This window comes from Lactuca sativa, chromosome 5, assembly GCF_002870075.4.
Source record: "Lactuca sativa cultivar Salinas chromosome 5, Lsat_Salinas_v11, whole genome shotgun sequence".
NCBI lineage: Eukaryota > Viridiplantae > Streptophyta > Magnoliopsida > Asterales > Asteraceae > Lactuca > Lactuca sativa.
This window is the reverse complement of record NC_056627.2, coordinates 313803618-313875706: the sequence shown is the minus strand read 5'-3', so window position 1 is coordinate 313875706 and position 72089 is coordinate 313803618.

Genomic DNA, 72089 nt, shown 5'->3' with positions numbered 1-72089 from the left:
CACAATGCACCTCCTAGCATCAAACAACCCAGGTTCCTCCGAACACTGCTATCAGACCTCTATAAAGTCCAACTCTTCCCTCGCAGAGTTACGACAACTGTTTCAAGCCGGCCACCAGCTTCTTTCTCTGATAACAACCCTTATTAAACAATGATCACCCGATGATACTTCCATCGTTCTAAATCACATAAACACTTGTCTCTTACAAACTAGATATCATCCTGAACCACCGAGTCCTGACCTGGTACGAACTGCTATCCCTTACCTCGCTTGGCATAACTTTCATCGAATTTCACTTCTGGGACTCATCCCACTTCCATTCCGAATCCAACTCTTTTCTTTCCGTGCTGATAGGATGACACCTCCTTCAGCTCCTAAGCAACTCCTATGAGCTCTCCTCTGCAATCACATACACATGCTGAACCTGCTCTAACATCCTCAGGCTGGAAAAACCTGACATACTGACGATACCTCCAAACATCCCCAGATTGAATTACCGCTACATACATAACCTCCTGATCACAACCATATTGGAAACCCAAGGCTCCATCCTTGCATCCCTTCCGAACTCCTCTGGTACTATACTACTGGAAATTCTTCTGCAATCTCAACAGACACCCAATCCGGATGTGCTTCCATACCCCTGGCACAATCACAGTGCTCAACAACCATAATTGAAATACTCTCAATCATCCATTCTCACTACTGCTTTCACTTCCGTGAACCAATACTCCCTCCCGGAGTTACATACCTTTCCCTTTCATTATCCAAGGAAATCTACTTGTCAACCTTGCCACTTCAGACAAGTGCTACGGTGCTCACACCTCACTCTACACTATTCCTTGTAGAGTAATCACTATTCCATGCATCACACACACTCTGAATCCGCTCGCAAGGACTCTCGGGCCCATGCACTGCCTTCCACTAACAGGATCAATACCCAGGGCCAGATCTATTGTTCGCTATTGCATCGCAATATACTCAATCCATCTCCTCATATAGATCTATCAACACATACAGTGTCTTCAGCAAGACTGGACCGCCTTACCAGGCCTTTAGCCAATCTGGACCACTCTTAGAACCTTCAGCATGTCTGGACCACCCTCTAGGGCCTTCAGCCTGTCTGGACCGTTCTTCGAGCCTTCGGCCTGACTAGTACGCCCATCGGCCTTCAGTCTCCCCGGACCGCTCAAACTATCATACATCATCCCAAACAATCCTTCTTGAGAATCTTTCCCATACTCACTGTTCTAGCTCTCAAGGGGTTCCGAACTCTAACTCCATTCCATCTACTCAGATCCCGGCCTAATCGTAGGCCTCACAACAACCAATCACCTTTTCCGAAAACCTTGGTCTGTACCCCGCCCCATTTGCCTGTCACTTACTCATACCAGTCCACATTCTTGGCTGACTTAAGCACTGCTGAATCCCAAACAACTAATCAACCTCTAATGCTTGTCGATCCTCCTGAGAATTTTCTAATTCTCCCCACTTAGAGCACTGACTACCAACCACCGGTGACTCAACCGGCATAAATCAATCATCCCTACTCAACATACTCCTCTTATCCATGAACTGATTTCCTCTGAAACGAGAAACCTCCACAGAATCACTTCCCAACATCTCACATCACGAACTCTAAGGGAGTTCGACTCTCCGCTGAACATTTCTCAAATCACAATTGCTATACGCGACAACAAGACCATATAACCAAATTCTGACCATCAATCCCTTGGATGCTAACCACCTATAACTTCTAGTTACTAACACTCCTAACCAAACCATGAAACCTTGCAGAATGGAGAATAAAATACAATACTACATAAATAACCAGATAACCAGACAACAATAAAACGATAACATACCCGCAATTGCGTCCAGCTCTGCCCCTGACCTCCTCTGCTGTGAGCTGAAAAGTGCGACCTTGAGCCCTCGGAGGCTTCGCTCCACCCTGACCCCCGCCAGTAATCCTCAAAGTGGTCGGTGTTGGAGCCTGCACCGGTCTGGCAATAAGTTGTGGACAGTTGGCCCTCACGTGACCAACCTGGTGGCAATGATAACAAATCCTCATATCCTAAACCGGGGCTGACTGTCGACAATACCTCGCATAATGCCCCTCTCTCCCACACTTGCGCCACGCACCACCAGACCTACACACTCCGGTATGACCCTTCCCGCACTTCTCGCAAGTGCGGCTGCTCTGACTTCCCAACCTGGAATCAACGGTCTTGGACCATTTCGGCGCCGGCTACGACTGCACCGGGGCCTGCCTCTGCTCTCTGAACTGCAACTCAATCTCCAACTCACGCCACTGAGCGGACTCCTGCTACTCCAGTAAGGTCTCACACCTCTGCGTGGAGAGAAACTTTCTGATATCCCTCTTGAGCATACTTAGATATCGGGACATGTGAGCCTACTCCGAAGCAAACTCAGGGCAAAACATCGCCCTCTCAGTGAACATCCTGGTGATCTCCACCACCGACTCCGAATCCTGCTTCATTTACAAGAAGTACTGAGCCAATGTCTCCCTCTCAACCCGTGGAACATAACAGGTACTGAACAAGTCCCCGAACTTATCCCATGTAACAGCAGCCCGCTGCGCATCCAAATAAGATCCCATAGTAAACCTCCACCAATCCTTCACTCCGAGCCTCAAGAGGTTCAGAGCACACCTCACCCGTTGATCCACAGGGCATGAACACGTGAAGAAACAACCCTCCACGTCTGACAACCACCTCATAGCAACGATCAGATCCTGAACTCCATCGAAAGTAGGGGGTTTCGTATTATCGAAGTCCCGATACTGAAAACCCCGAACGGCTCCTCTCCCTGCCACTGATACAGCCGCTGTAGCTGCCGCGACAGCCGCCTCTGTGAGAGCTGCATAGCGCTCATCAAAGTACTCAACCATGGTGGTCTTGATCGACCCAAACGTCTTCGGCAACTCAGCCCGAAACATAACAGCAACCTCATCATGCAGGATCTCGTGAATCCTGGCATCCAGCTCATCCGTACTCATCTGAGCAATGACCTCAGGTGGTAGCGATCCACCCTGATCACCCTCACCTGATCTCGATCCCGAACCGGATCCTACCCCGAGAAGTCTCGTAATCACCATACTAAAAATATGCCACAAGAATATTAGGCATTCCTTGTAATAATCCTGAGAACTAGCTCCTAACAAAACCCTAGGGGTTGTGACTTCCTTGACACGCGTATGGATCATGTTCTTTACGTAGTACGGGCCCATACTACCTTCCACACCTACCCATATTTGTATCTAGTATCATCACAACACCCTAACAATAACATATACATAACGAACACTCAATTCCCACTCCTAGAGGAACACCATTATCCCATAACCGACCTACCAGTCTCACACAACCCACCCATCCATGAAACTTCCACCAACCCTGCAACACTCGTGTATGCCAGCCATACATAACGCTGGACCCAATAGACTTTCGAATAACCAATCCTGCCCTAAGCTCCCAATCAAACAAGAACAGAACATAAGGCCAAACCAAACGTTCTCAGGCTATAAGATCTTAATCATATATGGCCATGATGCATACACTAAATAACTACAGTAATGATGTCAATTTCATACAAAGAAACCCTAGGCTAGCAGGCATCATATAATCAGACAATTCTATCATGCAAATTCCTGAAGTTCCCTAGCCTAGTACTAGCATGATGTTCTAATATATCACATAATCAAATAACTTGTATGGTATTTTGGGGTCTACTTACTGGCTCTGGCTGATCGTACCTCCACATCCTCCTATACTCATTTTTGAAAACCATTTTAATTTTACTTTGAAAACTCTCCTCGATTTGAGACTGGATTCACACGAATGTTCCTCCAATTCACTCAAACCAAGGCTCTGATACCAACTTGTAACACCATGAAAATTTACAACCAATTTGAACTTTTCAAAACAATCCATATTCATTAAGTTATGACAAAAAGGTTTTCAATTCTTTTATTATCAGAGTATCCCAGAACATCAACATAAAACTGAGGAGCGGTACGATCATGCCTTCGCCTTGCCATGGTCTCCCGAAGTACCTGAAACAATACACTGAAACTGTAAGCCCGAAAGCTTAGTGAGTTACCCCCAAAATACCAACCACAATACCATACACATATCATATCATATCATAAACAGAACAACCATGCATATCGAGTCTATAGTGCAACTGTTCCGCCTACACCAGGCCTTCAGTCCACCCGGTCCACTCTCTCTCCGAGTCTATAGTATGACTGGTCCGCCCGCACCGGGCCTTTAGTCCACCTGGTCCACTCTCTGAGTCTACAGTATGACTGGTCCGCCCGCACCGGGCCTTCAGTCTGTCTGGTCCACTCTCCGAGCCTCGGGACATCTGGTCTGCCCTCTTGGGGCCTTCAGCCTATCCGGACTGTTCGTCGGGCCTTCGGTCTAACCGGTCCGCCCTGGGTATGTTGGCCTAAAACATAAAGCAGGACCCGCCTCAACCCAACCCCAGTCCAACAACCATGTGCACATAAACATACAATCATATAGCAATCCACGACTAATCAACCGATCTAGCAGATCACATAACATAGCAACATCCTAACCAGGATACCGACCTAACCAGTCACTAACATAGCATCATCCTATATACCAGGATACCGACCTTAACCAGGTCTCTAACATATACCATCCTGACTACCAGGATGCAGACATAGCAAAGCAATAACATAACAAACAACTACCCGGATTCCCATCCGATAAAGGGTCAGCCTTCGTGCCTTAGACCCTGTCAATATAGTGAGGATAACTTACCTGCAATTGCCGACTTGAAGAAATAAGACCACGCTACTCCGACTACCAGCACGAACTCCACCACTGATCATTCCCAATTAACCAAAACCAATAAACACCAATAATTACCAAAATACCCTTGGAAGTCAAACTGGTCAACCCTTGGTCCAAGTCAAAGTCCTCAGCCAAAGTCAACCTTCCTGGTTGACCCTACTCGCCGAGTCAACCCATTGACTCGTCGAGTTTCTATGCTCAGAAACTCCTATGCCACGACTCAACTCGCCGAGTCGCCTCAAGACTCGTCGAGTCCAACAAGTTCTGAGTCCCTTCCTGTTCAACTCCCCGAGTCATCCCTCGACTCACTGATTCACAGCTCAACCAGAAAAGGTTAGGGTTCTACGACCAGACTCGCTGAGTCCAAGAACAGACTCGTTGAGTCCAAGGCAATCTTCAACATACTCCCTGAGTTGTTCTTCCAACTCGTCGAGTTCCTTCCCATCATCATACAGCTCGCTGAGTCTACTCATGTGACTCGCCGAGTTACTATGCGACTCAAGTCTGATATCTAGCCCGACTTGTCGAGTCATCTCCCAGAATCGCCGAGTCCATACGTAATATCTTCATTCAGACGATCACAGGCCATTCCATTGCTTCCAATACATAGATCTGGACTCCTAGTGCCATATCCACATGTAAAGTTTCCAACTTTACGTGCATGCAAGGCTCAACATGTTCTAATCAAGCTAAAATGTAGGTTTAAGGCAAGTACACTCTCAATCAAGCCCCAAAGCTATCACTTTCCAGATTCATGAGTCAAGACCAGTCTAGATCTGTAGTAGCAACCACATATCTGAACCCAACACTCGAAAAGAGACTCATATATGAAAATTTGGACCTAAAACTTCATTCATGAACAATCTAAGCACAACAAAGTCAAGGCAACAACTTTTTACCTTTAATCTGATGCCAACAAGCAAGGAAATCAGATCCACTTCGCTCCTCTATGATCCCACCAACTCTTGCTTCAAGTATCCTTCTTTTCCAAGCTCCACAACACACTTAAATCCATATCACTCTCAAATTAGGGTTTAGAAACGATGGGGAAAACTTCTGGACATCAAAGGGGGTGCTCAAGAGGTTGGGCTGGGGATTAAGGTTCCTTATATAGGGTGCAAACCCCAGGAATTAGGGTTTCTCATTCCAGTACGAACTCGTCGAGTCCAACCTACGACTCGGCGATTCCGGTCACTTAACATGTGCCCGACACATGCTTAGACTCGACGAGTTGCAACTCCTACTCGCCGAGTTCCTCTCTTCCAAACGTACACTTTTACCCCCCTAAACTCTTGATTCTGACTTTGGGATGTTACATAACCATTAATCATTGAAGAGTGGAGGAGTTATGTATAGATCTATACAAGTTGACAACCCCAACTGTGCTTGTTAGTTACAACATGGACAGACGAATCAAGCAGGATGATAATTAGCTACATTTTTATGATGTCATATGAAGTGTTGGAAGGGGTATATTAATTTTTTAGGAGCATGGTTATAAGAACTCATAGTAAATATTAAATACAATTATATATAGGCTAGGAAACTACCTATATACCTAACAAACATACATAAAAGTACATTTGCTTAAGATATATCAAACCTGTGAACTCACCAATTTTAAAGTTAACAATCTTTCAAAATGTATGTATTCTTAAGGAACTAAGTATCTAGAAGACATATTCTTAGAATTATCATGGGATTACGGACTATCTTTCATACTAGAGTACTTTCTATGTTACCTATTGTTAGAAGATATTATGTACTTTCCAATTTCATGTACCATAGTGTGACAACCCGATATTTCGAGACAATGAAATATAACATCAGTCAAATATAGGTAAAAATTAAACTTTCCTAAAATCTTATTTGGGTTAAATAAAGTGGTAGGAATCGTATCAAGGTTTTCGTACATATAAAGAACCCTAGAATCTGAGTTATAACGAAGAAGTTATGACCAACCGAAGATTCTCGGCAAAACCGGCAACACTGATAGACGTAAAACGCGAAGTTTCAATACAATAGTTTTTGGCCTTAGGTATCTAAATGAAAGTTGTAGATGTCATCAAACCGTAAACGTACATAAAAAGAGCGTCCAAATCTGACTTCGTATGAGAAAGTTGTGATTTTTCTAAGTTACAGATATAACAGTAGACAGTTAAAAACTCGAAATAGAGATCGAGAGACTTTTAGCCGACACAATCTAAATGAGAATCCAAGGGCTCAACAATACTAGCGCAACGGTAAAAAGTCTGACGAAAACGGACGTCGGATGAAGAAGTTATGGAACTTTAACAGACTTTTCTTGTCCCGACCTATTAAAAATATAATATTAAAAATAAATTCAAAACTAGCCGACGGAGTCTAAAAGAAAGTTGTAGATCGTAGTCTCACCTTCGCGTGGATATAAAGAACGTCGAAAACGGAGTTCATATGAGAAAGATATGAATTTTTGAAGTTTACTAATTAACTAAAATATAAATTTAATTAAGGCCCGGTATTATCCGAAGAATGAGTCAGCGGTCCGATCCCCGATACGCCCAGCGTACCCTCGTACGCCCAGCGTACTCAGATGCTAGGCTCCGGTTCGTCCACGTCGCTCCGATGTTTCGATCGAGGATGCGCTCATGCATGACGCATGAGTACGCAGCGCGTACTCTAGTACGCCCCACGTAACGAGACCTCTCGGACCCCTATAAATAGAGATGCGAGGGTGCCAACCACATTTGATAATTTCCTTCCTTTCTCGGGCCGAAGCTCTGCGTTTCAACCCTCGGAGTCATCCCAAAGGCCCGATTTTCATATCCAAGGTGGGAAGAAAGTTTTACACTCCCGAGACTCCCAAGATTTCCCAAGAATCTCGAGAGATCCGCTTTCTCGAGTAGAAGTTCTGCTCGGTTTTCGTCACGCTTTCTTCAATCAATCAAGTGAGTGCATACCCTTATAAACTACACTTTTAAATGTTTTATAAATACTTTTAGATGCTTTTAAGGGGGTGAATACAAGTAAACACACGACTAAAATCGTGTGAAACATCGATCTTTTGCTATACTTTTCATACTGTTGTTTTAACTATCTTATGAAGTTATTATCATGCAAAATACCTCACAACACAACCTACCCTCTTGGGATACAATATGTTCCATAAATAGAAATATGTTTTATTTATACGTTTGCATACTACATCATATCAACGGTAACCATTTCAACTATAACATGATGCTTTTAAAAGAAAACTCAACTCATCATCACGTCTTTGTAACACAGTAGAAAAGGAAATCATTTCATACAAATGATTTTTCATCATATTACTCGTGAACTCGTTGTTAGCAATCATGTGGTGTCATATGGCTTTGTTTGTACCAAACGAAAGTCCCCACCTATAACCAGAGCCTCTTGGAGGGAGAGCGTGACAAGTGTGTATAGATCTATACGAGGCTGACAACTCCGCACCCTGACTGTTAGCTATAGTCCGTCATTAGGGGTGACAAATGTCAACATAGGTACTGCGTCTAGTATGCTTATGAGGAACCCACAACACGCGGAAACAGTGACTCAAGCATGTAGTAGTACATAACTCAATCATGCTTAGGGGAGGTAATAAATATATTCTAGGGTATTATCAGCATAATCAAAAACTCATGATAAACACTTCCACAACTAGTTTTACTTAACAATAAAACTATACACCTTCTTTCTAGCATGTCATAATTGCTTACAGCTTACGGTCTTGGTCATTTGAGACTGCATTTTCACTTTTAGGAAAATAAGGGATTTTCCTGGTTTAAATACATACAATTTATACAACAAATATTCTCATGCATTTCATACTTTTATAAGAAAATATCGGATTTTCTTGGGAAAACACACACGCACTTTCGAATGGCATACATTTCCTCAAAACACTACTTTTGAACTCACCAACTTAAATGTTGACACTTTCTCTTTGAAATGACTTGTATTCTCAGGAAACCGCTAAACCAGGTAGCAACTACTTTTGAAGACTAACGCGTTGGCGTTAGTAACACATTTTGGATCACCATATTGTATTTGATTTCTTTTGCAAACATGTAACACATACAATCATGTAAACTTTTCAAATATATTTATATTATGGTGGTGTGTACTTTCTTTACTATTCAATTGTTATGATACATGACATGACGTCCTCCGCCCCTGAATGTTTCCGCCGTTCTGGTTTGGGGGTGTGATAGATTGGTATCAGAGCATTGTTTATAGTGAATTGAGTATATCAACCTATAAAAGATATACTAACTATAAATACAATGGGATTAAAAATACTCTGACTTAGAGTTTATACTTTTAAATAATAAAATATTTAATTAAGTATACGTGCCTGCATTCATACTAAAATCAGTGTCACAATGACAAGAACAAAAGTATTACGATTGTTGAATATCACAAGTAAGCTTGGGGATGTATGGTCAGTCCTGGGAATGGCATAGCCTGATCAACTATGTTGGTCCGAGGACTGATTAGCATATGCCCAAGAATGGTTGTGATGTGGCAACAAGTCTTAAAAAAAAAAAAAACTTACCAACACTACCACAATGAGAACATTATAACAGAACCTAAGTCTAAAATACTATAGGAGTATTTTGTGTTTCCATAATTACTTACTCGAGAACTAAAAAGGATCTTCATTAATAAGTTGATAGTTGCTAAGTGGATATACTAAGGTTATATGTAACTAGGATATCATGGACTTAAAATCTGTGAAATTTTGCTTTACCACGGTTCCTTGTGAATTTGGAGTTGAGTTCACTTATTCGAAAGCCTATCCTGTTTTGATTACATATAACTGGTATGCACTTTACAAATAATGATGTAACTAATGAAGGTTATCTAATAATTATCTAGATAGTTCATCTAATAATTATTTCTTTACCCAAATCCACGTATAAATAACATGGCTGGACTCCATCCCCACGACAACCCGTACTTCTCGATTACAGGCAGTGTTGGATGGTTCAAAGAAGAACCAGAGAATGATCATCCACTCCCTTTTGAATGATCACCATGCTGAAGACCTTTCGGATGATGATAACTCTGAACTCGAAAATGAGAACCTACCCCTAATAGCTCCCAATTCAAACCCTAACCCTCTTCCAGCCCTTCATGGCCCGACACCTCCTTGGGTAGAATGGTTGGAAATATGGAGCGAAGAGCAAGATCAACCTATGTTGTTAATGGATACCAAAGCTTCTACCACTCAAGTGAAGGGATCTCAGCAGATAGAGTTCTACAAATCATAATCCGTAGAGTTTCCCGAAACCAAATTCAAGGCAGGACGACTTTTCAACGTATCGAAGAGGTTAATGCCAATGCAAGAATGCATACCATTCGGACCAATCACCTTGATCACCAGTGAGAGATCTGAGAGAAACAATGAGACCCTGCTACAAGCACTAGCTGAACCTCGAGCCGAAGTTATAGAGCTCCAAGTACACCAGAGGGTGTACGAGAGATACCTGCTTGATATGAAATGTCAACTAACCGAACTAAGGGTTCACCATAGGGGTGACCGTCGCCAGTAGGAGATACCTTACTTCCTCCTTTGTTTTAAAGAACCGTGTTCCTGTCTATGTTCTGTGTAAGTACTTTCTATGTGACTACCTTGTACTGTAAGTACTTTTAGTAAAGTCTTTATGCTGTCAAGGACTTTTCTACTCCAAATATGATGTATGACCTACAACAAGGTCAATTTCCTCAAACCTATTACATCTTAAACATCAATGATATCGAAAGTCGATTAACTTCCGTGTTACTCTTTGTTCAAATACCTTCATTTTTCTACCGTTGGAGTCTATCTGAAACCCCATCTAGTCAAGTTATTGGACTATGGTAATTTAACTCCAAAGTCATTTTTCAAAGCCTCTTTTAAAGGTTGGATCATATTATCCACCAACCTATAATACCTCGGCTTGAACGATAAACGTTTAAAGACCATTCTACAAACATACTTCTACTTTGAACTAGCACTGCATCATAGGGATGTAGGTCAAACTATCATGAACATACTTCTAATCAGTACTAGGACTGCATCATAGAGATGTAGGTCAAAACTTCAAGAACATACTTCTACTCTTTACTTAAGTGATCGAAGTACATCCAGGTTCAACCATTCTCGCTCACAAATTCATTTTCTTTCCATGTAACAGAATCATGTCGCCGAAGAAAAACGATCAACCCATCAACCAAACACCAACTCTTCAGATTGATGCAGCTACCTTTCAAGCTACAGTCTCGGCTGCCGTGTCAGCTGTTCTGACCTACCTTAACGCTAACAACGCGAATGTTAGCGGGATTGTTAACAATAACTCCAATCCAAGTAACAATCAAATACCTCAACGAGCAACAAACTACCACGAAACCCCGAATCCCAAACTCAAGAATAACAAACGAAAGTTCTGGGCTAAAGCTAAAGGAAAATCACCCCAAGGGGCGAGCAAAAGACAACAACATGTGGCAACCTTCGCAGCCACGACATCTGTACCTCCTACTACCATCCCTTCTGGTATCCCAATTGTCCCTACACCAGCTCGACAGTATGCCGGAAACCTACCGAAATGCAATAAGTGCAACTTCCATCATCTGGGTGGTTGTCGTCCGTTACACTGCTTTAAATGCAACAAGAACGGACATACTACAAATTGCTGCCGGACTCGGACCCAACACATTACATCAAACACCAATGTCGAAATCTCTTGAATATGCCATCTATGTGGCATAATGGGACACTTCAAGAGGGACTGTCCAACAGAGAAGGACGACGGCGAATCTGGAGGAGTTTGACCTCAGAATGGAAAGAAACAACGAAGGACCCTACTATAGTATAGGTTCACTTCAAATCGTCAGTATTATGTATGTCTTTTTAAAACATGTTTAAAACTAGTGCAACTAGAGTCTTATTTCTTTTGCGGGATCCCGTCGGTATAGGGATGCTCGTACTACGTATACTTACCTTTTGTAGTATACCTTATTTGCAACAATAGTCTATAGTAGTCTAAAGTGCTGTAACTCTGTTGATGGTTGCACGGTTGTTTTTTGTCTGTAAACGTCTTAAGTTCAAATCTAATGTCTTTAAGTTTCCTTATGATTCCGACATTATCATACGACTTGATTCAATTTGATCCACACAAAAATAGCTTCATACGTACATCTCTTCCTCCGAAATCGTCTTTCTAGCAAAGCCGTCATTCCAGAACACCAAAGTACTCGTGCATAGAGCACTTATTGTTTCCCATCCTTTCCGAAGAAAAATTCAACAAACCGCCCCGAAGTACCACTCGTACAGTACGTCAAGTTCAATCCAAAGACCCATACGGTTGATCTATCGCTGAAGAATGTATACATAGGGGTAGTATATAATCAAGGTTCTACAGGTTTAGAATTGATGATTCCACTTTAACTTCTTTTCCTCGTTGGGATGTGGGCTTAAAGAAGAATCATTTATTCGACTACCTTTTCAATCTTAATTATATACGAATCGTATACGCGAAACTGAAATTGATGAACCAGTTATGAGTTCTAAGATGAACTTCAAGATGGAGACTACTTAAGACTACGAGTGATCATGCTGCCATGCGAATAAACTTAGAAGCCAAACACATGCCCTTTCCGCCGATCGGGACAAGAGAGGCAGATGGAACAAAAGTACCTATTCTTTTTCCTAAATTCATGAGTAATCATACTTACTTTTAGATCTTCACGACATCTAATCGACCACAAGGTTCTAACTTCATAATCAGTATGAATTAGTTTTGTTCTTATACAAGAGGAAAGGTCACTGCCTATACCTCAAGACAGCTTAAGACGCAGAAAGTTAATTATACAACACATGATCTTGAGTCAGGGGCAGCAGTAATTGCTTTGAAGATCTAGAGACAATACTTTTAAGGTACAAGATGTACTATTATCACAGTCCACAAAAACATCCAACATACGTTCGAGCAAGAAGAGTTATCATGCCAGTAAAGTCAAACGAAAGAAGCAAAGTCGTGTACCGATAGTGAAAGGTTCTTTGGAAGGCCATGCGAAGATTTGAATTCACTTAGGAATGCAAAGATCAAATTAAACTTCTATCCGTAGCATAGTATCAATTCTGCTTAAACTCTAATTTCGGGACGAAATTCCCTCTAACGGGGGGATCATGTGACAACCCGATATTTCGAGACAATGAAATATAACATCAGTCAAATATAGGTAAAAATTAAACTTTCCTAAAATCTTATTTGGGTTAAATAAAGTGGTAGGAATCGTATCAAGGTTTTCGTACATATAAAGAACCCTAGAATCTGAGTTATAACGAAGAAGTTATGACCAACCGAAGATTCTCGGCAAAACCAGCAACACTGATAGACGTAAAACGCGAAGTTTCAATACAATAGTTTTTGGCCTTAGGTATCTAAATGAAAGTTTTAGATATCATCAAACCGTAAACGTACATAAAAAGAGCGTCCAAATCTGACTTCGTATGAGGAAGTTGTGATTTTTCTAAGTTACAGATATAATAGTAGACAGTTAAAAACTCAAAATAGAGATCGAGAGAATTTTAGCCGACACAATCTAAATGAGAATCGAAGGGCTCAACAATACTAGCGCAACGGTAAAAAGTCTAACGAAAACGGACGTCGTATGAAGAAGTTATGGAACTTTAACGGACTTTTCCTATCCCAACCTACTAAAAATATAATATTAAAAATAAATTCAAAACTAGCCGACGGAGTCTAAACGAAAGTTGTAGATCGTAGTCTCACCTTCGCGTGGATATAAAGAACGTCGAAAACGGAGTTCATATGAGAAAGATATGAATTTTTGAAGTTTACTAATTAACTAAAATATAAATTTAATTAAGGCCCGATATTATCCGAAGAATGAGTCAGCGGTCCGATCCCCGGTACGCCCTGCGTACTTAGATGCTAGGCTCCGGTTTGTCCACGTCGCTCCGATGTTTTGACCGAGGATGCGCTCATGCATGACGCATGAGTACGCAGCGCGTACTCTAGTACGCCCCGCGTAACGAGACCTCTCAGACCCCTATAAATAGAGATGCGAGGGTGCCGGCCATATTTGCTAATTTCCTTCCTTTCTCGCGCCGAAGCTTTGCGTTTCAACCCTCGGAGTCATCCCAAGGGCCCGGTTTTCATATCCAAGGTGGGAAGAAAGTTTTACACTCCCGAGACTCCCGAGATTTCCCGAGAATCTCGAGAGATCCGCTTTCTCGAGTAGAAGTTCTGCTCGGTTTTCGTCACGCTTTCTTCAATCAATCAAGTGAGTGCATACCCTTATAAACTACACTTTTAAATGTTTTATAAATACTTTTATATGCTTTTAAGGGGGGGGGGGGAATACAAGTAAATCGTTCTTTTGCTATACTTTTCATACTATTGTTTTAACTATCTTATGAAGTTATTATCATGCAAAATACCTCACAACACAACTTACCCTCTTGGGATACAATATGTTCCATAAATAGAAATATGTTTTATTTATACGTTTGCATACTACATCATATCAACGGTAACCATTTCAACTATAACATGATGCTTTTACAAGAAAACTCAACTCATCATCACGTCTTTGTAACACAGTAGAAAAGGAAATCATTTCATACAAACAATTTTTCATCATATTACTCGTGAACTCGTTGTTAGCAATCATGTGGTGTCATATGGCTTTGTTTGTACCAAACGAAAGTCCCCACCTATAACCAGAGTCTCTTGGAGGGAGAGCGTGACAAGTGTGTATAGATCTATACGGGGCTGACAACTCCGCACCCTGACTGTTAGCTACAGTCCGTCATTAGGGGTGACAAATGTCAACATAGGTACTGCGTCTAGTATGGTTATGAGGAACCCACAACACGCGGAAATAGTGACTCAAGCACGTTGTAGTACATAACTCAATCATGCTTAGGGGAGGTAATAACTATATTCTAGGGTATTATCAGCATAATCAAAAACTCATGATAAACACTTCCACAACTAGTTTTACTTAACAATAAAACTATACACCTTCTTTCTAGCATGTCATAATTGCTTACAGCTTACGGTCTTGGTCATTTGAGACTGCATTTTCACTTTTAGGAAAATAAGGGATTTTCCTGGTTTAAATACATACAATTTATACAACAAATATTCTCATGCATTTCATACTTTTATAAGAAAATATCAGATTTTCTTGGGAAAACACACACGCACTTTCGAATGATATACATTTCCTCAAAACACTACTTATGAACTCACCAACTTAAATGTTGACACTTTCTCTTTGAAATGACTTGTATTCTCGGGAAACCGCTAAACCAGGTAGCAACTACTTTTGAAGACTAACGCGCTGACGTTAGTAACACATTTTGGATCACCATATTGTATTTGATTTCTTTTGCAAACATGTAACACATACAATCATGTAAACTTTTCAAATATATTTATAATATGGTGGTGTGTACTTTCTTTACTATTCAATTGTTATGATACATGACATGACGTCCTCCGCCCCTGAACGTTTTCGCCGTTCTGGTTTGGGGGTGTGACACATAGAGTACAGGATATGTAATCAACTATTTTCAATAAACAAAAGTATTTATTTTTCATATTATATTGTTGTATTGTTTAAAGTATGTTTAATATCTATGATCCATGATACCGTCTCACCACCCGACATTTCTGTTTCCGACTGGAGGTGTGACACAGTGCCACTGGGTACATGGTTCCAAGGGGCTAAGCCCCTGGTGGTTCCAAGGAGCAGCGCCCCGAAACCTAAACAGATATATATATATATATATATATATATATATATATATATATATATATATATATATATATATATATATCACGAAATACTTCGACCATGTATTTCCTACCAAAATCAGGTGTGACATCATGATGATCTCATGCATTAGTTATATTTTATAAAAAACTCATTTTAGTGCCAAAAAGGAAGTTCACAAACTTCTAACCATCTTCTTTCATCCATGTAAAGATGATGAATGTCCCAAATTTTTGCTATTATTGTCAATCTTTTTTGAATTTTGGATAGCCACATCTGGAACCTACTTTGAAAAGGTGGTATCCCTATCTGCCTTTTAAAAATACTTGGTATGGGTACTAACACGGTTGAGGAATATGAGGGTAAACCTCCTCCATGCTGTGGTGATGCTGGTGAACACCACCCACATATGCAACATGAAGGCTCGTGGAGAATACAACGTCGAGCAATGCAGTTGAAAAAGGAAGGAACATTTATATGACAGTTCAATGGTTAATTTTTAAAAAAATTATTTTTTACCAATAAATACACATTTTCTTTATTTTTTTCTTTACACTAACTTCATTTCTTTTTTCTATTTTACACAACAAAGAATCAAAACCCAACCCCACAACCAAACACTCCCTCTCTTACAGGAATTGCTCAATACAAGTTTTATATTAACTTACTTATCACCCAAGGTTTTCCACAATTTCCATACCAACAAAATTGTTTCAACCCCACCTCACCTCCGATGCATTTTCCTTCACCTCCATATTTCCAACAAAACTTTTATGAGAAACAACCAAAGTTCCAAAAAAAACACATTCTTGGTTCATCATCTTCCATACCAAATATCCAAACACAAACAAACATTCAACCAATTCCTAGCTGACAACCACGACCCACATAACCATCAGTAGAAATTGTTGGTGAAACTCAAGTGGAACAAGTCAAAGGTAGTAGGAAAGGGAAAAGGAAAACCAAAGATGGTCAAAGCAGTCAACAATGGTCGATGGTAGAGGAGGAACTTGTGTTAGTGAAATCGTGGTGTCTGACATCAAAAAGACAAAAATGAAGTAAAATTTATGAAGAAAAATGCATTTCTAGAAGTGGTGTTCGAAAAATTGCATGCTAAGCTGAAGAAAAGTCCATTATGCAGCATCGTTTCCTTAAGTGATAAATAGCAAGAAATGAAAAGGAGGTATACAAAATTCAACATAATATACAATACGATTTATTTGGAAAATGAAAGCTGTATCACAGGCTTTGAAGATTTTAAAGCCATAAAGGTGTAATAGATATTGGATATATGTCACATTTTCAATTTTGATAAACCATGGGAGATTTTGAGAAAAGATCCAAAATAGATTAACGTTCCAACATCGTCGGAAACATAATTGAAGAGGTCACAAAATTCGGGTTTGGTTGACATTTCCGATGCATGAACTCACATCGACCTTAACATCAAGACGAATAAAATTCCATATGATATTATGGAGGTCTCCGCTCCTTGGTGACCGATAGGAAGTGACAAGGAAAAGCGATCGAATAAACTTGAGTAAAGTGAAAGAAAATTGAAGTACATGATGGAAATAATAGAGAAATTTAAGGAGCACATAATAGTGCAACAAGGAAAAAATATTAAGATGTGAGCACTTAGAAATTCCTCTAATGACAATAAGGGGTTGAACGGGAACGAGAGAGCGAGAAGGAGAATTTGAACATGCACGAAGAGAGTGATGAGAATCACTCCAACAACAACAACAATAACTCATGAATGACCTGGCAATTCTAAGAATGAGCACCAAAGGTTTTCTGACCAAATATCTTGATGTCTTTCTAGCATCGAAGGCAAAGATTGGAGAAAAAAATTAGGGGCCAAATTTAAATTTGTTATTGTTGTATTTTTTCAATTATCATAAAGTTTTTTAGTGTCTTTAAATGTCTTTGTTTCATGTAATATTTTTGTTTAAATGATATGTTTTATAAAATTATTTTGTTTATTTATTAAAAACAAAAAGAAAAAGAAAAAACAGTGACTTGAAAATAGAGTGATGTGGAGAATGACTTGACATGTGATGTAACAAAAAACGGTGTGGAGGGTGCGACCCATACCCACCAGGCTTATGCATATGGGTATTCTTCTCCACACCAATCCATTTTGTTAGGAAATTGTCAACACACCACTTTAATTTCCATATCATTTTTTGTGTTTTCATTTTTTTTTCATTTTTCACTTTTTTGATAAATTTTATTAGGGTGCAAAGTTCCCATTGGATGTGGCTTACCATCTTTTCATGTGTAATGGGTTGAGTATTTCGTATAAATAGGAAGTGAGTGACTCCCATTTATATAAGAACCATTATGGAACCCATTTGGAGATATTAGTTTAGTGACAAGATTTACATTACTCACTTGTAATCTTGCTATTCTAATGGAGCTTAAACAATTTTATTTACTCTTTGTGTTCTTCATTATTGATGGATTCACTTGATCTTTACTATTCCACACATGTCATAATAATTGGGTCACTACAATTGATATCAAAGAGGGTGTTCGTGAAGTGTGCTTGAATTTTTCGAGAAATTGATCCATGATGACAACATGATTTGGTGAAGCACAAATTGTGGTAAGTTCATCTTTGAGAGTGTTTTGATTCTAGAAATCGAATTAGTTCTTTGATCTTCATTCAAATTCGATTTTTTCTCTCTAGAATTCATGTGATTTTCGCTTTCTCTCTCTAAAAATTCATGTCGAAATCACTTTCTCTCTCTTTAGAATTTTGATGAATTTTGCTTTCTCTCTCTAGAAAGTCATTCGAAATTATTTTCTCTCTCTAGATATTTCATTCATAATCACTTTCTCTCTCTAGAAATATCCAAATTCTAGTGATCTTTATTGTTAATTGATCAAAGATGGTGTGTTTGCATGATGATTTGAATCTATCGATCATAATTATTGTTTCTACAATTGTTATCTGAACAAGAGATTAGGGGTGAGCATTTGGACCGGTGGACCGGACCAGACCGGTGAACCGGACTGAACCGGACCAGACCAGACCGTTTTTTTGGACCCCCGGGCCGGTTCTCAGTTCTACGAATCCATCAAAACCGGTCTGTTTTTTTCCCGGTTCGGTCCGGTTTTTACCGGGTTTAGAACCGGTTGGACTTGATTTTTTTAAAAAAAAATTGTAATTTGTCATATTTTTTAAACAACCATAACTCATTAATTTTAAGTCAGATTGACACGCGATTTTTTCCAACGTTTAATTTATAGTTTGTAGATGAATTTAGACTATAATTTTGTTGATTTTGGTATTATATTCAATGAGTTAAAGTCTTTCTAAGTTGAGCTATCAAAAGCTGAAAATTTTCAGCTTTTCAGCAATATTTTTAAAATTTTGTAATCTGTGAAAAATTTTAAACAACCATAACTCATTCATTTTAAGTCGGATTAACATGCGGTTTTTTCCAAATTTTAATTTATAGTTTGTTGATGAATTTAGACTATAATTTTGTTGATTTTGGTATTATATTGTATGAGTTACAGTTTTTCAAAGTTGGACTATCAAAGCTGAAAATTTTCAGCTTTTCAGCAAAAATATTAAAATTTTGTAATCTATGAAAATTTTTAAACAACCATAACTCATTTGTTTTAATACGGATTAACCTGCGGGTTTTTCCAACATTTAGTTTACAGTTTGTAGATGAATTTAGACTATAATTTTGTTGATTTTTGTATTATATTCAGTGAGTTATAATCCTTCAAAGTTGAGCTATCAAAGTTGAAATATTTTAGCTTTTTAACTATTATTTTAAACTATAATTTTGAATTTGATGTATCTTTAACAGATAAATCATATGAAAGGAATCTTGGTGAACTTGATATATATGTTTGTTGATTTTATTTGGAAAATTAATTTTGCAAGTTATAATATTATACATCAAGGTAGTTTAGTTATGTATGAGACGGAAACGTAATCATTTTGCAAGTTGTATCGTATCAGGACATATTCGTTTTAACGAGTTCTATCAAACCCCAAAACTTATTTTAACGACTTGTATTCTATGCAATTAAAGTTGTACCGGTCCAAACTAGTCCAAAAACCGGAAAACCCGGACCTGGAGCCAGACCCGGACATGACTCATTCGGGCCGGTCCATGGTCCACAATATTCTCCATAACCGGTCTAGTTCAGTCCAAATGCTCAACCCTACGGGAGATAGTGTAAATCATTCACTACTCTTCTATCGATTTCTATTAGGGTTTTGTATTTTTTTCTTCGATCTGTTCTTGTGATATCGATCATTTCTATCGATCGTAGACTTCAGATCTATATATTTGGTTTTCTCCCTAAACTCGATTCACTTATTACACATCTGATTCTATATATGTTTTAGTGAATTATTGACATCATGCAGAACAAAGATCCTCATACTCTTTCTTTCAATCTCTCTAGTAGTATTGGATCGACTATAAGGATTCTGATACTCTTTCCTCAGGATTATGAAGTTTGGGCATTGCACTTTGAAGACTATGTTCTTGGTATTTAAGAACATGATGTTACGATATGGCAGACAATGACTCAAGAGACATTCACACATATAGGCACAAGAAAAGAAATTGTAACGCCTGTGTTTCTAGGCTAGACATTAATATTGACATAATGGTGTAGGTTAACCTTTGTAACTCATTTAGAAGAAATGAAAAGGAATTATGTGAATTTTATGTGAATTATGTGTTTTATGCTTAATTATTACGGTTTAATTAATTAAAAATAAAAATAAGCATCAAAATTAAAGTGTGAGATAAGCCCGATATATTTACATAAAGTTGTAGTGGTCGAAACAAGGATTTCGGGGATATAAAGAATGTCGAAATCCGAGTTATAACAAAGAAGTTATGACATGTCCAAGTTTCGCGATAAAACCGGCACGGTGCCGAATGTCGTAAAAAGTGAGTTTTTGATAAACTACTTTTTAGACTTAGTGATCTAAACGAAAGTCGTAGTATTCGTTAAACCAAGAAGTTCGATAAAAAGAACGCCCAAATCTGACTTCGTATGAGGAAGTTATGATTTTTCGAAGTTTCAGCTTAGCAGTAGACAGCTAAAAACTCGAATTTTAGATCGAGTGATTTTTATTTGACACAACCTAAACGAGAATTGAAGGTCTTGTCATTAGGAGCACAACGGTAAAAAGTCTGACGAAAACGGACGTCGGATGAAGAAGTTATGAATTATTAACGGATTTCCTGTCCCGGTCTGTTAAAACTAATAATATAAAAATTAAATTCAAAATTAGCCGACGACGTCTAAACAGAAGTTGTAGAGAGTAATTTTATCTACATGTGCATATAAAGAACGTCAAAAACGGAGCTCGTATGCGAAAGTTACGATTTTCGCAAGTTTGGCACAAAAATAAAGAAAAAATGGGAAAAACTGGGCAATTTCGCATGCCACGTCACCCTCGCACGTGGCAGCTGCTGAGTGGACCGAACCCATGCGTGGCACCTCCTGATTGGACTGCAACCGAGGTCCACTTAGAAGCCAACAGCTTCGCATGAGATGCCCCGGAGACACCCCTTCGCATACGTGGACTCTTCCCATTGGACCGAGGCTGCTGACCAATCCGAAGCTCGCAGCTGACCAGTCCGAGCCTCGCCGAAGCAGCCACCTGGTCCGAGCCTCACAGACGCATGCCATCCCTTCCTCAGTTCGGATCCGAGCCTTCGGTCCTCCTCCCCTATAAATAGCAGCCATGCGAGACCTCCCGGGTAACTTTGGAAATTGGCCACTTTTAACCCCTTTTCCCATATTTTCTTCATATTAACATCCCCCCAAAGCCCCGGTATCGATTGAAAAGCCCGGAATACGCCACGAAGTGGCCGAGAAGCCCGGAAAATTTATTTTTTCGGTTTCGAAGCCCGACTTTTGCAAAGCCTGGTTTCTCAATAAAACTTCCGGTTTTATTAGAAACGATCGTTTTAGGAAACGAATTGCTGCCCGATTATCACCAAATCAAGTGAGTGTATAGTCACTTTCAATTTACACATAGATATGAAGTATTTACCTTATAATACGTGCTATGTGTAAATATATTAATTGTTTATTTGAGGTGACTGTTGAGTTAACGCTTTATACAGGTTTTAAACAGTATAAGTATTTTTATCTACAAATATGTTGGGTAGAACATGGGTAGATAGTGATGTATGATAAAATAAAATTAAGGAGAGGCCTCGATGATTTTTGAGATCCAGTCATCTAGCGGAGTTTAGATGACGACCACAGACTTTCTAGACAGTCCAGTGGGAAACATTAGCAAGTCCGCAACCTGTAGGTGTTAATGAACTGAGAGTGTTCATTCGCTGTACTCCATCCCCCTCATGGTTGCCTTTAGGACATGTATGGCTGAGGAAACCCCTTAGCAGTAGTGTCCATCCCGATGATATTCTTTAAGCTAGGTCCCTTGTGACAAATGTTTAGGGACATAAAGTGAGGATAACGGGAACGGGTAATCAGGGTTATTGTTGATTGATGAACTTAGTAAGTTTATTATTATTGTGGGTTGAAAACCCTATATGCTCACCAGGCTCCCAAGTCTGACCCACTCAGCTTTTTATGTTACATGTAGTGGACCCCGAGCATAGTCGGAGGACAATGAGGGATTTTTGGATTATAGGCCAGTAGTTATAAATAACTGTTGAAAGGCTTATAATGTCTTGTTTATGCTTTTGATCTGTATCGGAACTTGACATCCCGAGGTTTTGATATGAAATGAAACTATACATTTCTTAAAGAAAGTTTTGATAAACTTTTATCATGTTTTGTTTTGGGAACAAATTCCGCAACATCTTTTAAAAAGATTTCTCTGATTTTATTATAAAAAGCATAAATAAAATCGGTCTTTTCTGGCCGAGAAATTAGGGGATGTCATAGAAATCAAGACTTTAGCTTACTACAATGCACTCATGTTGGAACATACAAACGTTCCATAAGAAGAAAAAGATAAGCTTATGTGAAACATAAAGACGATGAGAATCATAAGGTTTTCTCTTCCTCCGGACACTTTCCGCCTCATGAGTTCATGTACTACTGCTAAGGAGATATGGGATAGGCTCAAGGAACTCTATTCAAGTGACGCTGATTTGGAACACTCTCTACAAATACTACTCTTATTAGAGTTTAGAGCGTTTGCACAAAATTCTAATAAAAAAGCTAGATCAAACATTCAATCGCTTCAATCATCTGTTGGGCAGGATGCTTAAGAATAATCTCAAGCGTGAAGTTTTAGAATAGAAAGTCATGTTCATGAATGGATTGAGATCCGAGTGGAAAGTTATTGTGTCTACTATGAAGGAACATGAATAGTTCAAGAGCTACTTATTTGTAAAGCTTATGGGAATTCTGAGATCCCACGAAGATGATGTTATGAAAGAGGTGAAGATTGTTTCTGGTATGGGATCCTTAGCATTAGTTGCAAAGGGAAAGAAGGCAACTGAAGATGATTCAGAATATAATCTCTTGGATAGTGAGATCTCTAATGATGAGAAGGCTTTGTTAGTTTCCAACCCTAATAAGTTCTTCAAGAAAAACTTCTCTCATTATAGGAACAAAGATAGGCCGAGTGGTAATTCTAGTTCCGAGAAAGCAAGGGATAAGTTTTTTAAGAACTTAGGAAACAACGAGGAGAAGAAAGATAAGAAGCTTTTGGGCGATTCCGGATATGATTGCAATCACTTTCATGGAAAGAATCAGTTTGCCAAAGGAATGCGTGCTTAGGAGAATGAATGAAAAGATAGAAACTGAGAAGGACGAAGCTTACTATCTTCAGAAGATTGAAGATCTCAGGAAGAAGAGTGCAAAGTCGGCATTAATTGATCATGCAAGAAGGAAGCGATGAAGATGGAAGAGTCGAGGTATGGTCTACGGAATCTGATGATGATGAGGTCAGGAAACCCACACATGATGGGTGCTTTGTGCTAAATTCAGAAGAGCAGGTCTATGAGAGTAGGTGTCTGATGGTTCAGAACAAAGAGGTAATGCAACCGATGGCAGTCATGTTTCAGAAAACTATTTTGCTGCGAAGCCTATTTCAGAACAAGTGAAAGAATGTGAGAAGGCCATCGATAAGGTACACTCTATAATTAAATTTCTAAATATTCATGTTACTCGTTATGAATCTGAACTAGACGATTTAAATTATAATGTTTCTAACTTCTGTGATTGTTTAAAAAGAACTCGTCCGAGTAACGCTAATCTGTATGACCAAATCAACAGGGTAACGTTTAAAAGTGAAGATAGGAGGTTAAGGATTGAGAAGTTGGAAGTATAGCTTACTAGAACTAGAGATGACATTATTTATATTAAGAGAGACAATCTTGCTTTTTTAAAACAAAGGAACATTTTTTGTTTAATAGCTAGGCGTTTATATTTCAATATTACTCAATTGCATCTTGATTGTGAAATAGGAAAAGGTTTGTACTAAATGATTTTTCCTTTTATTGAATTGAAAGAGGATGAAATCGATGCAGATTGTTATAAATGTGAATCCATTGTTTCTTCTGATGAAGCTTCTAACTCATACAAAATTAGACTTGAGAAAAGAGAAGGATACATTAAGTCATAAGAATATGCTGAAACAAATGTTGAATGATAAGGATAAAGAACAAATCAAATAGGATACTATGCAAAAATTTGACTCATTATGCAATAAATTAAATTCAGAAAATACTTTCGATACCGAAAATGTTTCTGAATTTGATGAAAGCGATATGAGTGAAATTGTAACACTGCAGATTTTCAAAATAATTTTTCTTTTTCAAAATCGCATAATGTATCGCATCACAAATCAAAATCCATAATAAATACTGTTTTCAAAAACAAATCCCAAGATCTCTACACATAATAAACTCCATCGGTGTGTGTGTGTGTACGTGTCAAGCCGTCGCCTTCCCATGGTCCTCGCTGGTACCTGAGACATCAAACACAACAACTGTAAGCATAAAGCTTAGTGAGTTCCCCAAAATACCACATACCATAAATACGCCACTCGAGGCTAACCCGACCCTCCGGTCAAGATGTCTCAGCGGGACCCTCCAGCCCCGCAGCTCGTCGGACCCTCTGGTCCAGTCATAGCTCATTAGGCCCTCTGGCCCGGTCTGAATCGTTGGACCCTCCGGTCCGGTCTATATAGTCATACAGCATACAAATAACACATAGCATGTAATCTCAAATATAACACATAATCTCATACATAACACATAAGACCCTCTGGTCAACTCAGAATACCACTCAAGGTAACGTATAGTGAGAAGACTCACCTCGCGCGTCTCGTTAACTCGTAAATCTCTTAACCACTAGTGCTTGATCTCCCGAGTTGTCGACCTCCTACAACACAAGTGTATTCCTACTTAATACTACTTGACTCTGGCTGACTAATACCACGAAGTCACACCAGTCAACACTGGTCAACGGTCAACGGTCAATGGTCAACCCGACTCGCCGAGTCTAGCGTGGACTCGCTGAGTTCCTACAGAAACACGATCCCTCTGAATCTCTTCCGACTCACCGAGTCACCCACCCGACTCGGTTACTCAACCCCCGGTTCATAATCGTTGAACAACCCGCACCAACTCGCTGAGTCTAGGGAATGGACTCGGCGAGTGCATTCCATGCACAACCCCAAACGACCTTCTGAGGTCAGATCCGCTTCACTAATTCATAGATCCAATCTCCTTAAACTTATTGACCACGTAAAGTCCAAGTCTTGATGCTCATCAAGCATTGATTAGCTCATGAATGGTGTTTTAGCCTCAAATACCTTGATCCCAAGCCAAAACCTCCATGGATGTATATAAAGCTTTGGCAATGAGGTGCTCTGGACCTCTATGGGTCCAGATCCAGGACCTTAACTCGCTAAGGGACCATGAGGACACTAGATCTAGCCACAAATGGGTTCAAAAGCCCTAAATCTACATGAACATCACAATACTAGAGAATGTTTCGAGATTGTACCTCAGTTGTGATGTTCTGGACCTTAAATCTTCAAGAATCCACCCTTCTCTTGCTTCCTCTTGGCTAGATCTCCTCTTTCCTTGCTAGACAACAACTCCAAGATCAATAATGGCTCCTTCCCTCACTTGAATCACTCAAACGCTCTAGGGTTTCTCTCTGGGGGCTGATGAGTGCAAATGACGGCCATAAGGCCCTTTAAATACGCCTCAAACCCGAGAAATTAGGGTTTCATTAAACAGCGTGGACTCGCCGAGTCCACTCTCGGACTCGTCGAGTCCGGACGCGAACCCGCGTCCAAATCCGCGATTATACTCGGCGAGTGTAGGCTCCAACTCGCCGAGTCTCCTCACAAGGTACCAAAATAAATAAATAAATAATACCTGGGAATCCGGGCTGTTTCAATTCTCCCCCACTAGAACTAGACTTCGCCCTCGAAGTCTCGCTCTACAAATAACTCCGAATGCTGCTCACGTATCTCACGCTCCGGTTCCCAAGTCATCTCGGACCCCTTCCGATGTTGCCACCGAACCAAAACCAAGGGCACCTCCTTGTTCCGCAGAACCTTGATCTTTCGATCCTCAATCGCAACTAGTCTCTCCGCGTAATTCAGGCTCGCGTCCACCTGAATGTCCCCTAACGGCACTACCGCCGACTCGTCGGCTATACACTTCCTCAACTGAGACACATGGAAGGTATTATGAATCCGCTCCAATTTCGCGGGTAGCTCCAAGCGATATGCTACCCTGCCCACCCTCTCGATCACCTGAAACGGTCCAATATACCGGGGGTCCTAGGTTGCCCCTCTTCCTGAGTCGGATCACTCCTTTCCAAGGAGATACCTTCAGGAGAACATAATCACCGACCTGGAACTCGATTTCGGTTGGACGTCTATCTGCATAACTCTTCTGGCGACTCTGAGCGGTCAACAACCTCTGCCTGAATTGCTGGATCTGCTCGGTCGTCTGAAGCACAATCTCCGTACTACCCATCACGCGTTGCCCTACCTCACCCCAGCAAATAGGGGTACGACATCTCCTCCCATACAACAGCTCAAAGGGTGGCATACCGATGCTTGAATGATGGCTGTTGTTGTAGGAAAACTACGCCAAGGGTAAATACACGTCCCAGCTCCCGCCGAAGTCCAACACACATGCTCGAAGCATGCCCTCGAGCGTCTGAATCGTCCGCTCACTCTTCCCATCGGTCTGTGGGTGGTACGCGGTACTGAAATGCAGCCTCGTACCTAACTCCTCGTGAAAGTTCTTCCAAAATCTGGAAGTAAATCGCATGTCTCGATCTGAAACAATCGACATCGGAACCCCATGCTGCGATACCACCTCCCTCACATACAAGTCTGCCAACCTCTCAGTAGAAGAGCTCTCACTAATAGCGAGAAAATGAGCGCTCTTCGTCAACCTGGCCACGATCACCCAAATTGTATCAACTCCTCTCGCAGTCCTTGGCAATTTGGTGATAAAATCCATGGTAATCTGTTCCCACTTCCACTCAGTAATCTCCAACGGTTGCAGCTTACCATGCGGACGCTGGTGCTCGGCCTTAACTTGGCGACAAGTTAGGCACCTCTCGACAAACCAAGCAACATCCCTCTTCATACAGGGCCACCAATACTCCTTCTTTAGGTCCAAATACATCTTGGTAGCCCCGGGATGGATCGAGAATTTCGATCGATGTGCCTCCTCCATCAAAATGGTACGCGTCCCGCCCACAAATGGTACCCAAATCCGACCCTGAAACGTCATAAGTCCCCGACTATCGGTAACGAATTCCGATACCTGACCAACCACCCGCTCTCTTTTCTGATTTTCTGATCTCGCAGCCTCAGCCTGAGCCCCTCGGATGGTGTCCAAAATCGGGGTCATCACCGTCAACCTCAAACAGATGTCTCGCAATGGGGCACTTTCTGCCCTACGACTCAGGGCGTCGGCTACCACATTAGCCTTGCCCGGGTGGTACAGGATCTCACAATTATAATCCTTTACCACATCCAACCATCTCCTCTGCCGCATATTTAGATTTGGCTGATCCATCAAGTACTTCAAGCTCTTGTGGTCCGTGTATATCGTACACCGAACCCCATACAGATAGTGACGCCAAATCTTGAGGGCGAAAACCACAGCCCCCAACTCCAGGTCATGGGTGGGATATCTCGTCTCATGAGGCTTTAACTGCCTCGACGTGTACGCGATCACATGCCCTCTCTGCATCAACACCGCTCCCAACCCCGATATCGATGCATCACAGTACACCACAAAATCCTCCATCCCTTCCGGCAATGCAAGCACGGGAGCTTCGCACAATCTCTGGCGAAGGGTCTCAAATGAGGTCTGCTGCTCCGGACCCCATGAGAAAGTAACACCCTTCCGGGTTAACTTGGTAAGTGGCACAACAATTTTGGAGAAGTCCCTGATAAATCTCCGATAGTAGCCTGCTAGCCCCAAGAAGCTCCGGATCTCCGCAGGTGACCTCGGCACTTCCCAACTCATCACAGCCTCGATCTTGGTCGAGTCAACCAATATCCCATTCTGGTTAACGAGATGTCCTAAGAACTGGACCTCCCGTAACCAAAAATCGCACTTGGAGAATTTGGCGAATAGCCTCTCCAATCTCAGAACCCCGAGGAGCTCCCTTAAATGCTCCTCATGCTGCTCTCTGGTCCTCGAATACACCAGGATGTCATCAATGAATACAATTACCGATCGATCCAACATCGGCCTACATACCCGGTTCATGAGGTCCATGAAAGTCGCGGGTGCATTGGTGAGCCCGAATGGCATCACCACGAACTCGTAATGCCCGTAATGAGTCCTAAATGCCGTCTTCTGGATATCCTCATCCCAAACCCTCATCTGGTGATATCCCGACCTCAGGTCTATCTTGGAGAACCAAGACGCCCCCTGCAACTGATCGAATAGATCATCGATCCTCGGTAATGGATAACGGTTCTTGACCGTCAACTTGTTCAACTCCCGGTAATCAATGCACATCCGGTGTGAACCATCTTTTTTCTTGACAAAAAGGATCGGTGCTCCCCAGGGAGAGCTACTAGGACGGATGCACCCCTTCCCCAACAGCTCTTGCAGCTGTGAGGATAACTCCTGCATCTCTGGCGGTGCTAGCCGATATGGTGCCTTAGCGATAGGCGTAGCCCCGGGAATCAAATCGATACGAAACTCCACCTGCCTCTCGGGAGGCACACCCGGCAACTCCTCAGGAAACACGTCCGGAAACTCACGCACTATCGGCACCTCATCCACTGAACTTGGCCTCCCAGCGGCCTCTCGTACATCCGACACATAGGCTACGAACCTCTTGCAGCCTTGCTGCAAACTCCGCCTCGCTCTAGCGGCCGAACAGAACACCGAACCACCACGAGTCCCCTCGCCATAAACCGTCAGCGCTCCCCACTAGGATCTTGGATCGTCACCAATTGACGCTCGCAATCTATGAAAGCCCCGAAACGGCTCAACCAATCCATGCCTACTATGACACAAACATCCCCCATAGCAATCGGAATCAAATCAATCGGGAACTCCACCCCGAAGATCTCCAGCACGCATCCACGTATCACCTCGGTAGCACATACCTCACGCTCATCTGCTATAGAAACCCGCAGAGGTCGACTCAACGCCTCTCTCGGAATACTAATGTGCCGACTAAAAGTCATAGATATGAAAGACCGACTCGCACCCGAGTCGAATAAAACTAATGCAGGTACAGAACTCACAAGAAAAGTATCTACGCATAACATACAACAATCACAATAGCATAAACTCAATATAAAATAGATAAAGATTACATACCCGCCACGACGTCAGGTGCTGCGCGGACCTCCTCCGCAGTCAGCTGGAAGGCTCTCCCCCCTAGCCTTCGGTGCTTCGGCCTTCACTGACCGGGTCTCAGCAGCTCAAACCACAGGTGCAGATCCCTGTGCTGACCTCTGAATCTGGGGGCACTCGGCCTTCCGATGGCCGGTCTGGTTGCAATGGAAGCAAACCGAGAACCCCTTCGGACAGTCCCTCGCAAAATGTCCTTCCTTCCCGCATTTGTAGCGTACCCCAGTCTTGCACGGCCTGTCATGGCTCTTGCCGCACTTCCCACAAGTGCGGCCCCTCGAACTGCCTGACCTCGAATCAGCGGGCATTGCCCGCTTGGCAGCCGGTTGCGACTGGGCCGGTCTCCGATCACTCCTCTGCAACTCAGACTCCTCTCTCGCCTATGTCTCAAGCTCGATCTCCCTCTTCCTGGCATTTGCCTAGAGCTCGGCAAATGTCTGATAAGTCGAGTTCACCACAAACTCACAGATGTCCCTCCTCAAAATACTCAAATAACAGCTCATACGAGCCTGCTCAGTGGACACCAACTCCGGGCAAAACAGCGCCCGCTCATGAAACATCCTCGTAATCACTGTCACCGACTCGGTCCCCTGCTTGAGGGTCAGAAACTCCTGAGCTAAACGTTCCCTCTCCACCTGGGGAACATACTCTTCATGAAACATTTCCACCAGTCCTTCGCCCCCAAGCGAAGCTGGTTGAGTGCGAATCACACCTTCAAGTGCTCCGGACATGAGCACGTATAGAAACACCCCTCCATGTCTGAGATCCACCTTATAGCGGCGATTGGATCCTGTGTACCATCGAACTCTGGTGGTTTCGTGTTGCTGAACTCTCGGTACAGCAACAAATCACCACCCTGGGGTCTCGCAGCAGCAACAGCTGCGGTGGTTGTAGCAACAACAACATCAGTCAAAGCAGTGTAACGCTCGTCAAATGTCTCGATCAGTGTGGTCTTAATAGACCCAAACATCTCCGGAATCTCGGCTCTGATGGCAGCAACCACCTCCTCATGGATGATCCGACGGATCTCCTCATCGCTCACCCCACTGATCTCGGGGTTATGGCGTGTCCCGACCATGATCAACCTCTGAAATACAACATAAAAATATCAGGGATACTCTTGAGTATACTCACACTCGATAACTCAAACATCCTCTCTCCTGGTACCCCAAGGATTCTTACTTGGACTGCGCACCAATCCGGTGTTTTCAATAGTACGGGCCCAATACTATTGTCCACATCGAATTAATATACAATCCAAGTCCTGCTCCTAGGATCCCAAGTCGCAAATACTCTACTCTCGCTATGCACTGGCTACCCTCAATAGCCCTCTCCTGAGCTCCTCACTGCTACCTACTCACTCTCAAAGTATCTCATAGCAGCGGCGATCTCCTAAGCTAAGGCATCACAAATCAGGCCCACTCTAGTCCTAATAGGAATACCTAGCCTCTCTAACATGCACAACATAATATCTCATAACTCATAACATATAATGTAAGGGTATTTTGGGGATTCACCGTTCGGGCGCTGGCTGACCGTACACACCATCCACTCTGCTTGTTTCCAAAACTTCTTTTTCTTTTAGAAAATTTGCAGTTTTGGTTGTAAAATTTCTCAAATCCTCGGTTTGAGTTCAAATATGCCCGAAGGTGCATCCGAATCCCTCAAACCAAGGCTCTGATACCAACTTGTAACACCGCAGATTTTCAAAATAGTTTTTCTTTTTCAAAATCGCATAATGTATCACATCACAAATCAAAATCCATAATAAATACTGTTTTCAAAAACAAATCCCAAGATCTCTACACATAATAAACTCCATCGGTGTGTGTGTGTGTGTATGTGTCAAGCCGTCGCCTTCCCACGGTCCTCGCTGGTACCTGAGACATCAAACACAACAACTGTAAGCATAAAGCTTAGTGATTTCCCCAAAATACCACATACCACAAATACACCACTCGGGGCTAACCCGACCCTCTGGTCAAGATGTCTCAGCGGGACCCTCCAGCCCCGCAGCTCGTCGGACCCTCCGGTCCAGTCATAGCTTATTGGGCCCTCTGGCCCGGTCTGAATCGTTGGACCCTCTGGTCCGGTCTATATAGTCATACAACATACAAATAACACATAGCATGTAATCTCAAATATAACACATAATCTCATACATAACACATAAGACCCTCTGGTCAACTCAGAATACCACTCAAGGTAACGTATAGTGAGAAGACTCACCTCGCGCGTCTCGTTAACTCGTAAATCTCTTAACCACTAGTGCTCGATCTCCCGAGTTGTCGACCTCCTACAACACAAGTGTATTCCTACTTAATACTACTTGACTCTGGCTGACTAATACCACGAAGTCACACCAGTCAACACTGGTCAACGGTCAACGGTCAACCCGACTCGCCGAGTTTGGCGTGGACTCGCCGAGTTCCTACGGAAACCCGATCCCTCTGAATCTCTTCCGACTCACCAAGTCACTCACCCGACTCGGTTACTCAACCCCCGGTTCATAATCGTTGAACAACCCGCACCAACTCGCCGAGTCTAGGGAATGGACTCGGCGAGTGCATTCCATGCACAAACCCAAACGACCTTCTGAGGTCAGATCCGATTCACTAATTCATAGATCCAGTCTCCTTAAGCTTATTGACCACGTAAAGTCCAAGTCTTGATGCTCATTAAGCATTGATTAGCTCATGAATGGTGTTTTAGCCTCAAATACCTTGATCCAAAGCCAAAACCTACATGGATGTATATAAAGCTTTGGCAATGAGGTGCTCTGGACCTCTATGGGTCCAGATCCAGGACCTTAACTCGCTAAGGGACCATGAGGGCACTAGATCTAGCCACAAATGGGTTCAAAAGCCCTAAATCTACATGAACATCACAATAATAGAGAATGTTTCGAGATTGTACCTCAGTTGTGATGTTCTGGACCTTAAATCTTCAAGAATCCACCCTTCTCTTGCTTCCTCTTGGCTAGATCTCCTCTTTCCTTGCTAGACAACAACTCCAAGATCAATAATGGCTCCTTCCCTCACTTGAATCACTCAAACGCTCTAGGGTTTCTCTCTGGGGACTGATGAGTGAAAATGACGGCCAAAAGGCCCTTTAAATACGCCTCAAACCCGAGAAATTAGGGTTTCATTAAACAGCGTGGACTCGCCGAGTCCGGACACGAACCCGCGTCCAAATCCGCGATTATACTCGGCGAGTCTAGGCTCCAACTCGCCGAGTCTCCTCACAAGGTACCAAAATAAATAAATAAATAATACCTGGGAATCCGGGCTGTTACAGAAATTTTTGTTGAAGATGAGATAGATTGTTCTGCTTTTGTTCAAAATGCTGATGAGCCTAATAAATTTAAAAATTCAGTTGAATTCAGTCGTATTGTTGAAAATAAAGGCTCGAAAGTTTTAAATGAAAAAACGACAGTTTTTCCGAAAGTACAAACAGTTATGAATCAAGTTTTTGTGCAAACCAGACTAAACATAAATGATACTTCAGAACTAACATCCCTTGTTAATAAAGATAATTTTGATGGTTGTGATGAATACTTCTAGTCCAGGCCAATAGACAACGCAGACAAAACAAAAGGTCTTTCTGAAATAACCTCCTGGAAAAAAATGGAAGTACATTTCGGAACCACTAAATCGTGTAAACCTTTGTTACGATCAGGCACAGCCAAGTGGCACGAAGGATATGCCCAGTGAAACCTCTTCTAAACAACACGAAACGCCAGTCAGAAAAGAAAAACCTAAGTTTAACATTCATTAGTCAACTGAAGAGTTTATTGCTAAGAAAAGACAACTGAATACTAAATATAGGAAAAAACTTGCAAGAAAGATAGCGTTTTTGGAAAAATAAGAATCCCAATCAAAATTCTATTAATTAAAAAATATTTTTAGTTCAAAATATGAATTCTTCTCCAATTCAGAAACCAAAATCAAAACCTTTTCCAAAAGCACGGGTTTCAAAACCATAAGTTTAAAAACCAATTGAAAAGCTAAAATCCAACTGTACTCCAAAAACACAATTTTAAAAATCTATCAACACATCAAAAGATGTTAAGGGCAAAAGTAAAGTTGTTTCGGAACCAAACATTTCTCTCAAGGAATATGAAGCAAACTTGAAAAAGGAGGAGAAGGCATTTGCGAAAAAGATGGGTCAGAAACACAAAGAGTTTAGTCAATGAAAAGCTAATATAGTTGAAATAAATCTTTGCGATGATAAAATGGATGTTTTCAAAATAATAAAAGAGAAGAATAGTATTTTGATAAAAATATCCGTTTGGGTTGATAAGACTAAGATTTTTCCTATTGTCAAGAAATCCTCATAAGGACCCAAGATGGTTGGGTTCCTAAATCTCTCTGAATTTTGTAGGTTATGTGTGACGAACAGTACGATTTAGAATGGTATATCGACAGGGGCTGTTCATGTCACATGACTGGAATGAGAGAAGAAATAAGGGAATTCAGATCGTTAAAGGAAAGCGGTCAACGCTACCGGAGAAATAAAAGGCTATCGAATGATCGCAAATGGAGAATTCTCTATTCGGAACGTAGCTTATGTAGAAGGCCTGCAACATAATCTAATAAGTATTTCACAATTGGTTGTAGGCACTGGGCTAAAAGTGTCGTTTAATGACGAGGGTTCTGAAATTATAGAGAAAAAAAAATCTAAAGCAGTGCTTCTGAAGTCTAAATGAAAGGGAGAAATGTATCCTATGAATTTGAAACCTATCAAAGGGAAGCCATCCATTTTCCTTCTTATGAAAGCATCTTTGGATGAAAGTTCGCTATGGAACCGAAGGCTCTCCCATCTGAATTTCAAGGATATAGACAAACTCGTACTAGTTGATCTTATACGTGGTCTACCTTTTCTGAAGTTCAAAAAGGAACATCTGTGTGCTGCTTGTGAGCTTGAAAAGCAAAGTAGGAAGAGTCACTCGACCATGATCAATACCAAAATAATCGAGCCACTAGAATTAATGCATATTGATTTGTATGGTCCATCTACCATCGAAAGTATTGGTGGTAATAAATATATCTTGGTTGTTGTTGATGATTTTTCAAGATTTACCTGAGTATTCTTTCTTAAACAGAAATCAGATGCCACTCTAAAGTGTTGGGTCAAAAATATGGTTTATACTTTGCTTTTCTAGGTAAATGTATTTTTCTGTATAGGACTGTAAACAGCTCTGTGTTTACGACCATATAAGTGTTTACGGCCGTAAGCCCATTTACGGCCATAAACCCATTTATGGCCCATATTCCCCAAGTATATATATAGGTGTTAGGTGGTTGAGGAGGGATTGATGAACAGAAGAGAGTGTATGGTCTAGAGGAGCTTATGTGTGTGTATTCTAAGGTGTTCTAGAGAGAGAAACTAGAGAGAAGAACAAGTGTGTGTTAGTGTGTGTGAATCTCATGTAAAGGATCATCATTCTATTCATCAATACATTGAGATTCATACTATTCTTCTCCTCATCTTCTATTTTGATCTGGCATCATCCGTTTGATTGGGATTCCGCACCATCAAACGGATCTGATTGATACAAAAGCATATAAGGGACTTACAATTGGTATCATAGCTTGGATTGTATCAATCAATTTTGTCAGATTTGGAGCTTATTTGATCATATTTTGAAAGGATTTTTGCGTTTTGGATAGATCTTGAGAAATTAGGGGGGTTTGTTCTTCGTGTTTTTGATAAAAAAGGGTTTTTGATCGAGTTTTGGAGCTACAAAGTCGAAAAAACGATGTTTTTGGTTGTAACATGCGAGGGGGTGGCGGCATGTACGGCCAGGAGCTAGGGTTTCCGAGGAATTTACAGCCGGAGTCAGAGTTTACCGCCCCAGAGTTCACGGTCCGAGATTTACGGCCTCAGAGTTTACGGTCCGAGGTTTGCGGCCAGCACCTCGCACTCCTTCTCGTTCAGTAACAGCCTCGCAGCAGCGTCCTCGCCTCGCATCGCACACTTAAAAAAAATTGGACACGGAATTGGGGGTGCCGGGATTCAAACTCGGGTCCCTTAAGTCTATAACAAGCACGCGGCTTACCAGTTGATCTACCAAGTCTCTTGTTCCACTCCCCTCGATTTTAATTCTTAAACACTCGCTTTCTCGGTTTCTTTTTCGATTTTTGACACTTTTAACCCCAAAATTCAATTTCCTTTATTTTTAAGTTACTTTTTCACCCAAAAATTATAGTGTTTAAATTTTGACTTTTATTTTTGACTTTTTACTTAAAATTTTGACTTTGACTTTTAAAATTTGAACTTTGACTTTTTTGTTTCACTTTTAATTTTTCAAATTTAGCTTTTCGGTTTGACTTTTAAGTTTGAATTTTGAGTTTGATTTTTTAAATTTGACTTTTAAGGTTGACTTTTGAGTTTTTTAGTCAAAGGGAATTTTTAATTTAAGTTTGACTTTTAAGTTTATTTTTGGCTTCTATTTGTGCTTTTAATGGCTTTTGAGGTCAACAAGGGAAATGAAGACATGAAAGAGAGTCATCAAGATATGTTAAAACAAAAGTTCAACATGTTCAATTATATTCCTGGAGAAACCCAGCAAGCTCAATTGTAACGATTTATCACACTTACTACTGAGATGAATATAAATGGGATCTTGTTGACTAAATCTGAGAAAACAAAAAGCTACTGAATTCACTTCCGAAATCGTGGGATATGAACGTGATTGTCATTAAGAAGACAAAAGATCTCAATCATCTTAGTCTTGCTGCTGTAATTTAAGAACTTGACGCTTTGAAGTGTGGAAAAACAATGAGTTCTGCAAACATCCCGGTCAATGAAGTTTCATGTACTCCATCTTATGAAGATACGATTAAAATTCTTCGTGAACATAATGATTTGCTAAAAAGGGAAGTCGATGACCTAAAATATGAAGGATATAAACTTAGGAAATGACAAAAACCCCTGAAGATTGAATTAGAAGCAAAAAACAAAGACTTTAGGAAGCTTCAGGAAGACTATAACAACAAATGTGAAAATTATGACTATGTTAAGAAACAACTTGCTGAGTTAACTGCTGAGCTTAACACATTAAAAAGCAAATTTGAAACTGCAGATTTTGATTTTAAAAAATTTGATGTGTCAAGCGAAGTAGTTGCAAACATGATAGACCATTGTCTACAATTTAAAAATAACCAACAAAAAGGTCTAGGGTATGACAGTGTTCCTCCACCTTTCAATCATAACTATAAATCCATCCCTATGACATAGGAAGAAATTGACAGCGAGGCACATATTAAATATGGCAAACTAGTTGGATTTGTGTCAAGAGGTATTTAGGTTGAAAATACTAATGCTTCTACTTCCTATGCAGATAAACCACTAAGCCAATCCAAGCAAGCAGCTAAAGAGAGTGTGTATGATAGTAAAGTAGCAGAAGATGAGAACAAGGAGAAAATCATTAAACAACCCAACATCTCCTTGAGCTTTGAATCTGTTGCTTCGAACTTAGCTGCTTCTGATCAACCCGCTGTTGAGAAATACAGGCCACCCATTCCAGTGAAACAGAGTGCATGTTGTAAGTGTGCATGTGGGAACAATAAGAGAAAAGGCAAGGATACACCACTAGGGACAGGAAGAAACAAGTTACCAGTGAAGAAAAAGACATGCTTTCACTATGGAACACCTGGACACATTTCCCGAAACTGTCCAAATAGCGCCTATGTTCCTTACTACGCACAAGGATGGCAGAACGCGTAGGGTGGGAGATTCTACAAAAGAAATCATCCGAGGTCACAATCGCGCAATGGCGACTGGAATACCCACAAGGGCAAGAATTCAACTCCCAAGACCAAGAAATCAAATCCCAAGGTCAAGAAGGGTATGCTGGCCAAGAAGTCTAATCCAAGAGATGCTGCAGTGAAACCAAGACCGACTAGGTCAAAGTCATCTCAACGACCGACTTTAAGTTCAAAATCAAGTGCCGAGGCACCCATCCGCTCGAAAAAGAAATGGATTTAACCCGATTACAGATGGGTACCAAAGGTTCAATCTCCTAAATAAATTAATGATTCTAATATTTCTACATCTTATGTTTGTGATAAGCAGGATATGTCATGGGAGAGAGTACCTTGCATTGATGAAAAAGGTCAACCCAGTTTCAAAATGGATTGGGTTCCAAAGACCAACTGATCCCGCTCTGTGTCAGAGTAGCTATGGAGGCATATCATCAGACTTCGGTTTGTTGGTAGTGGCTATTCCAGGCACATGATAGGGGGCATCTATCAATTGTACAACACTCAGAACAATGTTTGAGAGTATATGTCCTTTGCGGGAAGGGAAGAAAGGAAGTGATCACTCATGGGGTTAGTGCTTAATGACATGAAGAATTTTCAGATCTGTTCTGAGATTGTGTGTGCTGTTCTCAAACCTTTTGGATGCAAATTCAATCAGTGACTTACGGTTTGAGTTTTTTTCTTGATACTCCTAAGTTTATCTTAATCTGTATCATTTTGAAGACAATCCTTTATTTTCTTATAGTTTTTCGTTAGTAGGTTGTTTTGGGAAGTGATATCAAGAAAGTGATAACGGGCAGTCTAAAACCAGTGTAAGGGACTAAATCTGAATTGTCTAGACTCTGTGTTCAATGTGCTGGTAGGCACGGAGGATTTGACATTGTGGATTTGGATAAGATTGTTTGGACTGACCATACGACGCTCGGGTAGATTGAGCAGTGAGATAAACACGGGAACCCACGGATACACTAAATTAATACGCATCTAGAACTGTGGCTTAACTTTTCCTTGATGTACAGACTTATGTCCTTAATTCTGGTTCTGATAGGGCGACTGGGGGTTTTTCGATAAAGTAGGTCTGTAGGAAATTATTTTTTTTGCTTTCTATCTGTTAGTCATATGTTGGTTCTTGTGCGTGATTGGAAGAGATCTGACCTGGAATGCAACATATGCAACTCTATTTCTACGCACCTCCCTATCTATGAAACTATTTCTATCTGTTAGCCATATGTTGTCTCCTCTGTGTGATTGAAACATATCCGAACTCGAACACAACATATGCAACATTCTACCTCTCAATCCATGTATCCTAGTTAGCCATATGTTGTCCCCTCTACGTGATTGAAATATATCCAACCTGGGAAACAACATATGCACCCATTTCTAAATCTGACTTCCACCTTGATAATTGTTTACTCACCTAAAGTAAGGAGTCCTTAGGAAGTTCTTGATAACCAGGGTATATCAGGAAGCGGGAAACACGTTCTAGTGCAACTAAAAATTGAACCATTTAGAGGCTGTCTGTAGATCCCGCTGCTTAATTTAAGTGGATAACAATACACGTGGTCATCGTAAGCTAAATGGTGTATTTAGAAAAATTTGTCAATATTCTTCGTGTTTAAGTGGACTACAATACCGGCAATTGACCAGATCTATTCATGAAGGTGAATGTACTGATAAACAAGTTCAGGTTGTCTCACAACTTTGATCCCAAATATTTTTCTTTTTGTTAAATTTGTTCATAGTTTTCCTCTATGCACAAATTTAGGGGGAGAATTAAAAAAAATTTCAAAAAACAAACAAAAATCAGAAAAATTAAAAATCCAAAAAATAGTGTTATTTCTATTTTATTTCTTGTTCAAGAAAATAAAAAATCCAAAAATATTTTTGTTTATGTTTTATTTTTTTCAGAAAATATGAAAAACCCAAAAATATTGTGTGCTAAATTTTCTTTTAGTTTTGTTTTGTCTTGAAAATTGAATTCAGGTGAAGATGAAACTCATGGAGTTTGGGTCAAAGATTTCTGAGTCAATGCTTCATCCGTGATCATCGAAGAATTCTCATTCGAAGGACCAAGAAATGAAGATTATTCTTTCGACTTTCAATCTTTCAACCCTAGAAGCAAGGTGAAGCTGAAATTAAAGATTATGTGACTGATTGCATTGAAGCCTCCACAATCAGTATGCTGTTATCTTGAATCTGCTGAAGTGATCCTGGAGATTTGTTTTCTCTGATGCTCTCTCTAAAGATTCTCAAGCTGAAAGCGCTATCTTTCAAGAATCAGTACATCAAGCCTCCTCACCCAATGTGCGTTCAGAGTCAAATCTTGAAGAAAAGCTCAATTGCTCAAGGTTAAGTCATTCATTGAAGATTCATCAAGTTCATCTTGAAGTTGTGAAGAATTTGAAGATAAATGTTGAAGCCAATCTCACAATGAAGATTAAAAAGAAAAGCCAGCTACTTTTTAGGAGGAGCTTGTTGGGTCAATTAAGAAAAGAAAGCTATAAACCAAGGGAAGATTGTTGGGTCAAAAATATGGTTTGTACTTTGCTTTTCTGGGCAATTGTACTTTTATGTAATATTTTATGTGTTTACGGCTAGGTGGGTGTTTACGACCGTAAACGGGTTTACGGCCATAAACCCGTTCACGGGCGTGAACTTGTGTTCGGCCCATGTTCCCTATAAATATAGGTGTAAGGGTGAGGAGTAGTGAATAGTAGAAAGAAGAAATAAGCTTAAGTGTGTGCATTTGAAGGTTTTATAGAGAGAGAAAAAAGAGAGTGTGTGTTAGTGTGTGAGATTCTTATATCCGAATCTTCATTCATATCATTACATACAAGATTCATCATCTTCTTGTTCTCCTTCTCTTCTATTTGATCTGACATCATCCGTTTGATTGGGATTCTGCACCATCAAACGGATCTTATTGACACACAAGTAGATTGGGGACTTACACAAAGTTGAAAGTTTTCATCAAGCAGATAGAGCTTCAATTACGAAAGCATGTTTGGAAAATTCGCAATGACAACGGTTCAGAATTCAAAAACCAAGCATTTGAAGAATTATTAACTAAAAAAGGGATAGCTCACAACTTCTCTGCTCCTTACACTCCACAACATAACGGCGTCATTGAAAGACGAAACCGCTCTCTTTGCAAAGCAGCAAGGATGATGTTATCATTCATGAATCTTCCTCTCTACTTCTGGGCTGATGGAATTGCAACTGCTTGTGTCACACAGAACCGTTCATTCATCAAAAAAAGATTCTTAATTACACCTTATGAGATTCTGAACAGAATAAAACCTAACATTAAATTCTTTCATGTGTTTGGTTCCAGGTGTTTTATATTCAATTCTAAAGAAGAAAGGCTCAAATTCGATGTGAAAGCTGATGAGGGCATTTTTTTGGGTTATTTGTTAACTTCGAAAGCATATAGGGTTCTGAACAAGAATTCAAGAATGATTGAAGAATCCTATTATGTCACCTTTGATGATAGCTATTTGAAGAAGTATCAGAAAGAAGATTGTCAATCAGAGGAAATGTTTTCGTCAACGAATCCGATAACTATTCCTCTATCGATTCTATATGAAGACTTTATGAATTTGTTCAATGAACCTGATAAATCCATCAATTCTGAATCTAAGGCAAACGACAATCAAAAGGATGAACTGAAGAAGATAGTTGATGAAGCTGCAGAAAATATCGAAACCTCTCATGAGTACCAACTCCGAATGCTTCAGAATTCCCCAATCCACCACAACCTTCTGATGCTCCATTCCAGGGGGAGAGCTTATCTTCAAGTCCCAACATCGAAACTCATTTCCAGAGAAGAATCTGATTCCGAATGAAGGACACATGCAAACTTTCTGGGGGAGAATGAAAATAATGACTCCGACGTACAATCGGAATTCGAAGAAGTAAATGATGAATTGGATCCTACCTATGATCTGAACTACCATCCAGTGACAAATTGGATTAAAGATCATCCAAGATCTCATCTAATTGGAGACTCATCTTCAGGCATTCTGACAAGGGCTCAACAAAAAGCGAAACAAACTACATTATTTTCAAAAATGGAATTTTACATATTTAATTCTTTCATCTCTAAAATCGAGCCTAAAACTGTGAAGACTGCTCTTGATCATGCTAATTGGGTTCAAGATATGCAGTAAGAACTCAATGAATGAGAAAAACAAAGTTTGGAGACTAGTTCCCATTCCGAAGGATGCCTTAGTCGTCAGAAAGAAATAGGTGTTTCGGAACAAATTGGATAAGAAAGGGAACGTGATTCGAAACAAGGCACGACTGGTGGTCAAAGGATACTGCCAAGAGGAAGGTATAGACTACGAAGAGACTTTTGCACCAGTTGAACGACTTGAATATGTTCAGATCTTTCTTGCATATGCAGCTCAAAATATTTTGAAGTTTTTCAAATGGATGTGTTGTGTGCATTTCTGAATGGTGAACTAGAGGAAATAGTCTATGTGGAACAACCACTAGGCTTCGTAAATGAATAGTATCAAAGTCATTGCTATGTTCTGGATAAGGCTGTGTATGGCTGAAACAAGCTCCAAGGACATGGTATGAAACCCTTACTTGTTTTCTAAAACAATCAAAATTTAAACAAGGTTTGGTTGTCCCAGCCTTCTTTCGAAAGAAATATGGTGACCATTTAATGATCGTTCAAATTTACGTTGATGAGATCATTTTCGGATCCACTAATCTTAAATTAACAACTGAATTTCAAAAACTAATGGAAACTAAATATGAAATGAGCTCAATGGGTCCTATTAACTTTTTCCTTTGTTTAAACATTAGATAGATTTCAGAGGGAATATTCATCAATCAAGAAGCCTACATGAAGACCTTGCTAGCAAAATTCGGTATGGTGGGTGATTCAAAGGTCAAGGTCCCAATGGCCTTCGGAACGATGCTTACATCTTCCTTGGACAAGCCAGCATCAGATATTACTCTATATCGATAGATGATTGGGTCTTTAATGTATCTAACGTCGATTCGTCCTGATAATATGTTTGTTGTTTGTTATTGTGCTAGGTTTCAGGCGAATCCACGTGAACCTCATATGAGATCTATGAAGAATATATTCCGATATCTCAAAAGAACAACCTCTCTCGGAATTTGGTATCCTTCTAACTGATTCTTTATGCAAGCATATTCCAATGTTGGTCTTGGTGGATGTGATCTCTATCTTAAAAGCACATTTGGGGGATCTCAGTTTCTGGATGGCAAACTTATTAGTTGGCAATCCAAGAAGAAAACTTGTGTCTCCCTATCTACTGTAGAAGCCAAAAGCATCGCAGCTGCATCATGCACTTTCTAAGTGGTATGGATTCAGAATCACCTTAGGGACTATGGGATAAACATGAAGAGGATTCCACTATATTATGATTCAGAAAGTGCAATCAGAATTTACCATAATCCAGTGCAACACTCAAAGAAGAAACATATAGAACCGTGACATCATTTTATAAAGGATCACATTGAGGTTGGAAATGTTGAAGAACATTTTGTTAGATCCTCTGATCAGTTGGCTGAAATCTTCACAAAGCCCTTACCTGAAGCTACGTGCAATCGTATTTTACAAGGGCTTGGAATGATAAAAGTTGAATAAGTTCCAAAATCCCTTTCGTAATCAGAATTTTATGTTCACGTTCGGAGATTCGGAATGGTTTGGATTCTACTGTTCATCAGGGTTACATAATGCTTCTCTATCCTTTGTACATTAAGTTTCTTCCAGTTGATTCTGAGCTTCAGAATGCTTCAGAAGTTAATGTTCATTTGTGCTTCTGAATTTATATTCTTTAATATTTTTCTTTATTTCTGTTTTATCTTTTTCAGAAAATTTAAAAATCAAAAAAATATTTTCTTTTTTTTTTGTTTTATATTTTTCAGAAAATCCAAAAATTACAAAAATATTTTTATTTATTTTTTGTGTTTTATTTTTAGAATACGTTCACGAATTAGGTGTACATCCTTGTTACATCAATTTAGAACGACAGGGCAGGTATGATTCTGAATCTATGTACTAGATAAGTGTCCCTAGAAGCATGACGTTGCATGTTGTCCGAAGCCTCTGAGACTCTATGTTAGAAGCCTTAATGAAACTTTCATTCCGATCGTTTCTTCCCAATTAGGCTGATAATTCACATAAGTCATGAGCTACCTTACTCTTCTAACACTGAGTTAAGAGTTGACTGCTTTGTCACTAATTTATAGCAGAGGTATACTTTCTCCTTCGGAACCAACCTCCTATTTCTCCATCAATTTTGCATTCATAAAACGTAACCCTTGAGACCCTCATCATTTACCACTAAGGTTTATGGTTACACAACATCTGCGTTGATGATCTTGAAATCGTTATCACCATGATTTTGAGTGAGATTTCCTTACGAATATTTCACCAAGGAATTGATGATTAAGACCTTATTGGTTTGTACCAATATCGTATGAAATCTCATTTTTTTTCTTTTTGTGAGTGATCTTAATGAAACGTTCTCGACCTAAGACATTTCTTCCTGAAAGATCCAGATTTTTATTTTTCTTGAGATTTCCTTAATATCAGCCACTTAAAGTATATCCAAAGCATACTTGTTCTTATGGCTACACTGGTCAAACAAGTACTTTTTCCAGATTTTCGAACTGACGTTGTTTGGTTGAAGCATAAGCCACCCTTGCAGTCTACTTAAAATAAGCCTTTCAGTATTTCTTAATAAATTGATGATTGCAATTCAACGGGAAACCATACAAGCACTTTTGAGTCTCTCTTGACTCAGAAGGAAGAGATCGTTGCCCAGGATCCATCTAAATTTCATGTCATTTTTTTGACATCACAAAATCCCAGAAATTTAATTACTTTATTTCTTTTTCTTTGGCACACTCTTGCACAAAAATCTTTATGATTTTTCCAAATCTGGTTCTAATTCTGATTGATTACTATTATTCAGAAAACAGGTTCTGGTGGAGTGACATTTTATTCCGAATGAGTCAAAACCGAAATGACGGTTTCTTGGAGATAAGGATTTAAATCAAGCATGTCTTTATCAAATGCCTGACATCACGCATGTCAGTTACAATAAGTATGACACATGATGAGCTGTCAGGCTATCCCAGGCTACTTTTACGGGATATGGGAACATTAAATAGCGGTTTCTCTCACCACTCATGACGTATAAAACGGTTTTTGACGATTGATTTTCTTTCTTAACTCACAAAGTATTCAAAATTCTCAAGGAAAAAACCCCTTTATCTTTCTACTTACTACTCATCATCTTCTTCATTGCTACCATGGAAGGATCATCTGAAACTACATCTTTTGCTGATCTATCAACATCTGTCATCATGCTGAATCTAAAGCCCGGTCAAAATCTTATTTTCGAACTTGACTCATCTTGATAAAATGAAACCCTAAGGCTAATGATTGAGTGTTTGAAGTGTTGGCCTCTTGATCAAGCTCTTACCATGGCAAAATCTATTCCACTAGTCCATCATTCTATGGCGTATTCTTTTGCCACCTACATTCAAACTGATGTAATCATAACCTTCGAGGTTGCCACCAACCGGACTTCAATCAACAAAGCTCGTTTCTGCAGATTGTTAGGGTTTGATTCATCTGAAGGACTTGTAGATCCAGACTCGATTTCCTCCATCGATCTTATTGACATGTTTTACTAGATGGGTTACATTGGGGATATCTCATTGTTGTCCAAGTTTAGGAAGCCCAATCTTCCTCCTATGTGGAATGGTCTGTTCACGTTGTTGTTCAAGAGCTTTCCTAAATATGTTGCGGGCTCTAACATCTCAAGTAAGCTCTTCTATACCATTATCTATGGCCTCTACCATGGAATCAATTTGGATTATGGTTCTATCTTATGGACAAAACTCATTCAGAACACAACTTCTACTACATGCACACCGACATCTCCTACACTCATTTTTGGTCATTCGTCGTCAAAAGAGCCCTAGTTCACTTCACGGTTCCTATGATGGATGATTCTATTATTGCTGCATGTCCGATTGTTCAGACGTAGACATTTATGATGTATGACCCAACCAAGTTTAGTATTGTTGGTTTGATTCCAGAGAAGATGCTAACAAAGGTGCCTCAGGACAATGTTATAGTGAATGAATATTGGAAATTACCTCCTTTTGTTGCTCTCCCTATGTTAGATGAATTGCAAAAGGCGATTAAGGAGGCCAACAAACCGAATAGGGGTGTAAAGTGAAAGAGAAAAGCTAGTCTTTTTGATGTTGTCAAAACTCCGAAGAAGAAGATCAAGAAGTGAACTCATAAACCAAGATCTCTGTCTCTAGTTGTTCAGGAGGCTTCAAAATCCAGAACTCACACTGATATTCAAGAGGATTCAGTTCGGAATGAGGTTGATGACACAACTGCAACTTCGGAACCACCTACAACCACACCAATTCCAAAGGTATCCATTCCATCTACTTCTTCTACTCCTTTCTCTAATTTCTTTTGGATGAACACTCCACCATCCTCTCCGATTACCACTACAATTCCAATCACTATTTCTCCACTACCACCGAAGATTTATATGGGTGTTTCTCTTCCATAGATGTCTATTCCTTTTTCTACACCTATCTTTATTACTTCCAATGTTCCTCCTCTTTCTAGAATCATAAGAAGTCACTCTTACCATGTCCGTTTCGGAGGAGGTACACACTTCATGAATTCATGTCAATGTATCTGATACAAGGGCAGATGCTAATAGTGGTGTGGCTAAGGAACCAGCCAAATCTATAGCTTCCCCCACTTTTGCTTCTGATCCTGACATCCTTTTTGGGGATGATCAAGAAAACTTCACAAGCTTTGTTTTCAACCCTTTCAACATCAATGAAACAAGTGACGATGATGAAGTCCCGATGGCAAAAGGGCAATTTAAACAGCTCAATACGAAGTTGGATTCTCTGTTAGAGTCTTCCAAATCCTCTTCTGACTATGAGTATATGTGGAAATCGCATCAAGCTACTATTGAGGTGCTAACGAAGGAAAATACGAAAGTCCTTGAAGCCTCGACCAAGGCAATTCAAGCTTCAGAGAAAACTATTTCCGAAATGTCGAAAAATACTCCAAGATATTCAATTGTTTATAGCTTAGTTCATAACCTCTACTGACTCCAAAACTGAAGCAAAGAACAAGGTTATTGCAGGGTTTTGGATTTCCTTGCAATCTAACAAGGAAGCCCTTTCCCTTGTCCGTTCCGAGATCAAACATGACAACACTTAATTGAATGCATCAGTTGTCTCCAAGATTAAGAAGCTTCAGACATATCTTGCAGCAAAAAACAATCTTATGGATAAATTGGTCGAGAAGACTACGAAAGTCAAGGTTCTTTCAGTCAGGCTCCACTACACAAACAAGCACCTTGATGATCTGTAATCTGAGAAACCAGTTGTCAAAAGTTGTATTTCTGAGATTAATCAGTACTTGCACATGATTATGGAGACTTGTGACTCTTTACTCACAGCCTCAGTTCGCTAACACCTTACAGAAAAAATTCAGCCAATTTTTGCGATGTTTAATCAGCTTGAGGGTGTTTTAGATAGTAATGCTCCTTCGAAACAAGGAGGAGACAAAGACAACAAGGAAGAACCTCAACTGAAGTAAACAACTGGTGAACAACATGAAGTAAAACCGAAGATCGATGCTCAGAAGGGTAATGAAGCTTCTGCATCTGGTAGAAGCAAGGAAAAGATTTGTGATGATGAAGAAGCATGATAAGGAGCTTGATAATCTTTTGCGTCTTCGTAAAGAGTTAGAAGATAAGGAAAAGAAAGCTGAAATTTCCAAAGTAACTCTTGAGACTCAGAGGTCGCTATTTCCTCCGTGGATAATGGATCAAATTCAGAAGGAGGCTATTGGTGATCTGAACATCAACTGGCTGGAGCCTTCGATTTCCTTTGATCTGGAAAACTCTTTAGAATCTCAGCTTGATTTTCCTATAACTCCTCGGGCATTTCTGTTTCGATGCTTTGAGAAGATTAAGAAAGGACCACTCTCAGAGTATGATGTCAATCATATGCTCTTCTCTTTCTATTTTAAATATGCCAAACCTCAGTTCCAGACATGGAGCTCGTAGAAGATTGTTGCTCTAAAGGTTTATGCGCCAGTTCCAACTAAAGACTTCATAAATGTTTAGTTTAAAGGATTCTGAGGGGCAAGTCGTATTGAAGATGAGTCCACTCTTTCTGACCTTCCTTGCATGAATCCATACGATTGGATTTGTTCCTGACTTTGTCGAAAGATGAACAGAAGTATGAGCCAATTGTTGCTCATCTGAAAAGGATGTTGATTTGCTACATTCTTGAACTTGCTAAAATAGATGTAGAAATAGCATCTATACTAAAGAAAAGGCCAATTCTGAAGGTTGATCCAGAACCGAAAGATCTTCATAAGTTCAAGTTAGAAAAAATCCGAAAAGACAATTGGTGTGTGGTGTATCAACGGAAAGAAGGACAGAAAGTTCTGAGGAGTATGTTCTTTTTGCGAGAAAAACACTTATGCTCGACCCTTTCTCTGAACTCTATCCTCAGACTGATTGAAGCTTGCAAAGAGAAGAACACTGCTGATCAAAAATGTTTTTCGGATATGATTCAGTGGTACCTCGTTTTCAGGAACACCCTTCTGAATTTGATGCCAAAATTGTTCAAGGTGCAGAAAAGGCAACATTGAGGAATCTCCTTCGCAATTTGACACAAAGGGGGAGATTGTTAGGCTTATTATTATTGTGTCGAAATATGATTTGTATAGTAGTGGTGGGACTAGTAGCAACATCTGCTCTGACGAAGTTGTGGATCACTGATGGCTGCCAGGGCAAGGCAGAGGCGCCAGTTGTTCGGAGCAGGTTAATTTCAGCTGACAGCCAAGGAGGCTCGTGCGGCACCCGATGTGGTCACTGGTATGTATATTCTTCTAACCTTTTTATATATTTCATTTATCATTCTTATGTGTCTGTGTTGCTGTTTAGCGACGTTCCTTGTGAATGGTATTCCTGCGTTGGTCCTGTTTGATTCGGGGGCTACCCGATCTTTTGTATCTCTTGTGATTAGCAAGAGGTTTGACGATGTCCTGGGATAGTTAGATTATCCACTAAAGGTCGAGATTGTTGATGACCGTCCGGTGCGAATGGCAAGGATTCATCGAGGATGCACTTTGGAGTTATTCAGTGAGTAGTAGCCAATTGATTTGGTTCCGATTCCCTTACGCGATAGTAAGGTCATTGTGGGGATAGATTAGTTGAGCCCTAATGGGGTGATGATTGATTTAGAGCTTCAATTGGTACATGTTCGAGCCCCAAGTAGGGGAGAGTTGGTGATCTACGGTGAGGGTGCTCAACATGGGTTGGCTCTCAGTTCGACGGTAATGACCATGCATTATCTTTATTAGGGATGTTCTGGGTTTGTGGCCTACATGATGGATACCTGGGAAAAGGGTGAGGTGACCGCGGATGATGTACCGATTGTTCAGGAATACCCACATGTGTTCCTGGAGGATTTATCGGGAGTGCCTCCAGAGAGGCAGGTGGAGTTCTGGATTGACTTGGTTCCAGGTGTAGCTTTGATAGCCAAAGCACCTTATCTGTTAGTGCCTCCAGAGGTGCAGGAGTTGTATACACAACTGCATGAGTTGTTAGACAAGGAATTTATTCGGCTGAGTAGTTTACCATGGGGAGCATCGATCTTATTTGTTAAAAAGAAGGATGGGTCGCATCGGATAAGTATCGACTACCGGGATCTGAATAAGCTAATTGTAAAGAACCATTATTCACTCCCAAGGATCGACAATTTATTTGATCAGCTTCAGGGTGCATCTTGATTTTCCAAGATTGATTTGCATTCGGGTTATCACCAGATGAGGGTCAGATAGGAGGATATACAAAAGACAGCCTTCCAAACTGGTTATGGTCATTATGAGTTTGTGGTGATGCCCTTCGTCCCCACCAGTGTTCCATCCACGTTCATGGACCTCATGAATCGCGTATACAGACCTATGCTGGACCAGTCATTAATTGTATTAATTGATGATATCCTGGCATATTCCAAGACTCGGGAACAACATGAAGAGCAACTGGATGAGGTATTAGAGACTTTGAGGAGTGAGAATTTATTCGCAAAGTTCTCCAAGTGTGATTTTTGGTTGCGCGAGGTGCAGTTTCTCAGACACCTTGTCAACCAAAACGGTATTATGGTCGATTTGACGAAGGTTAAGGCGGTGATGAGATGGGAGGTTATGAGGTCTCCATCCAAGATTCAGAGTTTCATTGGATTGGCAGGCAACTATCGAAGATTCATTCAAGATTTCTCTAAGATAGTAGTTTCTTTGACCCGATTGACATAGAAAAACATCACATTTTGTTGCCGGCCTAAGCAGTAGGCAGCTTTTGAGACTCTGAGGCAGAGATTATGTGAGGTACCTATTCTGACCCTGCCAGAGGGTGTTGAGGACCTTGTGGTATATTATGATGCATCAATCATGGGTTTGGGTGCAGTTTTGATGCAGCGGGGTCATGTGATAGCTTACACTTTGAGGTAGCTGAATCCTCGTGAGGCGAATTCTCCTACACATGATTTGGAGTTGGGGGTTGTAGTTTTCACCATCAAGATTTGGCAACTATACCTCTATGGAGTTCGTTGTACTATAAACACAGACCACAAGAGCCTGAGGTATCTGATAGATCAACCAAATCTGAACATGAGGAAGTGTAATGGTTGGATATGGTGAAGGATTATGATTATGAGATCCTTTATCACCTGGGGAAGGCAAACATGGTGGCCAATGCTCTCAGCCGCTAATCGTTTTCTGCCCCGATCAGGAATATATGTTTGAGGAGGACTGTAATTACCCCACTATTAGAGCATACTCGAGAGGCTCTAGTTAAGGCTATGAAGGAAGAGAACCAGAAGAGTGAGTGCATAGTGGGTTAGGTGGCTTCTTTCGATTTTGATATTCGGGGGTTGTTGACCCTTCATCAGAGGGTGTGGGTTCCATAATGGGGTGGTGCGCGTTAGGTTCTGATGGAGGAGGCGCACAAGTCGAGGTTCTTTATCCATCCTGGAGTGATAAAAATGTATAGAGATCGCCGACTTGATTACCGGTGACTATGTATGAAGCGGGATGTGGCCTATTATCTGGAGAGATGCTTGACTTTTAGGAAGGTCAAGGCCAAGCATTAGTGACCCCACAGAAAAAATTGAGTCTTTGGGTATTCCCATTTGGAAATGGGAAGAGATTATGATGGATTTTATCACCAAGTTACTTCGGACATGGCGTAGAGTGGATTCGATATGGGTAATCGTGAACCGATTGACCAAGAGTGCACATTTTATCTTGATTCAGGAGAGCATGGCAGAGAAGCTGGTAGACATCTACATTTGGGAGGTCGTGGCATGACATGGGGTGTCGGTTTTAGTCGTTACAGATAGGGATGTTCGATGTACTTCCCGGTTTTAGAAGAGATTCAATGAGGAGTTGGATACTCGTCTGCATTTCAGCACAAGTTTTCACTCGTAGACGGATGGTCAAAAGGAGCGGACTATCCAGACAGTGGAGGACATGCTGCGAGCATTTGTTCTGGATTTTGGCGAGAGTTGGGAGATGTATCTTCCTTTGGTGGAATTTTTGTATAACAACAGTTATCACGCCAAAAATAATCGATCGACTTTTGATATGCTCAATGCGAGGAAGTGTAGGACCCTGATATATATTGGTGTGAGGTCGGTCAGCAGGTCATGGAGAGAACTAAGGTAGTACTCAAGACGACAAAATTAATTTAGTAGGTTCGCAACAAACTTCATGAAGGGTCTGATAAATGGTTTGGGCTAGGCTTTATGTGATTTGTTTGGTTTTGAGTCTGTAATAGTATTTTAGAGTTGTTTACTGTTTTGCCATGTTCACGACCGTAAACACGTTTACGATCGTGAACGTGTTTACGGCCGCAAACTCAGTTTGCTGTCTAGACTAGTATATAAAGGCTAGGAGTTGGTCATTTGTATGGTTGGATGCCTGTCAGTTTACGGCTAATACTTGAGTTGTACCAGACGGTTATTTGATATAAACGTGTGCAAGCTCAATTCTTATTCATCTCTTTGCTATTCTCGATTTGTGATTGTTTGATTACTAGTTTTAGATCCAGATACGGACCTAACAATTGGTATCAGAGCAGAAAATGGTATCAAAAGTCATTCGATCGAGTTTTTTTTGAGTATTCAATCTGCTATTCTCACTGTTCGAACATTAGTTTCTACGTTCTAGGCTTTGAAGAGACAAATTCCATCTTAAAAACGTGTTTTGAAGGATGTTTGTGAGTTTACTGCCCAATTGTAAACTTAGCTTACGGTCGTAAAAGTAAGAACTTCATCAACCATAAACAATTACTCTTCAAGAACCGTAATCAGGATCGAAGAACCGTGAACTTAAATCGTAAACTTAAAACATTAAACTTAAACCGTAAACCCAGAAACTGTGAACTCATACTGTAAACTCAGTTTACGGTCGCAAATTCATCAACCGTAAACTCTGTTTACTGTTATAATCAGCTTAATTTTTATTTTTAAAAACCATAAACCCCTTTGGAACTGTTGAATTACTTTAATTTCAAATGGATTCTCAAAGTCAAACTCAGTTTCAAGAACTTGATGCTGTTATGGGCATGACTACACGTATTCCAAGATTGATGTCTGCTGAAGGTTTTCCCGAGTGGAAATACAGAATAGAGAAATATATTAAAATGAAAGATTTCAAGATCTAGAGAAGCATTCTTAGAGATCTTGTCAGAATTACTGTGACTGTTGGAGGTTAATTGGTTGACAAATCTGTTGAAAACTACACTGATGAGGATTTTGAATTGATTGAGGAACAGGAAAGAGCATTAGCCACTTTAACCATGGCATTATCTCCTGATATTGCTCAAGGTTTTCGTGAGTACACTTCAGCTAAAGCTCTATGGGAAGCTCTTATTGAGGTCTATGAGGGCAATGAAGATATGAAAGAGAGTCGGCAGGACATGCTGAGACAAAAATTCAACATGTTCAACTACATTCCAGGAGAGACTCTTGAAGCTCAATTGCAAAGGTTCACTGCACTCACAACTGACATGACTATTTCAGGGATTTTCTTGACCAAGTCAGAAATCAACAAGAAACTTCTGAATGCTCTTCCTAGATCATGGGATATGAATGTTGCTGTGATTAAGAAAATCAAGGATTTGAATCGCCTCTCTTTTGCAGAAGTCATGGCGGTTATCAAGGCATGTGACATTGATGACAAACAGAGAGTAATCAACCATGTGAATTCATACTCTACTGCAAATCTTGGAGTTTCATCCAACAATGCTCTATCATCTTTCATGACTCCTCAGGTCAAGCTTTCGCAGTTCAACAACCTCAGATTCAAACTTTCAATGTTGTACCATCCATCCCTCACCATCAAACTCCAAATGTGCCATTTGCTATTCCTCAAACCATTTCTGCTCCCAATATGTCAGCTAAAGTCTCTTCTTCAAACTCCAAAGAATCTGATGAAAATCTGGCTCTAGCCACTAGGCTAGTTAACTGTTACAATGCCTTTGTAGCTGGAGATCTTCCACCTCAGCTATCATTTGCTGATTTGGACCAGATACATCCTGAAGATGTAGAGGAAATGGACATTACATGGCAAATTGCCATGGCTATTTTCAGAGCCAAACAATTCGCCAAGAAGACCGGGAAAAACAACCGGGCCATGAATGCTGACGAGAAGGTGGGATTCAATAAAAGCATGCTGAGATGTTTCAACTGCCACGAGCCAGGTCATTTTGCTCGTGATTGCTCGAACCAGATCGCAGAATCAACAACAACAGGCAGGTGGTTGTAGTGGGAAACAATCGTGCAAGAGCTACAGCTAATGGAGAAACAGCTATGGTTGCTCAATCATTTGACTGGGAGGACCAAATTCAAGCCTTGAATATCTCAGGACCAGAAAATGCTCACCTAGCTCAAATTGATGATATTGCTTCAAAGAATATTGATGTTGATCCAGAAGCAGAGATGATGGAACTACAGCTTGCTCTAATGGTATCTACCTCTTCTGAGCCCAATAAAAGCGAGGTAAATCTACCATATTGTTCATTTGCTTGTAAAGAATATGTTAAACTTCTTCGTGATGAAATACGAGTCTTACGTAGGCAAGTAGAGGACCTTAAATATGAGGGTTATTAACTTAGGAAAGGACAAAAACCCCTTAAGGCCCAACTAGAAGCAAAAATAAAGGACTTTAGAAAAATTCAATCAGAATACAGTGAAAAATGTGAACTGTATGATTATGTTAAGAGACAATTTGATGCAGTAACCAAAGAACTTGACGCTTTGAAAATTAAAAATGAAAAAATAGATGTTTGTTTCAAAAATTACACTGTGTCAAGTAAGGCAGTTGAGTCCTTATATGAAACCCAATTAAAATTCAAAGAAAATCAAAACAAGGGTCTAGGGTATGATTGTGTTCCTCTACCTTTCAATCATAACTACACATCCATCCCTATGACACAGGACGAAATTAACAAGGAGCCACATCTTCGAAATGGAAAACCTGCAGGTTTTGTTTCAAGAGGTTTTATTAACATTGAAAGTACAAATGTTTCCACTTCCTCTGCAGATCAACCATTAGATCAGGCAAAGCGTGAAGCTGGAGAATCTATTTTTGTTTTTAAATCTGATGTTTCTGTTATGAATAATTTTGATTGTGTTTCTGATGTTAAGACTGAAAATGTTTATTGTGTTGGCTCATCATCTGATACTGTTGAATTTAATTTTTTCGATATGTTTGATGAATTGTTTGGTAATTCTGATGCTTATGATTCCCATAAAGAATCATCAACTCCACAAGTCAAATCGAATGAGGCACCTTCACTTATTTCTCAACCTAATTCTCATGCATGTTCTTCTAAGAAGAGTAAGAGTGTTTGTAAAGAAAATAAATTTGAAAAATGCAATACAAGTTCAAATAATAAATAGATTTGTTTTAATTGTGGTGTTGGTGGTCATATAGCTAGGAATTGTCAAAATAGGATCTTTGTAAACTATCTGTCACCAAGAGGGGAGAATGAATCTCGAGGAAGGTCTTTAATTAGAAAATCCTCAAGAGCTCGTTCTCGAAATAATGATCAGAAAGATGATAGAAATAGAAAAAGGTCTGGTCTTCAAACAAATAAAAAGGTTTTTACTAACAAAGCTCAAAACAGTTTGCCAAAACCGAACAAGGCTCCGCCAAGATCGGTTTCGTCAGAAAGCAATTCTAGATATTCAACCAGTTTTGGTAGAACATCTAGAAGGTTTGTGCAAACTCCTTTAAAGTCTATTTCAAAACCACCAGAGAATGTTGTAAAACCTAAACTTCAATGGAAGCCCAATCAATTTCTAACCATCGTTACCACCCTCTGAAGTGATTAGGAATGAAGATCCTAATTTGAAGATTTTAAAATCTAAATCAGAAAAAGTGAAAAGGAAATCCAGGATAGTGATGAGCTGGGTTCCTAAATCTAAATGATTCCACTCATTTTGCAGGGACAGTTGCGGAGGAATGTCGTTCGTCCTTGGTACGTCGACAACGGCTGCTCCAGGCATATGACTGGAGACATATCCCAACTGAGCGAAATTCTATCTTTTAATGGGGGTTATGTTTCCTTTGCGGGCGGAGATGGTGGAAAGATCACACAGCGCGAAACTGTTACGAATGGAATGCTGAGCTTCAAAAATGTCAACTACGCTCCGGAGTTAAAGCACAGCTTGTTGAGTGTTTCCCAAATATGTCAACCACTGATAAAGAGTGTATGATTCTCAAGCCAGACATTGCCATCCCAGAAGAATGGATTCTAGTCAAATCTAAACGGGATGGGAATGCTTACATTATTGATATGAATAGCAATCTCCCTGAAAAAGTCACTTGTCTATTCTCAAAGGTCTCCGAGCACAACGCAATGCTGTGGCATCGAAGACTCGGTCATGCTAACGCAAAAAACCTGAATCGTCTTGCGAAAAATAAGATGGTCCGAGGCCTCCCTGTCATAGACTTTATCACGTTTGAAAAGTGGGTTTCCTGTGCTCAAGGAAAACATCATCGGAAACCACACCTGCCCAAGCAAGTCAACTACATAAGTCAAGTGCTCCAATTGTTACACATGGATTTGTTTGGACCGGTCAACGTCCTGAGCATTAACCGAAGCTCATACTGCCTCATTGTGATCGATGATTTCTCTCGATTTAAGTGGGTCTTCTTCTTATCCAACAAAGTAGGGGTTGCTGATCTGATAAAGAAGTTCGTGGTGATGATTGAGAAGCAGACCAACAATCAAGTGAAGGCGCTTCACACTGACAATGAAACTGAATTTAAGAATTTGGTTCTTGATCATTTTTTTGCAAAAAAGGGGATAGTGCGTCAATATAGCTGTGCTCACACGCCTCAACAAAACGGTGTTGCTGAAAGGAGAAATAGAACGTTGAAAGACGCCACAAGGACGATGCTGTATGATTCCAAACTACCTGTTTTCTTTTGGGCCGAGGCGATTAACACTGCTTACTACGTGCAGAATCGTGTTCTAATCAACAAAGTACAGATGAAGACTCTATACAAAATTCTTTATGGACACAAGCCTTCTGTCAACCATTTCCGTGTATTTGGTTGCCCTTGCACCCTTCTTCACTTAGAATCCAACCCTAAATTTAATGCCAAACCTGATGACTGTTACTTCATGGGTTATGACGTGCGCACCGCGTATAGAGTTTACAAAAAAAGGACGAAGCAGATCCTTGAATCCTATGACGTGCGCTGGCTGGAGGAGAATGAAACAGAGGCTCGAGTGGGTCCTGACTGGTTATTTGATTACACATCTCTTTTCAAATCACTTAATGTGTCTTAAGATAGTTCAAGTGGATCCTCTTCTGGTTTGAAGTTAGTGTATGAAGATGAAGACGAAGATGTTGTTTACAGACCCCCATCGGTTGAGGGGGAGTTCTCTGCTCCACGTGATGGATAGTCCTCTGCTTCACCTGAGAGGGAGTCATCTGATCAACCATCTAGTCTAGAGTCTAAAGTTCAAGATGGAACTCCTGATGCTAATGCTACACCTCTTACCCCTATTGAAAGAGAGTTCATGTCTAGAGATGCTTATGCTGCCACTTCAACTTTTATGGAACTACTCTTTCCTGAAGAAATTGCAAATGAGTTTGTAGCAGAGTCATCTAATAGGACTCAATCAGCAGATGATGGAGGTTTCAACAGTCACACTCTTCCTGTTTCTCTCAATGATATCAGCCAAGACATACCTTCCAGAATTCAACGCGATCATCCGATCAAAAATGTCATTGGCCAGTTGGGTGATGAAGTTAAAACCAGAAGTCAAAGTGGAGACGTAAATGAATGTCTCTACTCTTGCTTTATATCTCAAATAGAGCCCAAAAACATTGAAATGGCTTTGAATGAGCCCAGCTGGGTAGACGCGATGCATGAAGAGCTAAATCAGTTTGAAAAACTCGGGGTTTGGAAATTGGTTGACTTACCAAAGGGAAAAAGGGCTCTTGACACGCATTGGGTCTATTGTAATAAGCAAGATGATTTGGGAGTGATTGTCAGAAATAAAGCAAGGTTAGTGGTTCGTGGGTTTCGACAGATTGAGGGTCTTGACTATACTGATGTATTTGCTCCTGTGGCTCGGTTGGAGGCTATTCACATCTTTCTCGCATATGCCTCTTACATGAATTTGACGGTCTACCAAATGGATGTCAAGACTGCCTTCTTGTATGGCAAGGTGAAGGAATTTATGTTGATCAACCCCCTGGGTTTGTTGACTCAAAGTTCCCTAATCGTGTCTACAAGTTGGACAAAGCAATGTATGGGTTACATCAAGCTCCTCGAGCATGGTATGTGACTCTCACAAAGCATTTGCTCAAGCATGGATACTCTCACGACACCATTGATCAAACTTTGTTCATCAAGCATGTTGGTAATGATCAGATACTTGTTCAGATCTATGTTGACGACATTATCTTCAGATCAACCTATCCACAGCTTTGCAAGGAGTTTGAAGGCGTCATGAAGAAAAGGTTTGAGATGAGTTCTCTTGGGGAGATGACGATGTTTCTGGGGCTTCAGGGCAAACAATTTTCTACCGGAATCCTTATTCATCAAGCAAAATATGTGGATGATATACTGGAGAAATTCAGGTTCAGAGACGTGAAACCTGCTCTTACACCCATGGCGGAGAGACCTCTACTGGCTCCTGATCTTGAAGGAGAATCTGTAGATCAGACGTATTATCGATCGATGATTGGTTCGCTCATGTATCTGACTGCTAGTCGTCCAGACATAATGTTTGCAGTCTATCAATGCGCACGCTTCCAGGCCAATCCTAAACTTTCTCATCTTATTGCTGTTAAACGGATCTTTCGGTATCTCAAAGGTTGCCCAAAATTGGGCCTTTGGTATCCAAAAAATCCAGAATTTGACCTTTATGCTTTTGCAGATAGCAACTATGACGGGTGTGAGCTTGATAGAAAATCGACTTCAGGAGGATGTCAATTTCTTGGAGATAGACTGGTCTCATGGCAGTGCAAGAAGAAGCATACGGTCTCAACCTCAATAGCAGAAGCGGAATATGTCGTTGCGTCTGCCTGTTGTTCTCAAGTCATATGGATCCAACATCAGCTGTTGGACTACGGTTTGAATTTTTTAGAAACCCTAATTCATTGTGACAATGAGGCTGATATTCAAATCACTAAAAATCAAGTCCAACATTCCAAACCCAAGCACATTGACATCAAAATTCATTTTATCCGAGATTGTTTTGAGCGTTCCCTCATCAGGCTAGAACATGTTCACACTGACAATAATGTGGCGGACCTGTTCACAAAGCATTTTCATAAAGCTCGATTCGATGTGCTTGTGGGATTTTTAAAAATGATTCGTTTTGAGGATTAATTTTTTTTCTTATTTTTTTTAGTTTAGTTTAAATTTGCGCATTTTAGTCATTTCATCTCTCCCATGCACAAATTTAGGGGGAGAAATAAACAAAAATCCAAAAACATAAAAATCAAAAATTAAAAAAAAAATTATTTATGTTTTTATTTCTTTTCAGAAAAACTTTAAAAAATCCAAAAACATAAAAAAAAATTCAAAAAATTAAAAAAAATATATTGTCGCTAATAGTTTTGTTTGTTGTTGAAGGTATGGGAAGTGATATTATCAAGTGATAACAGGCAACCTGTGTCTGCGTAACGTACCCGAAGTTGAAGGGTCTATGCTCTGATTTGATGCGTCGGTAGGCACGAAAAATTTTAAATGGACATGACTAAGCAGAGTTGAACTTAGGAAATTTATAGACTTGACAAATCTTGACCTAGTTAGATCCGTTCAGCCTGAGAATACGATGCTCGGATAGGTTAAGCAGGGAGATATACATGAGAATCTACTGGTCACATTAAATAACCCGTATCTAGAACTGTGGATTCACTTTTCCTCGATGTGCGGATTTTGTCCTTAATTCCGGTTGGATGGGGCGACTGGTAAATTCCGATAAATTAGGTCTATAGAATATCATTTTCTTTCTTTCCTTCTGTTAGTCATATGTTGTCTCCTTTGCGTGACTTCGAATCCGACCTGGTACATAACATATGCAACTCTATTTCTCTGCATGTTATATATATATATATATATATATATATATATATATATATATATATATATATATATATATATATATATATATATATATATATATGAAATTCCTCTTATCTGTTAGCCACATGTTGTCTCCTTTGCGTGACTTCTAATCCGACTTGGTACACAACATATGCAATCTTCTACTTCTCAACCCCTCTGAAGTAATAAGTAATAGAATTCTGAATCTATCCTCTCTCTGAATGGTTGTCTGCTCACCCGGTGTAAGGAGTACTCTGGAAGTTCTTGATGGCTGGGGCATATCAGGAAGCGGGAAACATGTTCTAGTACACTTAAAATTGAAAACATGCAGATTGTCCGTAGATCTCGCTGCTCAATTTAGGTGGACAACAATATCCCTGGTCGTCATCAGATGAATGGTCCTTAAGATATAGTATCTAGGAACTTAGGATCAGATATAATATCTAGGAACTTAAGTTCACCTGTCTTGTAACAAATAGTATGTCCTAAATTTGTCACAATTTTTCGTGTTTAAGTGGACAACAATACCGACGATCGACCAGACAAAGATGTGAATAGGAAAGGTACCTATAAGTGGATAAAGATTGTCTACCAACTTTGATCCCAGTATCACAAGATAAAGTCAAAAGTTTACTTACGCGCATCTTTGTTTAAAATTTCTTTTATTTTATTTTTGAGGTTATCTTGAATTTTCTTTGTTTTATTATTATTATTATTATTATTATTATTATTATTATTATTATTATTATTATTATTATTATTATTATTATTATTATTATTATTATTATTATGATTTTGTGTCAAATTTTATTTCTTAAATTTTTATTTAGGATAAAGTTTTATTTTTACTTTAATAATCCTCAAAAAGATTTTGTTTTTGAATTTTTTTTTTTTTTGGAATTTGGACTGTAAATCTAACTGTGTAAGGGAAGTTGAAAAGTCAAAGTGGTATATAAAGAGGAGTTTACTCCAGTAAACCCTTTTTACCGCCTCCCTCCTTCAAGATCCGTAAACAGCTTCCTTTCTCTCTAATCCTCAAAAATCGCATGCTAGTTTTCACGAAATCGTTTAGTCCACGTTGAAGGTACGTCAATTCCGAACCTGAACTTGTATTTTGTTGTTCGAATCAACTGAAAATCATAGGTGTAATTTGTGTTCAAAGTTCGTCGGAGTTTACGGTGTAAAGATATTCAAAGACAGTAAACTCATGTACCGTAAATTCATATACCGTAAACTCCCTTTGTGACCTTGCTACCGTAAACGACTTTTGTCTTTACGACCGTAAACTCGGTATGGCCTTACGGCTGTAAACTCTGTTTACGGTCGATTGACCAAAGTTGACCGTAATCTCTTGTTGATTTGTTAAATACTTTGTTTTCTTACTTGGGTTGTTTAGTGCAGATAATGGCGTTTCTTAAGACTGCTGAGATGCATAACCTTGCCATTGTATTGGATGATCCACCAGTGGCTCATAGAGAATTTGTGTCAATGATGTACCAACTTCGAGAATGCTGCCTGGCTCATGCTATAACGGTGAATCCTGTTATCTATGAGAATCTCATTCAAGAATTCTGGAGTTCAGCGAAAGTGACAGAGGTGAACAAAGAGATGATTATTGAAGCGGTGGTGCAAAACTGCAAGATCAGATTTCGGAGCAATATATCAGAGACACTCTGTTAATCCTTGATGAATCTGATTATCCCACTGAAGCAGAAGCTGAAGAAATTCCTCGAATTCTTGACAGGATAGGATACAAGAGTTCTTATCCTCTAACTATGAAAAAGCTTTTGCCTCCCTGCTGGCGTTTCTTGGCTCATGTCTTTATAAGCTGCATGTCACGAAGGAGATCTGGAGCAGATGAGATCTCCATTAGAAATACAGGAGCAATTGTTTCTTTGGCTGCTGGCAACAAGTTCAACTTCTCAATGTATGTCCTTGATGAATTCCTGGTGAACATTGGCGCCAGGACACGGGGAAATAGGGACGCATTTTTGATGTATCCCAGATTCATTCAAGTTTTTATTGATGACCAATTCGCCGATATGGTCAAAGCTGGTGATAAAATGGACACAAAATCCTTAGGCCCTCACACTGTTGGTCTCATCAAACAAAATCGAAAGGGCAAGGTAGTGTTTCAAGGTCTGCATCCTCTGGTGAAGTTCGGACAATTTGTAGAGATTGACGAGTCTTCTGAATCTTATGGAAATTCTGAGAAGACTCTAACTGATCCGACTTCATCTGAACGAGTGTCCTCTGAATTTATCATCACGGATTCTGAACACGAAGAAAATGAGACTCCTGATCCAAATGCTCGAGTCGATGACGAACATGAATTACAATCAATTCATGTACAAAGTAATTTCGACGAGGGAACAAGAATCGACGATGAAAAGCTTAAGGATGTTGATCTCACGGGATTTGATAAGGATGATATCCCGTTGAATTTTGGTAGTAATGACGATTATCTGAACGAAGTGAACCTCGACAGTTTGCTTGACAATGTCAATGAAGTCGTTCATATGACAACTGAGACAAGGGAAGTAGAAGACGTTCTCAAAGTTGCACCCATTGTTTCCAATCCAGAGGCAGAAATAACAACTTCTATGGTGCCAATATCAGGGATTCCTCCCCTTGATACTGTCTCACCTACTTCTACGCCAATGGAAGATGATCCCATCACCATACAAGCCACTCCTCCTCTAAACAATCGACACAGACTAGTTCTAAGACTAGCAAATCAAAGTACAACGACTCAAGGTGCTACAACTCCACCGACAATCACGCCTGTTATTGTCTCATCCAAACCTATCAGTGAAGGCCCTGATATTGTATTTGAAGCTGGTGGTTCCTCATTTCAAGCAAACCTCTCTCCTCCCAGGCCAGACAAGGATGATGCCTCGGTTAGGTTAGCCCGATTATTGGCTGAAGAACAATTCTCTACACCACTTTCTCTTGGCAAAGGAATTCTTATTGGAGGTAACAACATAAGAGAAGAAACCCCTTCACTCCATGGACTCCAGAGTCAGATTGACGTTTTAAATCAGAAGATGTTGATCTTAACCAAAGGAATATAGAGCTTGTCATCAAGGTCGCAGACCGTCAAACTGAAAATACAGAGCTCAGTATCCAAGTGGCCGAGCTTCGCGAAGCCAATGTTTTGAAGTCTAAGCAAATTGCTGACCTTCAGACGCAATATGGTTACTTGGCTGCTAACTTCCTGGAGTTACAAAAGAAACTTGAAGAAAAATTTGGTGATGAATTTAAGTCAAATGTTGAAGAACCACATGTCGATTCCCCCATTCCAGACGCTCCCAGTGTTGATGCTCCTACTCTCTCTCAACAGATCCGATCCCCCATCATTGTGGATCGCTTTGAAGTGGAACCGGAACAAGCTCCACGGACAAATGTTTCAAAGAGTTCCAAGAAGAAGAAGAAGAAGAAGAAGAAGGCTGTTACTAAGGATGATAAAGGAAAATGACATACATCACCTTGCTACTAAACAGATTGTGGTGGCTGAATCCATATTTGAACCTGCCGTGAAAGAATATATGACAATGGTGGCTCAAATTATCGATAAGATGATGTGGAATGGAGCAATGGAAAGATCTGATGTGCTGGTCATCGACAAAGACTAAATTCATGCTAGCACCTAACCAAGGGGGAGATTGAAGGGTCTGATAAATGGGTTGGGCTAGGCTTTATGTGATTTGTTTGGTTTTGAGTCTGTAATAGTATTTTTGAGTTGTTTACTGTTTTGCCATGTTCACGACCGTAAACACATTTATGGCCATAAACGTGTTTACGGCCGCAAACTCAGTTTGCTGTCTAGAGTTGTATATAAAGGCTAGGAGTTGGTCATTTGTATGGTTGGATGCCTATCAGTTTACAGCTAATACTTGAGTTGTACCAGACGGTTATTTGATATAAACGTGTGCAAGCTCAATTCTTATTCATCTCTTTGCTATTCTCGATTTGTGATTGTTTGATTACTAGTTTTAGATCTAGATACGGACCTAACACTTCAGACAACTAAGAGCCGACATAAGAGTTACACGAACAGGCGTCTATCAGACCTGGAGTTCTAGGTAGGGGACATGGTGCTCCTGAAGGTGTTACCTTAGAAAGGTGGCATCTGATTTAGGAATCGGGGCAAATGGAGCCCCAGATATACTGGTCCTTTTATGGTACTAGCTCGGGTGGGAAAGGTTACATATCGGTTGGATCTACCAGCGAAGCTCAGTCAGATTCACAACACTTTTCATGTCTCTCAGTTGCGGAAGTGTTTGATTGATGATTCCGTAGTGGTTCCATTGGAGGACATTCAGATGGATGATCACCTGGATTATATAGAAAGACCGGTGGAGATCCTCGACCGAAGGATGAAGACTCAATGGAATAAAGTTGTAGATGTCATGAAGGTGCAGTGGTAGCACCAAAAGGGCTTAGAATGGATGTGGAAGCCGTAAGACGAGATGAGAGAGCATTACCCTGAGTTGTTTGAGGTGGAGTACTTCGAGGATGAAGTCTAATTGAAGTGGGGGATATTTGTAACACCCAGATCTTGAGGTACCTTTTTATATATTAGAATTTTTCATTTTCGGATTACCACGATGTGGTCGAGGCACCATCACTGTGTGGCGAGGAGAGAAAGAGTCGCGAGTTTATTCAGGTCACTACGGCATGGTGATATTGGCCACAACGTGGTGGCGGCTGACATGAAAACCGTATTTTTTAGGGGTTGCTCCCTATTTAAAGGAATGAGGAGGCTAGGGTTTTCTCACCCTTAGAATCCATTAGTTCCCTAAAGCCCCACTGAAACCCTAATCACTTTCCTCCACTATTGAGCTAGTTTTGGTGTCCTTGAAGCCAAAGAAAGAAGAAGGCAGTAAGATCAATAAACTAAGTCTCTATTCTTCACTCTAGCACTCTTCGGGATCTTTATAAGTGTGCAAGACTCAATTTTTGTCATGATAGGTTGCTAGATCTTGAGTTTAGTCTCATTAACTTTTTCTCCTTGGTTGTTGAGATGATGAGGTCTCATAAAGTTTGTAACTTTATGAATCTCCGGTACATTTGGAGTATTTTGTGTCACGGATCTAGAGTTTGGTTGGATTTTCAAGCCGTAAAAGGGATTTAGATCATAAAACCCTCATTTTGACCTAATATGGGTTCAATACATGCATTGGACATGCATGTCTATCAAGAACCAACTTTTAGATTAGTTTTGTTGCTAGAATCACTTCTGGAAACGATGGATTTTGGACCTTTTGGTATTAGTGCTTATTTGTTAAGTTCTTGCCTTATTAAGCCTTTTTGGGACCTTTGGGATGGTCCTAATGGATAAATTTGGAAACTTTAACCTTTTAGATCACATTTAGGTCCAAATATGAGCTTTGGAGCTCTTGGAATAGAAGGAAACAACTTAATGCATTAAGTTGTTGGAATCCCTAACAAACACGACATGGTCCTAGGTAACCATGACATGGTGGTTGGGATTTTCCCGCCTGTTGGGTAGAATGTGGACCACAACGTGACCAAGGAAGACTATGTTGTGACGGTCTATTGAAGTCAACATTGATTGTTGACTTTGACCATTGACCTTGAGGGTTGACTTTTGACTTGTGGTTATTGTCAGTTGTTAATGTATGAGTAGAAAGATTAAGGTCTTGCCTTGTGTGATTACCTAGGTGGCATCTAACACCTATTGTAGGATTTTGAGCGTGTTGACTTTTAAGATGCTTTACGAGGTAAGTTTCCTTCACTATACTCGTGGGTTGAAGGCACCAATGTCGGCCCACTGAATTATGTTTAGAGGTTGATAATTATCTTTGTGATAATTTCCTATTATGCTTATATATGCTTGTTGTCTATGTGATTCTTGTTTTTATGATTACATGCTAGCTGTAGGGGTGAAATAAAACCGATACCAGTTGAAAGAGACTGAAGGGGTTGAAATACACCTAGTACCAGTTGAAAGAGACCGAAGGGGGTAAAATTGACCCGGTTATGTTTGACTGTTATGTATGTATGGTATGAGTTATTTTGGGGGAGCTCACTAAGCTTTATGCTTAAAGTTTTTAGTTTATGTTTCAACTACTTCCAGCTCGAAAGGGAAGGGGCCAACTTGATCGCACCACATCCGCCCATGTTTTTCGCATTATTTTATATTGGGATTTGTACTCTGGTATTGTTACACTATGATACATTTTGGTTGTTTTGACAACCACGATGTAACATATCAAAATTTTCAGACCTTCATACAGCTCTTTGTCTAAAATGAAATCTACCACCAAGGCTAAGGGTATGAATTAGCTAGGCCAATCGAAGGTGGTGTAGTCGGTGAATGTTAGATCAACAAACACCAGGAAGTAGAAATTGATGACACAGTTGAATTCTTAGAAAATGGTGATTGGGAGAAGTTGAAGAATGTGTATTTGGTGGTGGAGACGTAATTTGAACAGAAAATTAAAGCTCCAACAATGGAGGTGCAGGGATGAGTGCGAAAGGGAAGTATGTTGTGGTTAGGACATGGACTACAAGGTCATAACGACTATGGTTTAGTTTGACTTTCCCAACCATATATTATTATTATTATTATTATTATTATTATTATTATTATTATTATTATTATTATTATTGCAACATCAATGTTGATATGGGTGCCACATGTATTTCAAATATGATGGTGATATTCTATACCGTCTGTTTTTGGTGAAAGTGACTAAAAGAGGAGGTTTGTATCCACTTTATCCCCCCATAAAACCATAAAAATAGTTTAGGGAGTAAAAAGACGAACTCTAGGAACTTCGTAGTACATTTGTGTCTTTTCCCCTTTCTCTTTTTATTGTTATGGAAGGCTTGAATGTTTCTAAGGAAGGGGCTATTCTTAATTCGATGTATATAAGGGTGGCTATTGGACATATGGATTTGCGATATCCCATTTTTTTATGCAGATGACACAATTTTCTGGGAAAATGGGATCTTGAAAATGTTCACATAGTCTAATCCGTATTCTTAGACTTTTTTATATGGCGTCAGGATTATAGATTAATCTTCACAAGTCTAAGATTTATGTTATTGGAGTCTCAAATAATGCATGCCATCATATTGCTAGTTATACTACTTGTGCTCCATATAAAATTCATTTTTTGTATCTTGGTCTTTAGGTTGGTGAGAGGATGCATAGGGTCTCAGCTTGGAATAAGCTTATCGATCAGTTTCGTGATAAACTTTCTCTGTAGAAGTCGATGGTGCTTTCCATTGGTGGTAGACTTATGTTAGTTATGTCAGTTCCAGGGAGTTTGGGTATTTATTATTTGTCGTTATCTAAAATGCTTGTTGTAGTCTATTGTAAATTGGAAGGTATTCGTGCAAGACTTTTTTAGGGAGCCGAAGGTGATAACGACTGTGTTTTACAGTGGGTTAAATGGGATGTTATCTTAAATGATAAACAGTTTGGAGGTTTAGGTGTTGGTAGTCTAGCTATGATTAACCAAGCGTTAATATATAACTGTAGATGGAGGTTTTTAAATGATGAAGTTTTTCTTTGGGTTAGGCTTGTCAAAAGTTGTTATGGGAACACTAGGGGTTTCTTGATGTCTTCCTCTAGTTCTTAGAGAATAAGTATTTGGAAGGGGTGGTAGATTTGGTGTGGAATGTTCATAACAATGGTAAAATTCCATTTGACTCGGTGCATAGACAAGTGGATAATGGGGTTGCTACAAAATTCTAGTTGGATGTTTGGTTGGGTGATGTAATGTTGAGTGCCAGGTTTCTAAGATTGTTCACTTTAGCTTCTAATGGTGATGCGTATATCTTTGAATATTGGTTAGGTAATGCTTGTAATTCTTGGATGATTATGTGGAGGAAATCGACAATTGGTGGGGTGTTGCAGTCGCATCTTCACCAACTTATGGAGATGCTAGATTCTTTTCAGCCTTCGGATAAGGCATGACTGTTGGAGATGTGTTATCGAGACAGAGGATTTTTTTAGTGTGAAGGCTGCTAGATATAGATTTGATCTTGTGACTCTCGTCGCCAGTGGTGCTGCTACTAGGTGGAATAAGTTACTTCCCATATAAATCAATATTTTTATTTGGAGACTTTTGCTTAACCGATTGCCGACATGTTGTAATCTTGATTATAGAGGTATTGAATTGCCTTCTCATTTATGCCCTTGTTGTGAGGAGGTGCTTGAATTAGTGGTTCATTTATTTTTGAAGTGTTCTTTAGCGACGAAATTTTGAAATCTGACGAATTTGTTAAATTTATTGATTCCAAGTTTTTATTTTACTGAAGACATGTATCTTTGGATTGATGATGAGGTTTTGACAAATGCTCATAGATCTATCATTGAATTCATATGCATGGGCGGAGCCAGGATTTCAGAATAAGAGAGCTTATATTATAATATAATATGATATATATATTTTATATCTAAATCATGTTTGTGACTAGTATAACTAAAGATCATAGGTTGTTTTCATGTATTATGAATTTTAAAAAAAATCTAAATTTATTTATTTTAAAATTTTCATTTTTTTTTTTCAAGTTCAATACTATCCGAAGCTTCGATATTATTATGTCTTAAATTAATAATTAACATAATTTATATGAACAATATAGAAGATGGAAATACTAACTACATTATTAATAATTAATAACAAACATATTTATTTCAATCAAAACCAAAGCTAACTTAATAGTAAATGTATATTCTGAAGAGTCACACCAATAATAAATTACCTGTTGAAGAGATATAAGTTAAAAAATGATGCTGGAAGCCTGGAACTTGGAGTTTTGTATGGCGGCATTATTTGTGGACAATAATAAATTAGGTATAAAGGTTCTAGTTTATGTTTTGAATAAATTGATATTTTTTTATTATATAGATTATTTATGAAGTTGGTATAAGAAAAGAAAAGTAAATATATTAATAGGTAAAAGATAAAGGGGATATTTGATTGATTGGAAAATATGAGGAATGTGACTAGGTGTGGGTGCACTGTTTTACCTTTTTAAATCGCAAATGTCGTATTTTTAATAGAAATCTATTTATGGTCCTATTCTAATTGCGGGTGGTGATGGGTAAAATGAATACATGAAACTATGGAGAATCTTATAGCCTATCCATTAATATTCATATTCTCTCAGGCTAATTAAAAGGGATGGGGGGTGAACACTTGCCTGCCCCTTACTCCCTCTACCCGTGGTAACATGTGCTTTGTTGATTTGGGTTTTTTTTTTTTTACATATTGGAATGCGTAAGTATTTGAGAACAGGAAGTATAAGACATTTGGGTGTGGGCAACGCTAAATGGGGTGTTATTGCATGTTATAACGGCGCAAATACCGCCCCACCTCCCCGTTATTGCATGTTATTAGCTTCCACGTTACTTTTCGTTACCACCACCACGGCCTTTAACGCCGTTTTCTTCTTTTTTTCTTAAAACACGTGAGTGGGCGTTGCCCACTCCGACCAGTCTAAGGAGTTTATGTTTGATTCAATTGTTTTTTTTTTGTTTAATTGATTTTATAGTAGGAACCGTGAAGTTAGGAAAACTTTTACTGCGTGGGTGCAAAATCCGCTCATGAACTAATTGATTTGTTCCTTTTTTGCTAGCTTCTAGATAGTCTTTATTTATACCGTGCTATTAAAAAAGTGTTAGATGGTGTAGAGCATGTGTTAACCTGGAACCCATAAAATTTTTTTCTAAGTTCGCTCGTGGGCACATGTAATCGAAAAGCCGACAGCCCTGGGATGTTGAGATATAACATATAAGATATGAGCTTTAAAAGTTATAAATTATATTAACTTATTTGTCAAACAATTTAAGATAGGTCACTGATAAAATTTATATATTACTTGTATAAAAAAAAGAATTAGGTGGGTCAAGTGACTCACCTTTTTAATATGTATACTCGCCACTGACAGTCCTTGTATTTTTGAGTACGAGCGTATGACATGTGATCATGACACTAATTTAGTATTTATTCAAAGTTTGTTACTTTCTTAATATGTACTAGTTGTGAAACTCGTATATTATACGGGTTGATTAAAACAAAATGTTAAATAGAAACGATTAAATGAGAAGTTTATTTGAATTCGAAATTTGAAATAAATAAAAATTATGAGAAAAAAAAACATGCAAAAAATAAATAAATTAAAATGATTGTTTATTTATCAGACCCGTATACTAAACAGGTTAATTATAACAAAATGTTAAAAACAAAGGTTTAAACTGTAAATTTATTTGAAATTGAAATTGAAATTTAAAATTTAAAATTAATATCATTATGGTAGGTTTAATTTATGGAAACTAATTAATAATATATTAGAAATGGAAAATGAAATAAATGACAAGTGGAAAATAAATATATGTTTAAATTATGACAAAATGACATGTGGCAAATTGAATGAGAGAAAGACATGTGGCAAAATAATTCTTATTTATTAGGGTAGATACTCGCCACAGGCAGCCCTTGTATTTTTGAGTATGAGTGTATGACATGTGATCCTGGCACTAATTTAGTATTTATTCAAAGTTTGTTACTTTCTTTATATGTGCATCAAATTATAATTGTACAATAATCAATTTATAGAGTAAAAAATAAGCTTAAACATTATCCATTGGTGAACACCAAAAAACTAAGTTTGTCATATAAACTATTGGTCAAGTTATACCCGACGCGAAATCTGTATGCAACTCTGCTTACTGCCTGGAAGTCAACTTCTTTGGTCATCGTGAATCATTAGATCTTGTTAAATAAATAGATAATTGAATTTATTTATATATTGCGAGTATATCAACTCTGCTTTAATGGAAGGTTGGCTCGAGGAATTGGTAGTAGTTTAGTTTGTCTCATATTTACGTGTAACTGTATTAATGTTTACTATTATTTTGATATTTTAGATTAATTTTTAATATTATTTTGAAATTTTAGTATTCATGATATGTCATTTATATTTTCTTTTTTACAAGTTTCTATAGGGAATGTAAATAAAATGTTCTTTGGTATTCCCAATTCCTTTTAAATCATTGAACGTCATAATTCGTGTTGATGCAATGTGTGATTACTAGGTTGCTGCGAATTGCGATCTTTTAGCAACAGAAAAAGACAAATATTCTCCTGTGGTTTTCTGAAAGGTACACACTACTAATGCCACTAATTTATTGCTATATGATTCTCTTAATTGTTATGCTAATACGATTAAACATTAACATCCAGCATTGGATGGATGTTCTTCGTTTTCTACCTCGGTATATGCATGGGTCTCGTACAGTCTGGATTCTTCGATGAATATTGAATTCAATATTATGACAAAAGTTATCAAAGACGAAATTGAACAAATAGAAACATAAATAATCAAATTTATATACTTGGATTCATAAATCAGAAGAATATACTTGTATTTGGATGTTTACAATAGTTTTACTAATCACGAAAATAAGAACAGATTGAGGTCTGTTTTGCAGTGTCCTAAGATAGAAATTTCTTTGGTAGGGATTTATCTAGAAGATACAACAATCTAATCAAAATCTTCCAATTAGTTCATTACAATTAACAGATTTTGTAATTATTAAATCAATTTCGGAATTTGTGTATATAAAAATGAATTAATTAACCAAGAAAAACCCAAGAGCCCCAAGGCCCAATGCTATCTTTTGATCATTCATTAATTTAATGACAAGCTTAATCCAAGACTAATTTGATAGTTCAATACCACAATTCTAGCCCAAATGTCTTTTTGTCTTTTTTTTATCCATTTAAGAGCATGTGGAGATAAAAGCTTATAAAGCTAGTCAAGGTTCTTTCCTTTTCAGATAATGCTTATAAGCTATAATCAAAGTTCCAACAATACCCTACATTTTCTATTCAAACTCCAACAATACCCCACATTTGAATAGAAAATAAAAGAACTTTTATATTCAAATCAAGAAAATAGAATATGACATGCATTTAAAGAGGTGTTTTAAAACTTGAACATTTCTTAGTGTATACTACTTGCATCTACTTTTGTGGGTAGTGAACTAGATTGTTGAACCAACCACTTCGTATAGTAGAGTCATAATAAGAAGTATCACACATATCATATCTAAGCATGGATCATTTCTTACCGTTGTGTTCATTTCGGTCATAAACAATCCTTTCTTCATGAGACTTTTAGAGAGCTTAGCCATATCAGCTCCCAAATATGCGACCTCACATCCATCTCACATAGGTAATGCTAAGTTAGAACAATTTGTATTATTCTACTATAAGAACTATTATCATTATTAAAAATAAAATTCATCCTCATCAATGGAAAAAACAAAGTAAATATCATAGGAGTGAGCATACCTTTGTGTTAGTGCTACTTTGAGTCTTCCCTAACTAGTTGTCCTATTAAACCTATACCATGGGATCTCAAATGTTGCTAGGTTAGGTTTCCGCCAGGTGGTGACTCATTGTATTGGCTTTAAGACCATTCCCCTCGAAGTGAAGAGAACCTGCTCTTTATTAAGGCCTTTTGTCAATGGATCAACTATATTTTCCTTTGACTTTATGTAACTAATGTAAATGATTCCATTCTGCATCAAGTCTCTTATTGTATTGTGTTTGCACCTAATGTGTCTCGACTTTCCATTGTATATCTTACATTATGTTCTAGTAAGAGCAACCATGCCATCACAATGTATACCAATAGCAGTAACAAGTTTAGGCCACAGAGGAATACCTTCTAGGAAGCTTTTGAGCCATTAAGCTTCTTAAACAGCTTTGTCTAAAGCAACAAATTCTTTTTGCATTGTAGAACGAGTATTCATAGTTTTTAGATGATTTCCAAGAGATAGCAGCTCCACCAAGAGTGAACACATATCCACTTATGGATTTTGCCTCAGAAGTATTGGAAATCCAGTTTGCATTACTATACCCTTCAAGAACATGAGGATATCTCGTGTAATGCAATCCATAATTCATTGTATGCTTTAAGTATCTAAGCACTCTCACTAATGCATACTAATGATCTTTCCCATGATTGTGGGAGTAACGACTCAATCTACTTACATTATACGCCAAGTCCGGTCTAGTACAATTCATAATATACATTAAGCTACCAAGAACTTGAGTATATTCTAACTGAGCTACAC